Below are 68,489 nucleotides of genomic sequence, written 5' to 3'. Positions count from 1 at the left end.
CCTGGCTGCCTAGTCTGGGTCACTACACCCTCCTTGCAGCCTTGGCGACTCCAGAGCAGGTGAGAGGAACTCTGGTCACCTCCTCCTTCAGTGGTGCCAAGCCTGAACCCGGGCGTCGGGGGAGAGGGTGTGTGTGTACGCTGGGAGGAGGGGGAGCGACTGCGCTCTCGGGGTCAAGGCGGGGGGTGCAGAGGAGCCGGGTGGGGATGCCCCGGGCTCGGGGAGGGGCCGCAGCTCTGTCAGCCACAGCAGAGCCGTCCGTGAGCTCCGCGCGATTAGAGCCAGAGCCCCCTGTTCTTTGCTCGCCCGCTCGCTAGCTTTCTCGATCACTCCCTCCCTTCCTCCCTCCCTTCCTCCCGGCGGCCGCGGCGGCGCTGGGAAAGCGGCGAAGAGGAGTGGCCCTGCCCTGGAAGAATGCGGCTCTGCCGAGGGGGCAGAACCCGACGCAGTCTCCCCACTGTTTGAGCAGCCCGAGCCCAGGCGACCCGATCCCGCCGGTCGCGGACCCTGCACCAGAGCAGCTGGAGGTAATCGGAACTGGAAAAGCAGGGAGGGCAGGGACACGCACACCGGGATGAGACAGGCACTCGGATAGTCAGACAGACAGACATGCATCCGCCCACAGGGGCACAGAGATGCAGAGAGAGCCAGAGATATTGCCAGAAATAAAGACCCAGCAAATAAAGGAGTGCCCCCGGATTTGGAGGGCAATGAACGCGAAAGCAAAGGGGTGGGGACTGAGGCTGGGACCTGTGAGGACCAGATGGGCGACGCGGAGGCGGAGAACATGTAGTTGGGAAAGGTGACAGACGAGGAAGAGGACTGAACCTGCTCCACGGTCCCTTTCAGGAGGGAACCAGGTCCCCTCCCTGTCCTGGCCGCACCTGGAGCCTTCCCTCTCTCCCTACTGCGGGCGGAGGACTAGGATAGAGCCGGCGGGGAGCCCATTGCTCCACGCTTCTCACGGAGGCTGCCTGCCCTCGACGGCACCTGGAGGCGACACTTCCCCCACCCCCACCCGGCTGGCTGTAGGTGGTGGGGAACCCCCTCCCAATCCCGCCCTCTAGCCCTGTGAGGGCGTGAAGCTGTGTAGGGTGGGGGAAGCGAGTCGTGAGGCCCTCGAAGAGGGAGCAGTGGGCGAGGTGGTGGAGTGGCGTTTGTGAGTCTGTATGTCTGAGTTTGAACGTGAGTGTGTGCCTGTGTGCCTGGCGTCGTGTCTGGCTGGGTTCGCTCCCGGGGAGCTCGAATAAGTCCCAGTTGCGGGGCGAGGATTCTTCTTCCAGGGCCCAGGAACTCTGGAAACCAAGGGGGTGATTCTTAGTGTATCGTTTGGGGAGGGACGAGAAGGATTAGCGGGGTGACGTTGGTGAGTTAGGAGCTCCCTTCGGTTGGCCGGGCGAGCCACCCTCTTCCGGAGCCGTCCTTAAGTCTCCCTGTCCCGCAGGCCCTGATCAATTTGCCCACCGGCGCCTTCGGGCCCGGGCTTCGACATGCCGGAGGAGCCCCGGCCGCGGCCTCCGCCCTGGGGCTTCGTGGGTCTCCTGTTCCTGGCCTTGTGCAGTCGGTGAGCAGTTTTCCCTCTCACCCAGCCCTGGAGAGAAAGCCTGGGCTACAAGCACACCCCGGGGCGGGAGGAGTCGGAGGGGACGCGAGGCCTGGACCACAGACCCTTAAACGCCTTCTCCGTTCCCAGGGCTCTAAGCAATGAGATTCTGGGCCTGAAGTTGCCCGGCGAGCCGCCGCTGACCGCCAACACCGTGTGCCTGACGCTGTCGGGCCTGAGCAAGCGGCAGCTAGGCCTGTGCCTGCGCAGCCCCGACGTGACAGCGTCCGCGCTTCAGGGCCTGCACATTGCTGTCCACGAGTGTCAGCACCAGCTGCGCGACCAGCGCTGGAACTGCTCGGCGCTCGAGGGCGGCGGCCGCCTGCCGCACCACAGCGCTGTCCTCAAGCGCGGTAAGCCTGGCGGGGCGAGTTTGTGCCGCCTCAGGGGCGGGGGGTGGGGGCAGGCCGAGGCGAGAGGAGGAGGGAAGGGATGGGTTCACGACTGGGAGAGGGGCCTCTCTGGGAATTCCCCCCGGGAGCCTCGCAGAGCTGGGTCTGGCCACCCGTCTGGGCCCCTGCGCTTCTGACTTCCACCTGCTCGCTGCGGGCAAGGCAGCTGGGTCCCTGCTCCCCTACCCGAAGGCCCCCTTTCCTGCCTCCACCCAGCTCGATCTGGGTTGCACCTGTGAGCAAGAGATGCCCCCAGCCCTGGAAGCTTCAAACGCCCCCCTCATTTCCTCCCCCAATTTTCACCCCCTCCCTCTCCGAGGGACAAGCCCAGGCTGGTGTCCCCAGAGCTTCAGCGGAGGTGGGGTGCCGCCCCCAACTGTTTAAGGGTTAAACCTACTCCCCTAATTGCTGGGGTTCCCAGGAGCTGAGGCTGGGAACAAAGACCCTGATGGCTTTGAAGCAGGGGCGCAGCCTCCTCCTCTGTGCGTGGGGGCCCCAGGTGGCTCACCTGAGCAGGTGAGGAAGGCTGGAGAGGTGGAGAACAGGTCACTGCTGGCCTGGTCTGGGAGGCATTGCTGCCTCTTTCCAGACCATGCTGGAGTTTACTCCATGGAGGAGTAAAGATCCATCCTGGGCTGAGCCCAAGGGTGGGGGCAGTACTTCGGGGACTACAGGGTTAATAGGCAGCTGCCATCTGCGGGGGAATTCCCAAGACGTGTGCAAACAGCTTCACCCCTGGAGGCTTGGGGTTGGGGGGAATCGGGAGGCTGAGCTAGGAGCCCTGCATCCTGGGGTGGGAAAAGCCTGGCCCTTAAGGAGGTGCTGTTTCTCATCCTCTCTGTGTTCCAGAGAGCCCCTGCCTAAAAGGAAGTGAGCGACCCCCTCTTTCTCCACAGGACGTGGTATAGGGGAAGGCTTTGATGCCCAAATAAGAAGCATATATACCTAAGCCTGGGAAAGGCTTGTCATCCTGAGCCTCTGTGACCCCTAAAACAAAACAAAGGAGCCAATATTTTAAGAGGGCCTTAGGGAAAATCACCGCCACCTCTCTCCCCTTCCCAGCGTTTTATAGAGTAATAGCAGGTTAGGATAAACATAAAGGGCAGTTTTAAGGACAAATATAAAACTAGAAACTGGAAAAGGGAAAGACAGCTCCACAGCTCCAGTGCTTTGGGGGGTTTTGGGGTGGTGTAGGGTAGGTTGGTTAAAAGACTGATTAAAATAACCCTGAAAAAGAAAGAGGAAGAGGAGGAGAAGGAGAAAGAGAGAAGGAAGAAGAAAAGAACCCCAAGGGCCTCTGCTTCCACCCCACTCGAGCTCCCTGCAGGGCTGGGGAATTTCTGAAGCTTTCAGATGTAGAACTCAGTGAACACATCTTCAAAGACCACAGGGACTCCCTCTTAGTCATCTCGCACCCCCCAGGGATCTTTCCCTCTAGGCTAGCTCTCTCATCCACACCTGAACATCCCAGATTCTGGAGCCAGAATAGGCCTCAGAGATCAATCTTCTCAACCCATCCTCTCACTTTATAGATGAGGAAACTGAGGCTCTGCATTTTCTGTTCCTTCCTTCTCCTGTGATTTCTCCCAAATTACTCAGCTAGTAATGGCAGGGTCAGGATTCAGTTAGGAATTTCTGGAATCGGAGGGTGGCTGTTTGTTTATTTCTTTCTGCCTTCCTACTTTCAGCTGCCTGTCAACCTCACCCCCACCATCACACCCTTTTCATCCCCAGGTTTCCGTGAGAGTGCTTTTTCCTTCTCCATGCTGGCTGCTGGGGTCATGCACGCGGTGGCCACAGCCTGCAGCCTGGGCAAGCTGGTGAGCTGCGGCTGTGGCTGGAAGGGCAGTGGTGAGCAGGATCGGCTGAGAGCCAAACTGCTGCAGCTGCAGGCGTTGTCCCGGGGCAAGAGTTTTCCCCACTCCTTGCCCAGCCCAGGCCCTGGCTCAGGCCCCAGCCCTAGCCCCCAGGACACATGGGAATGGGGTGGCTGTAACCATGACATGGACTTTGGAGAGAAGTTCTCTCGGGATTTCTTGGATTCCAGGGAAGCTCCCCGGGACATCCAGGCACGAATGCGAATCCACAACAACAGGGTGGGGCGCCAGGTACGTGTGTGCAACTTGTCCTGGGTCTTCCAAGCTTTCCAGGCCTGGTTAGAGTTTGAGAGACACGGCAGACTAAGAGGATGAGGTGTAGTGGGTGGTTGTCACCATCTGGGTGGTCTCTAGCATGTCACTTAACCTCAGTTTTGCATCTGTAAAGTGAGTCTGAGGATACCTCCCTGACAATGTCATTAAGACTGGGCTAGCAAATAGAGGCCCTAGCAGAGTGCCTCCATCTTTGGCAGGTGTTCATGACACGGTAGCTATGATTACAGCTGCCTTCCCTACAGAATTTAGGGGTGCTCTGGGCCAGACTCCCCATTTTAGCAGTGCTTATTCGGGAAAGAGCACTGGATTGGGAGTCAGGATGACTGGAGTTGAGTTCAGTTACCAGCTAATTACCAGCTGAGTCTCTGTTACCAGCTAGTGATTAAACGTGGGCAAATCCCTCTGCTCTGGCTTCAGTTCTCCAACCATAAAATGAGGGAGTTAGGCTATCAGCCAGCCTCACAGTGCCCTTTCTTTTCTGATATTCCACAGTCATTGGTTATTCTTACCTCCTTGAACTCTCTGTTCCCTCCCCTCTCCTGTGCCTCTGTGCTCTATCCATTTGCTGCTCTTTCCTTTACCTCTTCCCCGTCTGATGCTCTAGGTGGTGAATGAAAATCTGAAGCGGAAATGCAAATGCCACGGCACGTCAGGCAGCTGCCAGTTCAAGACCTGCTGGAGGGCCGCCCCGGAGTTCCGGGCAGTGGGAGCAGCATTGAGGGAGCGTCTGGGCCGGGCCATCTTCATTGATACGCACAACCGCAACTCTGGAGCCTTCCAGCCTCGCCTGCGTCCCCGTCGCCTCTCAGGAGAGCTGGTTTACTTTGAGAAGTCTCCTGACTTCTGTGAGCGAGACCCCACTGTGGGCTCCCCAGGCACGCGGGGCCGGGCCTGCAACAAGACCAGCCGCCTGCTGGATGGCTGTGGCAGCCTGTGTTGTGGCCGTGGGCACAACGTACTCCGGCAGACACGAGTTGAGCGCTGTCATTGCCGCTTCCACTGGTGCTGCTATGTGCTGTGTGATGAATGCAAGGTCACAGAGTGGGTCAACGTGTGTAAGTGAGGGGCCTCTCACCGCAGGCTGGGGGAAGGGAAGGGCACTGCTCAGCTTTTTGCTCTGATTTCTGTCCAAGTTCAATCTTGTCCCCCGGAAGCTCAAAGTGTCTACCTAGAAAGAGCTTTGTGGGGGCTGCGGGTCAGATGGAGTCTGTGATGTGTGGCCGTCTTCCCCACAGTCGGAGGGCCTTGAGGGGAAGATGTCACCCCTCTTCTCCTTAAACACCTGAATGGACTAAGATGAAATGCACTGTATTGCCCCCCTCTTCCCAACCCGGGGCTCCCTTTAACTCTGACTCATACTCCTTTTGGGAGTCCCTGTAGTTTGACCACACTTCTCCTTTGAGGGCTAGCCCCAGGCATTGTGTGGAGCCATGAGACCTGTATCCAGAGAGACCACTCACTCCATTTGCTGTTCCCAAACTCCTCTACTGCAGCCTGAGCCCCCTCTTGTGGGGTAATGGGAGACAGTCATAGAGAGGTTTTTCTTAGGGAAGGAACAGAGTGCGAGGGGTACTCTCCCTTGAGTCCTCAGAGTCCTCTGTTCAGGCCTTTAGAGAAGCTGTCTTCCCTCATTCAGATGGTAAAGGGGACCCTTCAAAGGAAGAGTATTACCTACAACTCTCTGAGCCTCTTTTTCTTTCTTCAGCAGGAGGGGTGGGAATAGATAATTTATTGTACTGAGACTTGTTCTTGGTTCCTGTTTGTAACTAAAATAAATTAAGTTTCTGGAACAGTGGACGCAGATGGTGATATTTCTGCCCACACTTGGGATCCCAGTCCATGGCTTATTTTCCAGGTGAATTCTCTTACTCTCTTACACTCAATGACTTTATTTACATATAGAGGCCTGTTTCCACAAAGGATTTGAAATGGTCCTCAGTGACTTAGTTAGCAACTTTGAATGTGAAAAACCAGGGGAGGCTTCTAGGTGTAAGGGGCTAGAGATCCAAACATAGGCTGTATTTACTCTCTATGTGCCTCAACTCCAGATTTTGCATTGGTCACTGCCCTAGAACAAGGACTGGCTTTTTTTTTTTCCTTGTAAAGGTCTTGATAGTAAACATACTAGGTTTGTGGGCTTTGTCTCAACTACTCAACTCTGCAATAATTACTCAACTCTGCTGTTGTAGATCAAATGCAGCCATAGACCAGACATAACCCAATGGATGTCCAATAAAATTTAATTCACAAAAACGGACTGTAGGACCAGATTTGGTCCTCTGGCTGTAGTTTGTTGACCCCGCCCTACACCATGAGGTCACCTCTGTTCTGGGGTTTTCAAGTCCTGAAGGTATCCCAACTTTGAACCTGGACCCAAAAGAGCAGGTGCTTTTCTCTCTGGCTCCAAATCAGAGAACTTGCGAAGTAGATACAAGACTAATGGGAAACATATAAAAGGGATTCCTATGCTCCAAAAGGGAGTTTTTTTCCCTCCCCTCTGGAAACCTGCAAAACCAGCATGTTCTCCCACTGAATTATCTGCATATGTATTTTGTCCTTCCTTATTCAGAGCTCTTCTGCATTTAATCTTAGTGAAATAATTCCTTTATCTTTTAGGAGATAACCATAACTAAAGAAAACAATTTATTTCATTTCAATCTTTATATTCCTAGCCCTATATCTTTGAAACCAAACCATTATCTTTCAGTTAGAAAAGGGACATGCACCACACATTTAGAACTTTACAAGTGACTGTTTATGGGTTTGTAAGATGCTGACTCTTAACAGGTCATCTCCTTGGGCAGGGAATGTAGAACTATGTAGTTCTCTCTATGCCCTTGGGCAATAGATATATCTGCTCCCCAAATTACTCTCAAAATCAGGTGAAATGATGGTAGCACCAGGGTAGAGAGGACATTTCAATGAATGTTGTGTCAGGGCAGTACTTTATGGCAAAATTTTATGTCCCAAATATCCACTTGAGCATTGAGAATTCTGGGTTTCAAAATTTGATAGAGGCAGGAAGGTATCTCATCCTTATTTCAGGTACAGACTGAGTCTAGTGTGGGAGAGAGGGAGGCAGCTAGAATGGACATAGGATATGAGAGAGAATAATGCTAAGAAATATCCAGAAATTTCACACACTTAGGAAGAGCAAGGAGAATCTCCAATGGAGACTATTTCAGCTTTTTCCTGTTTCCTTCCTCTGTACTCCCTTTGGCTCCTTCTCTCTTTCTAGCTCTCATCTTTCGTCAGACACACTCTGTGGCAAACTTAAGCCCCAACCACAACCTTGAGAAATTCCAAATGGATTTTGTCAGCAAGGCCAACACCCCACCCCCCCACCCCTGCTCCAGGCACAAGAGCTGGGCTCAGGCCCAGGCCCAGGCCTGGGGTCAGTGGCGGGAGTGGGAGTGTGCAACCCACAGAGCAGGGTGGCTACAATTTCAGCTTTTACTTAGCTCCACTGGAAGCCAGAGGGAGGGAGAAAGACAGATGAATTGTAAGTCAGGCCTCTTTGCCTCCTCAGCTCCAGATGAGCTCTTCTCCCTTAGCCTTTCAAGTGGTTGGGAAGCTGGGGAGTGGCAGTGGCTGGCTAATTTCCAGTTGGGCAGCACTCCTCCTGTCTTTGCTCCTGTTTGTTCCATGGGAAACACTCAGTGATGCTACAACAGATACTTTCCTCTCAAGACTCTACAGTGGTGAAGGACAGAAGGGCTGGGAGAGTCTCCAGTTCCATTCATCAGTTCTGACTCAAATACTATGGTACTTGCCGCTAACCGTATTAGGCTGACACCATTTCCATCCTTCTGTCACACCTGGAACCCAACCACTAGAGGACCTGAAGTCTTGGGCTGGAACACTGACGGAGTCCCTCAAGGCATGTTGGTATGTTGGTATGGCTGGGTACTTAGGAAGGGGGCTTGTAAAGTTTAATGTTTGTGATCAGTGTGGGGGCATCACCTGGTGCTGTAGTCCTAGAAACTTCTAGGAAAAGAAATGGAAAGAGTAAAGTAATCATGTGGCAGTATCACAGGGCCCAGTCTAGGAGTCTGGAATAACACTGGAGGAATCTTCTGCCATTTAAAACACAGAGCTTAGCAGGGCAAACGCCCTTCATGGCAACAGCCTAGGACAGATACCATTGTTATAAACATGCTTCTTGTCATCCATCGCATTCCTCACCATCTGAAGTTAGGGTCCTCCTGGCTTCACATCCTTGGGCCATGTTATTTTCCTGGTTAAAATATGAGAAAACAGACTGGGATAAGAGGAAGAGACTGGTGAATGCATACACCAGGGATTGAAGGGGTAGACGTAGTGTGGATATCTACCAGTCTAGTTCTCAGAAGGAGACAAGAAACAAGGCAAAAAAAAAAAAAAAAAAAAAAAATTCAGAAAAGCAACAATTTTGGTTGAGGCCTTAGGGAATCATGTGTTCCCTTATACTGCTGTAAATGTAGAAAGAGGGCACTTAAAGAATCTTCTTCTGTTCTCAGCATTACAGGTGCCTTCTTCTACCACAGCCATACTATTCTAAAGCGGCTTTGCATGTCTAGACCAGGTACAGAAATGAGTGTGAGGGAAGTGGGGGTGGGCAGGAATAGAGAAACATGGGGGCAAAGTCTTTCATTTTCCTTGGGATACTAAAATTCATAACTAAGTACACTTCCTCAAACCACACCTCTGAATATGAGGCTTCAACCATTTGTCTTTCACATTCCAACCTCTTAATCGGCCCAGAGTTCAGTCTCCTTCAGTCTCTTAAATTCAGCACTCTCCCTTCTCTTCCCTACAGAAAAGGATCTCTTGATTCAGACCCTTGAGTAACCTAGTCTTAGATTAGGCGTGGTAAGCAGCGACACTGGTGTAGGAGGGCTCTCCGGGATGCTGCGAGCTTTGGTTAAGAAATAAAGATGAGGTCTGGAAGACCTAGATTTGCCCAAGGAGCCCCCAGGCCTCTCAGCCCAACCCCAGTCTCCAGTGTGGCCAGCACGTGGCCCCAGTCCTTAAATTCTAGGTATGACCCTGGAGCTTGGTATTGTCACTTCAGTCCTCACTGATTCACCCCTATTCCCTGGCTCTCGCCTCCGCCGCCCGCAGACTCCAACCCCCACATCGGACCCCGCCCGGGGTTCAGCTCTAGCACCCGGCTGCCTCTGCTGCAGCCGCTGCCATGGTGATAGATCTCGCGAGAACTGCCGCTCGCTGCTGCGCAGCTCTCGCGTGACTGGGGAGGTGGGAAGTATCTCAGTCTGGGGGTGGGGGTGCGCCGCACAGCTCCTGTCGCCGTCGCGGCTTCCGGTGCTAGGTAGAGGGAAGGAAGGAGGGAGTCAGGGAGCGGGGCCAGGGGAGCAGCCGCGCTGAAATCGGCTGGGGGAGCCGGAGGGAACAGAGCAAGAGCCAAGCGGAACCTGCGGGGGCGGAGGCGGCGGCCGCAGCGGCGAAGCTTGAGAACAGGAACAGGTGAGGGGTTGGGGAGGGAAGGCGGATCCCGGTAGAGGAGAGGCTCGGGGTGGGGGCTGAGGAGATAGAGCCCCCCTGTCCGGCAGTGCCAGGCCTGGGGTGGTGTGGTCCTTCCCACCCGGGAGCTTGGAAAGGGGAGCCGGGCCAGCCTCACTCCTGCCCCCGCATTTGAAGGACGCGAAGCTGGGGTGGGGGTGGGGGGCGCACACAGATTTGTCCTCCGCCTCGCACAAGGGGGCGACCTGGGCTTCAGTTAGGTTCCCTTCGCCTGCAGAAGGTGGGCTTTCGAGGGGTCAGGGTTAAGGGGGAGGAAAGCAGTCCAGGCAGAGGTGATGCGGGGGCGGTGATGGCTGTTTGTATCCTTTTCCTGTTAAAGGGCTAGAATGCTGCTTTTTCCTTACCCCATCTTCCTCTCCACCTTAGTAATAGGAGACCAGAGAGAAGCCTTGCTGTTGTGACACCTCCTCCCCCTATCATGGGGCAGGGGTGTGTAGGGGGTTTAGGGAGTAACCGGCAGGGCAGGCTAGTGGGGCACCCCAGGGGCACTATTCTGGTGGAGGTTGCGCGTTCGGGTCTTGGGAACCGCACGTTAGGAAGAGGGCAGCAGGTGGGGAGCAGGGGGAGAGGAGACAGAAAGGGGAGGGGGATTTGATTTTGCCTGGAGAAGAGGTGGTGCCATTCTCCCCCAGGCGAAGCGGGGGCGGTCTCACAGGAGGAGGGAGCATCGTGTCGCTGGCTCTGAGTTTTGTCTTCCAATCCGCTTTCTTTCTTTAGGAAGTACCAGGATTCCCGGAACAGAAAATGGAACCATTTCTTACACCAGTGTTTGCGGAAAGGAGGGGGAGGTGGAGTTCCCTGATCAAACGGGCCGCTTGATTAACAAAGTGGTAGCTCCTCTTTTGGGGGAGTTCCCTTCTTTCTGGGTTGTATTACTGCCAGTCTCCCTCTGGCCTGGCCAGGAGGAGTGTGGTATGTGGTCAGGAGTGAGAAGAAATAGTGAGGTCATCTGGGTGAGGGAGAAGTGTAACTTAAAACCTGTCTCTGCTGCTGTTGGATTGGGTCACCGCTGGTATATGGCATGAAAGTTTTATTGGTAGGAGATCTGCTGCAGGAGTCTGAATACTTGGGTCAGTGCAACAGGACAGAATCTAGTCTCTGCATACTTCCTTACCTGTTTCTAATTTGCTGCCATTTTGTCTTGAGCTTGTTGTTGGGGTGTCTCCACTTGCTATGACTGGAGTGGGGTAGTGAATTGGTCATTGCACATTAGACCTGAGTTTGAATAACAAGTCTGTAAAAGCTCATTCTAAGAAAGAAACTGATCCATTGAGCTCACCTTTTCACAGAATGAATCATTGACCTTGGATTCAGCCGGGAAGGGGCCCCATGTGTTACAGGTTCAGTGCCTCTTGCCTCCTAGCTTAGAATGATTACTTTGCATAGTCAAAATTTTTATGCGTATGTCTTGCTTTTCTAAAGAGACTAAGCTTTTTGAATGCAGGAATTGGAACTCATTGCCTGTCTCCCACAATGCCTGTGCACACAGTAGGCGCTCATGATGAATACAGGATGTGACTGGATAGAACTCAAGTTTTTTGACTATGGTTTAAGGAGGGAGAAAGAGATGGCTTGGCTGTCAGGGAGAGTGACTGGAGATAGCTGAGCGGGAGTACAAAGGCCCTTAGCCTTTGTATTAGGTTGGTGCAAAAGTAATTGTGGTTTTTGCCTTTATTTTTAACCTTTTAAACTGCAATTACTTTTGCACCAACCTAATAATTAAGAAGTCTTGGTCTCTCCTCCATCCTAAAAGGCACAAAACACACATGGATAATGGAAACTAAGATCCAAAAATAAAACTGTTACTAGAACACAGTCATTATTTATCTGAAATCCTAGTTTTTCTGCTTCCTCTTTGTGGGCAAAGGAGTCCGTCCATTAGCTCTAAGTCCTTCAGAGTGTTGTCTGCAAATGGGGATCCTGGAGATTATGGAGGAGAGAGCCGATATATATATGCGGTGCCTGGTACAGAATTGGTGCCAGTGAATGGTAGCTGCTATTATTAAATTGAATGGAAGTATAAAGGAAGGCAGACAGCAGGCTGGGAAGAATGTAAGTGAAGTCTTAAGTGCACAAAGAATCATACTGTGTGTGTGTTCATCTCTGCTGCTCTCTTCGACTGGAGTCATAATAAGGGGAAATGGATTCAGAGGACAGTGGGTGGGATTTGTTGGTTAGAAGAAGGAACTTCTTTAAAATCAGCTTTGTTAAAGCCGAGTAAATAACTGAGGGAAATTGTGGAATCTGCTTCCCTATATACTTTTAGACATGGATGCCAAGAGGCCTGAGACTCAAAGCACATTACTGTGTTTGGCTCTCCTCCTCATTTTTGTTGCAGGTGCATTTAGAGGCAAAGTGGTATAGTAATTAAGAGTGTGGACCTTGGAATCAGATAAAATTGGGTTCAAATCCTGTCTCTGCTATTACTAGTTGTGTGATTTTGGTGAGATTACTTGCTCTCTTTTAACCTCATTTTCCTCATCTGTAAAGAGTATGATAACGATAGTACCTATTTCATAGTACTGGCGTGAGAATCAAATGAGATAATACACATAAAGCACTACTATTGTACAAAGCACATACCGTGTTTCCCCAAAAATATGACCTAGCTGGACAGTCAGTTCTAATACGTCTTTTGGAGCAACAATTAATATAAGACCCGGTCTCATTTTACTATCATGTAAGACTTGGTCTTATATAAGACCGGGTCTTGTGTTAATTGTTGCTCCAAAAGACGCATTAGAGCTGATTGTCTGGCTAGGTCTTATTTTCGGGGAAGCACGGTAGTGAGCCCCAAGTAAATATTAGCTGCTATTGATCATCATCATTGCAATAGTCATAATAATATGAGCACTCAGGCCTACCTTAAAGGCTCACAAAAGAAGAACTTGCAGCCTGAGGCGCCTGTGTGAAGGGATGCTTGTTACCATGACTTTCTGTGCTGGTTGTAGGCTTATGAGCAGTGAAATCTTTTTTCAGCCTCTGCCTCACAGAGGCAGCTCCTGCTGCCTGAGTGGGAGGTGAAGCTGGAGCAAGGCAGGGGCCCTGAACCATCAGCTTGGATGTAGGGTGAGAATGTGGGGGCTCAACAATAGTGTTCATGTTTAAAACAGTCAGCATGACTCGGATGACTCTTCCATGAAGGTGCACCCTGATTGACCTAGGTCAGGATTTAGATTCCTGGGCCCCATTATTTTACGTCTCAATGAGCATTTCAACATCTTCCATTTCCTGGGCGACTCTTTTCGTTTAGTCACATCTCCTTTAAATGTCTGCCTCTGAGTATGTTTCAAAATGTACTATATTAAGGTCCAGAGTAATTCTGTCTACCTTTTCTAACATCTGTCACAAATATAGATAGCTTTTTGATAATGAAAAGGCCTGGGAAGCATTTGGAAAGCGTTCCACAAATGTTTGAACGTTTTGTATTGTAGTGTGGGAAAGAGCTGGGGTAGGGATTCCATGAATGTGTTAGAGCTTTGTCGTGGACTTCTGCAAAGGATCTGCTGTGTAGCGTATGGACCAGAAATAAGGAAATGGCTGAGATTTCAGGTAGCCACCATTATCACTGTATTCCTGAAGAAAGGTGAGATGACTAGGTGTGGCAGGTTTCATGGTACCTTTTAGCTCTGCCGTTACTGGTGAGAGCCCGGCATAATCCTTCCTTTATGTGGTTATACATAAGAATGTCCAGCATGAATGTTTAAACTTCAGCATGATTTAGCATGCGGTAGAACATTTGTCCTTTGTTGCAGTGGTTTTTGCCCTCTCCCCCTTTTAAAGCAATCGAACCTTACCTTATTAAAATCTTATTTGAAGTTTAATACATAAAACGGATGAAAGTGGAGCTGCTCTGTAAAGGGTGGTGGGGGAGAGTTGGTGAGCATAACTGGAGCCTCTCATGGTTTCTCCTTTCCCCCAGGAAGCCTCTGAATCCCATCCAAGGAACCCTTGAGCTCTGAGAACATAGAAACCACTTCTCCAGTTTGTCAGATGCAGGAAAAGGATTGGGGATTACCCAAAGAATAATGTCTTAACCTCACAAATGTTTTGCTACTATCAGTAGTACTGTGCTTCTCAACAGCAAGTATGTGTAATCTAGCTACAGATTGTACTGCTGGAAGCGGGGGACATGAAACATGAATAAGGCATGGTCCCTGCTGGCAAGGGGCTCATAGTCTGGGGAAGTACTTCCCCAACTTTTCCCCATCAGGGCATACACAGAAAATGGTGATAGTGAGACATAGCTGCTTGCAACCCAAGATGTCAAACCCAAGGGCTCTAGCCACTTTAAGTACTGATGGGATCCGTATCTCCAGCTGCCCTGTAATGCGTTAAAGGCATATTATTTGGGAAGTTCCAGCTCTAGAAACTGAAACAGACAAACGTGAATAAAACATACTGTGGTAATTCCTAGAGTAGAAGTGTGTTTGAGGTGATAAGGGATCACAAACAGCTTATTCCCGAAGGTAGGCAGTTCCCTGTCTTCCGTATCCTTAGGGTGCTCTGTCCAAATCCTGGCTTCTTTCTTCATCTGTTTGCTGGCAGCTCCATCTTGACCTGCACAGTGGGACCAGATTGGGGGGCAAAGGTTTATTAGGGCTTTAGGCTGACTAATGGAATTTCAGTGATTTTGTAATTAGGAGAGTATAGTGTTCTCAGTATTCAAGGCTACAGGTGGGAGCAATGGAGCAGCCGTAGAATATCAGGAGATGGAGCAGTTTAAACTGGTCAGATTCTAAGAAGAGGGCAAACGGAAAGCTTCGGTTAGAGAGCAGTGCCACAGAAACAAATGAATCTAGTTTTTATCTGGTCACTGTCTCATATGGCTAAGCCATGTGTTCTGAAACAGACCTGTTGCTGTGTTCTGACTCCCTTGCTGAGGGCTGTCCATGGAAAAAGCCAGACCCTTCCCTGGTGTTTGGGTCTCTATTGGACGTGGTGATTTAGGATCCTTCTCTGCTTGTAGTGGGGCCTTCTTCAGGTTGTCTTGTGCTGGAGTCATCTTGGACTAGAAGGAAAGCGGGCATCATGTTTCTGACCTGAGCCTAAACACTGCTAGTTGAGTTAAGTGGAGCCTAATTTTAACTCGATATGTTTTCATTTATAACAAGGTCATCCTTGATTGCCTAGTAGCTAAAGTCAACAGGTATCTTTCAGGCCTTATTTATTTCTTTATGCCTAACTTAGTGTGGACACCCAATCAGCATAGGGCATTACAGACCAGAACTCCTGGGCTTAAGCAATCCGCCTGCCTCAGCCTCCTGAGTAGCTAGGGCTACAGGTATGCGCCGCCTCGCCCAGCAGGCCTTATCTTAAATTGATCTCTCTACAGCCTTTGACCTTCCTTTTTTAAATGTTTGGTTTTTTCCCCTCTCATTGGTGTCTATGATGTCTTACTTTCTAGATTTCCTCTCTACCCCTCAAGTTGCTTCTTACTCTCTTTCCTGGCCTCCTTTTCTGCCCACTGCTTTAAATATTGATGTGCCCCAGGTTTCTGCCTTTGGGCTTTTCTCCTGTCCCACCGTACGTACTCTCCCTAGGTATATCAGTTAGGATGTATCAGTTGGCAACAGACAGAAAACATACCTGTGACTCAAACAATAAGAGGATTTATTACAGCATATAGCAAGAAGTCTAGGTGAAATAAGCCAGACATAAAAGGACACATATTATGTGGTTCCACTTACATGAGGTACCTAGAATAGTTAAATTATAGAGACAGAAAGTAGAATGGTGGTTGCCAGGGGCTGGGAGGAGGGGGGAATAAGAGTTACTGTTTAATAGGTAAAAAGTCAGTTTGAAAAGATGAAAAAGTTCTGGAGATGGATGATGGTGATAGTTGCACAACAAGTGAATATTTATGCTGCTGAATTGTACATTTAAAAATGGTTGAAATGGTAAATTTTATGTTATGTATTTTTTTTACCCCACACTCATACAAAGTTGTTTAGATATAGAGGACTTTCTTGTTTGTTTGTTTTTAATCCACCAGCTTGCCAGTGGTAATAAGGACCCACATTTTCTCAGTTTTTCTGCTCTGATATTGTAGAGTTCTTAGGTCTGTCCCTTCATGGTCTCAAGATTACTCCAGCATCTCATGTTTCTACGTCAACATCCAAAGACTGAACAAGAGAACATTGCCACATGTCCTTTTTTACGGTTGAGGAAAACTTTCCCAGATGCTCCCAGAGGACTTCCCTCACATTTTTTTTGGCTCGAATTAGGATACGGTCATTCGTAACTCATTCACTGGCAAGGAAAATGAAATGCCCACACCCTTCAGGCTGATAAGTTTTTATACCCGAGGGCTAGGGAAGGGTATCTTATACCTTGCTGCCCCAACATCTGAACAGATTAGAGTTTGTTAGAAGAAAGAAGGGAAAGAATGACTGTTGGGTAGGCAGCCAGGAACTGCTGCCATCCTGGATCGTCTTGGTTCCTCCATGGCTTCGTTTCCCATCTGCGCGGGTGATTACCAAGTATCCAGTCCAGACTCCTCTGCTGCACTTCAGACCTTAGCACCTCAAAATCAACATTTAATCTAAAATCAAACATCTTTACTCTCAGATCTGTTTTTCTTGTTATTTTCCATCTAAAGAACTGCCATTGAATCACCCAGGCCAGAAACCAAGACTCATCTTTGAGCCTTCTGTTCTCCTCGCTACGTTTAATCCGTCATTAAATCCTGCAGATTCTCCAATTTGATGTTTCCAATCTGCCCTATCCTCTCTATTGCCACCTCTAGTCGAGAGCTTCTGATTTCTTATCTGCATGACTGTACCTCCCCAGTTTTCTCTCTGCTTCCAGTCTCTCCCCTTTTAATTTATTCCCTAAACTGCTGCCAGAATGGTGTTTCTAAAGCACATATCTGATCACATGTCTTTGAGGCCCTTCGTGATCTAATCCTTGCTTCTCTCTCCAGCCTCGTCACTTCTTTGTATTCACCGTGCTGCGTCTCAATAAACTACTTCCCAGTTGCACATGGCTTTGGCTAATGGAAATTGCTCTCTCTGACGCAAGTTTTAATGCCTTTGCAGACACTGTTCCTTCTGCCCCATTCCCTTTCCTTTATTTGCTGGTTACTTCCCACTTTTCCTTCAGGAGTCAGCTCAGGTGTGACGTGAGAATCCTGTCTGGGAATCGTCCTGTACCGTTTAGTCTTGATGAACTGCCTGGCATCCTTTCCCCATAATGCTATGTGCTTACCCCACTCTTATCCTCACAGTTTTGTAATCCTCTGTTTATGAGTCTTTGTCTCCCATTGACTTGAGTTTCATGAAGGCAGAAACTGTCTTCCTTTCTGTATCCCTAGTTCAGTATACTCAATAAATGTTTAATGAATGGATGGAAGCTGACATCAGAAGCTGATTCTTGGCTGTGGGAAATCTTTGAGTCCAGTAGAAGTTGTTGAGGTACTAACCTAATAGTTCTTATGTGCTGACGATTACAGTGCTCTTGAGACAAAAACTTAGAAAGTTTACAGAGGTCATAAGCCAGCTGCACTAAGCAAACTAAATACAGGCATACCCTGCTTTTGTTTACTTAAATTTTATTGGTCTGCTCCATTGACTGTGCTAAAAATAGCATCTCTGTTAGTGATATCTCAGCTTGAAAATTATCTGGAAACAAAGCTGCTTTTTAGTGCACCCTTCTTGGCAGCAGAGGGTTTGGGAGACTCTTGTCTTCTCTGGACCTATGCCACCTGAAGAGGCAGAGGCCCTGCCAGATCAGGAGTCTCCTCAGAGGTGTCTCAAGACCTGCACTGGAGCCAGTCGCTTGAGTCAGGTCGGGGGAGTGTACATGGCAGGTTGAGCTGTGATCTCAGCATCAACCTGGAGAGTGAGGCAGGCGTATTCCTGCAACACACATAAGTCAAGATGGCTGAGTGACGGCAACAGCCTGCCTCTCCTGGGAGAGGGAAGGATGGGATTGGGGACGGAATGGTCCTCAGTGAGGACATCCTGAGATGGGGCTTAAATCAGCCAATGCACTTGATTGAACTCCTGCAATGTCCCACACAGATTTTACTGGAACACATTTTTAGAACTCCTATTGTTATTTTTACCAGTGATAACAAAGTGACTATAAAACAGAATGTTGAGATACCCGCTTTGTTAATAGAAGTACTACTGTATTCCATTTTTCATCTTGAGCCACTCACCTTCAGTTTTAACTGCTGATTCTTGGTTTCCACCAGCCCATGGAGCCCTGGCATTTTGCCCTATCCACACAGGAGTGCCATCTGTGTTAAAGAGAGTAAATAATAGGCTCTACAGTATGTAGGGAAACAATCCAGCGTTTTTTGTATTTTATTTATTTATTTATTTTTTGCCATTCTGCTTCCCAGAGCTTTTTATAGGAATGCTTTATGGTGAAAGTGAGAATTGGCTATATAGCCAAAGATTCATGTTCATGGCACGAAGCTGAAAGTTACTGCCATCCTGGTGGTAGGGTAGCATGCTCCCTGGTAATAGACAGGGACAGAGAAAGCCAAGACGAGAAAGCCAACATCCCCTTTAGAACGCTCATCTGAATCAAGCTCCTGATTATATTAGAGTCATAGTGTCCATTAATTTCAAGGCCCTGGGCTGCCCCAGGGAACACAGAGTAACTACTTGGATATTTCATCAGTTCCATCAGCCCCATTGCTTATTAAATGGCAGGAGAGAATTCCACCAGTTTTAGTCTTCCAGTCCTTTCATGTTGTTCCCAATCCAGTCCCAGGGTTAGATATGTGTGGAAAATGGCCAAGAATCGACAGGATATCTAAGCAACCATCTGTGCATTACATAGTGATAGCAAGTACTGCTAGGACAGAAGAAATGATACAAGGACATACTCAGATGAGGCTTAAATCCGTGCTTGATAGAACTCCTATGGTGGGTTTGGCGCTGGGAGTGAGGATAGGTACAAAATAAAGTAGGCATAGTCCTTCCCCCTGGAGAATACAGTTAAATTCAAGAGATAGTCAATGTACAGACTTAGCAAAGCAGGAAATAGCTCCAGAAGGTGATAAGTGCCACATGAGTGGCTCAGATAATTCAGGGACCTTGATGTGGCATGCCAGGAAATAAAATAAGTGTAACGCTGGGATCAGCTTTTGAACCAAGACTTTAACATGATAGCTTAGCAAAGAAGCAAACCAAAGGACAGCGTATGCATGTTCGGGGCCAAGAGGTATTTTTCAGCCACTGCTGTACTCACGGTTGATAATCATTTAATCAGCAATAGTTCCCATCATAAAGGACAGCAAGATAAATGTGTAGTATAAATTCAGCTCAGAATCTCAGCCAAAGCCTATTACCTAACCTTTAAAGCAAAGTATCATTTGGAGCTGAAGGAAGGGCTACCTGAGCAGGAGAAAAGATGAAAGCTAGGAAGACTTTACTGAAAGGTTTAAATTTCTGAAGGTGATGGTAGCAGAACCAGCAGTCTGACTACCACAGATTGCCAAGGTTGGTGGGATCTGATCTTACTAGCTGGGCCAGTATCCCTACCTGCTCCAGGGATCCTCGAGAATCTGTGTACCTGGGTGGGTTGAGGCAGGATGGGCAGGGAGGATGGCCAGTGGGCGACTTGGCTGAAGTTGAGCCCTAAGGTTGAGCCAGCTCCTCTCCCTGGGGTGTGAGCCCTCTGGGTCAGGGGCAGGGCGCATCTGGGGAACCTACAGGGAGCACCACGCCTGGTTCATTAGTGGATGTCTGGGGAAGCCTTTGAAGATGAAACATTCCATAAGCACTCATTGTTTCTGTTTTTTGGACAAACTAGTACTTTGGTCTCCAGGGGCTGTTGATCTGGCCCCTTTGTACTAGTATGGAATTTGCTGCAAACTGAGGAGACTAAGAAAAAAACAAACAAACAAACCTGACATAGTTTTTGCAAAAACAGCTAAATTCCCACCAAACCCCCAAGCTTTAGCTTGTAAATTGGATTCCTCCCCATCCACTTTTCACATTCTTGGGTTTGAGTGCACTCTGTCTTGACCTGTTCCTTCGCCTGCTGGGTTTGGGGTGTGTGTGTATCTCTGGTTCCCAGACTCCATAGAGAATGCCAGCAGCTGGCATATGGTGATCACTGAATAAGCTGCCCGCTGATGCCTGTCTCCTGCAGGCACAGAGAACTGGCTGGCACGGGCGATTCTGAACCCCCATTTCATTGTTGTTTTAAAGATGCGTTTCTGTGGCTGTCCTGTGCCATAGGGAGGGGAAGGAAGAAGAGAGGGAATAGATGACTCTCTGATCCTGTCTGTTGGTGGGCAATGGTTGGAGTGGGCATTTTGTCTCCTTATAGTGGTTCTTACTGCTCCCTTCATTTTTTTCAGCAGGTGTTTGGTAAGGGCCTATTATGTATCAGGCATACACATCTGATCTGAGTAAGCTGCTAGGGAGGGCAGTAGAGACCCTGAGAGTTAGTTCAGTTATTCAACTGCTATGGGCCAGGCATTCTTCAAGGGCCCAGGAACACAGCAGTGAACAAAATAGGCACGGAGCCTACGGACATAGTAGGTAGACATAGTAGGAGGAGAAAAACAATACAGCAAGAAACAAATATGTGATGTGTCAGATGGTGATAAGTACTATGAAGAAAAGTAAAGTGGGATAAATGGGGTAGAGAGTGGTGGCGGTGGTGGTGGTGTGTGAGTGTGTTTTGGAGGTGGCTATGGAAAGCCTCTTTGATATCGTGACACTCAGACACCTGCAGGAAGTGAGGGAGTACTCATGAAGGTTGTCTGGCAGAGGAAGCATTTGAGGCAGAATAAATAGCAAGTACAAAAGGTTTGAGGCAGGAAAGTGTTGGGGAATTGAAGTGGAGGAAGCAAAGGGGAGATATGATGAGAGAAACGGGGAGAATGCAAGTTGTGTAAGACCTTACAGGCTTTGGGTTTTACTGAAGGGAGATAGGAAGCCAAGAGAGGGTTTTGAACAGAGGAGCGACATGACCTGATTTTGGTTTTAAACTCAGTCTGGCTGTGGAGAGTAGACTGAAGGGGGTTAGAGAAGAAGCAGGGAACGAAAGCCTCATTGCAGGTGACCGTGTGGAGCCGCTGTCCTTGGATGGGCCGTGGCAAGTCTAGGATTTACCTGGCTGAGGAATGAGGAGTAGCCTCTTCCCACACCTCCTGCCAACTCTCAGCATACTGGTGTATGAACAGGGCACAGTTTAGCAGCCAGCTTTTCACAGAACAGAAAGGATCAGCATCTTAGGCATGCTGCTTTCTTATTTTATCCCCATTAATTTTGGTATGTAGAAGGAAGGTATTGCAGAAATAGAGGAAGGGAAGAAGCAGTCTTTTGAGTAAAGCAAAGAGCATGAACCTGCGGAACCTGGCAAGCCTTGTTGGGAGTCACAGAGAGCCACTCCTCATTCCACTCCCTCCTCTCTCACCCTTTCCAGAAGTCTTAGGGTAGTGTTGGGGGAGGGAGGGAGGGGCATTAATGATGTCGCAACACCTTCAAGTATAGTGTAGATTGTCGGAATGGAAGGAACTTTAGAAATCTAGTTCAGCACCCCTCCATTTACAGTGGAGCTATGGGCAGGTGAAAGGACTCCCCAGTCATATAGGTAGATTGCTGGCAGAGCAGGGGTCCTGAGTGTTCACTGCTTTGTCTCCACTCCCAAAGGTTCAGATGTGTCTGAGTGGGTCTCAGTCTGCATAGTCCTCCAGCCATGACTTTGACAAATCCCATTTACACAAGATCCTGACAAGCAGATGGCAGTGACGAGCTTACATTTCTTTGCCTAGGATCAAGTTCTCCGTACCAGGGACCAGGTGAAAACCAGACTGCCACCGCCCCCACTTGGGCCCTGCTGTCCTCAGAAAGCAGCTGCTGTGATCATGGGCAACATCTTTGGGAACCTTCTCAAGAGCCTGATTGGGAAGAAGGAGATGCGTATCCTGATGGTGGGCCTGGATGCTGCCGGGAAGACCACCATCCTGTATAAGCTGAAACTGGGGGAGATTGTCACCACCATCCCCACCATTGGTAAGGGCACAGCTCGCATGCAGGCTTTCATGCCAGCAGCTGAGCCAGGCAGGGGGCCTATTCCTAGATTCCCCACCCGGCCACCAGGCAAGTCCATGCAATTTGTGGGGTTCAGGGAAGGATGGTTATTTAGCTCACTAGCAGGTGTTGGGGCTGCCGTTTGCCCACCTACCCTGGCCTTCTCTGATGCGGGAACTTCTGCAGCCTGGCACTCAACAGTTGCCCTCAGGTACTGAGCTGGTTTGTTCTCTGTGCTGTTTGGAAAGCAGGTGACGGCCTTTGATGTTCTTGCCAGAGGCCTGGAGTTGCTTCAGTTTAGATCCTTGGTGGCCCTGATCCTGGTTAAGACCTGCTTGTGGGAGGGAGAACATTTGCCTGATGGATGGGACTCCGGATTATCATTCGTAGCTGGTTCTGCATTTGGGGCTCCAGACTATAGCTCACTTTTTTTTCTTCACTCTGCTTCGCAGGCCCCAGTTCTTAGCTGAGACAGACTCTGGTGACCACAGTACAGGAGTGGGGCCGAGTCACTTCTTTGTAGGAGGGAGCGCCAAAGGCTGGGAGAATGAGTTGGGAAGGTTGGCTCCCATTACCCAGGCAGTTGTGAACCTCCCGGTTGGCCTTCCTCATCCTCTTCCACTTCTCTTAGTTTTTCTTTTTGGCCTTTGGGCAATGAGGGCAAGACATGCCAGTTCTGAGGAAGCCCTAGTTTTCTTTCCTTTGCTGGGGTCATGGCCGAGGCTTGGGGAAACCGAGACCCACCCACTGGGGCATTGTTGGAGGCCAAGTGGCCCAATTACCTGTTTTTTTCCAAAGGGTTCAATGTGGAGACAGTGGAGTACAAGAACATCAGCTTCACAGTTTGGGATGTTGGTGGCCAGGACAAGATTCGGCCTCTCTGGAGACACTACTTCCAGAACACCCAAGGTACAGCCTGTGAATCGCCCAGGGACTGCCGTGGGTTATTGGGTGTGAGCTGAGAGTGTGGCTGTTGCTCTTGGTTATGGGCAGCCAACTGGCCCTGCTGCAGCTCCTAGGGGTGGGAGAAGAGGAGCAAAGGGAGCAGATATTTGGAGGGTATAAGGAAGGGGGCACCTTTCGGTGGTGAGGGAGGGAAGTTCGCGTGTCATTCTGTGCAGCCCGTGCTCTGCCTCCCTAGGGCTGATATTTGTGGTGGACAGCAATGATCGGGAGCGAGTGAATGAGGCCCGGGAGGAGCTGATGAGGATGCTGGCAGAGGACGAGCTCCGGGATGCAGTGCTCCTCGTCTTCGCAAACAAACAGGTGAGATGTCTCCCCGCCCCTGGATTAGAGAGAGGGCAACCTGGCTGCAGAAATCAGGGGCCTTGGAGCTCATTGTGTGGAAAGCCCTGGGACTATGTTCTCAATTTTGGTAATGTGGGAAATGGGATTTTTTGGCTTCTTTTTTCTTTTTCATTGGGGAATACTGGGGAGCAGTGTGTTTTTCCAGGATGTCGAGTCGTTGTTTTTCAATCTAGTTGTGGAGGGCATGGCTCACGGGCCCATGTGGGACTCGAACCGGCGACCTTAGTGTTATGAGCACTGCGCTCTAACCACTGAGCCAACCAACTGCCCTTCTGTGGCTTCTTTATGCTCCTCTTGTCCCCTACTCTGGCTTTAATTAACAACATTTCATCTTCAGGGATTGGTGTCATAGAAAACATCACCTCAAATCCCTCTTTCATCTTACCTATTGTCTACTTCAGTGGAACTGCTCTCACTCCTACGGTCAAATAGACTCGATTCTTTGCCCAGTCTGAATCACTTCTCCCATATTTGGTTTCCACCAACCAAGTGGAATGACTTCTAATGCCTTGGATCTGGCGTTCTGGGATGACTAAATCCAAAGCTGCTCTTTAGGCTCTTGTTCTGAGTCCCTATGGTGGAGGAGGAAAGGGTACTGGTATACATCTGTTAGTACGTAGATGAGTGCTCTAGAAGCCTTAGAAAGATCCTCAGGCTCCTTTTTGTGTGTTTTCATCTCACTCCAGGATTTGCCTAATGCTATGAATGCTGCTGAGATCACAGACAAGTTGGGCCTGCATTCCCTGCGTCATCGCAACTGGTACATTCAGGCCACCTGTGCCACCAGCGGGGACGGGCTGTACGAAGGCCTGGACTGGCTGGCCAATCAGCTCAAAAACAAGAAGTGAGAGCCAGGCAGCCCTGTCCACCCACCCCACCCACCCGTGACATGCCTACTGTCTCCCTGCCCCAGCCCTACCCCTTCCTTCCTGTTGCCAGTATGGTCAGGGCCCTGGGTATCATGTCCGCATGCCCAACAGGAGCCTTGCCTCTCCTTCATGCCCTCCTTTCCCCTGTCCATGACCAGTACCCAATTGCTGTCCTAATGATGAATCATTCCAATTTACCAGATTTAAAACAAAAACAAGGTTGTTAATGGTTTCATGGGGTGCCCCCCCAATCCTCTGAGGTTCGGGAGGGGGTGGGGTAGTCTTTCTGTTTGCTTCGTTTGGCTCTGGTTGCTGTGCTCTTGGCATCTGAGTCCCTCTTCCTACAGGCAGGCCCCTCTCCTACCGTCTTCCTTTCCTTCGCCACCGTCTCCCAGTTCTACATGGAAATTGCACGGGCCTCTCTGTGTGCCTGCATGTGTGCGCATGTATATACATGTATAGAGAGATATATATGTGGGGGCCAGGGAGAAGGGTGGAGGGGGTGGAGTGCAGCTCAGGGCTTGGAGCCAGGACGCTGCCCACTCTAGCCTGTCACTTGTCCCTCTCATGTTGCTGAGATAAAGGGAAGTAGGTGGAGGGAAGGCTGCCCCAGTCTTGCACTGGTTCCTCTCCTCTGTGCAGGTAGGTTTTCCTGGATGATAGGCTAGATGATGGATTTTCCACCGCCATCTTCCTCGTACCCCTCTCTCCACCCTGCTTAGGACAGGGGTGTGGCATTTATCTCTAGATGACTGTTCCCAAGGAGAGGCCGTTCTTCCCTGCCTCGTTAGTGGGCAGGAGAGAGGAACCCACTCGCTCGTATCAGCCCAGTGTTAACTGATTCTCCCCCTCATCCTAGGTCTGTTCCTCAGGAGCCTGAGGGGGAGGTGGAGTTAGCAAGATCACGGGGTGTGTTTGGGACCCAGAGTATTGGGGGGAGGGCCTTAGGTTTTCCATCTTCATCCTCTTTTGTTTTTAGGAGAAGGTGAGGCATGGATCAGTCCTATTTCTGCTTTCCCTCCCCTGCACCCCCACCCCTCCCAGTCTTTTGATCTTGGGGGCTGAGTGGCTTACCTGTCCTTTTTCAGAAGTTTCCTCACCCTAGTAGTCCTGCAGCCTGAGTGGCTGGGTGGCTGAGGGGGAGTGGGGGTGATATGGCAGACCTCAATATCAATTCCCCTATTCTTCAGTTCTGTTTTTCTGGAAAGTCCATGATGTGCTGAAGGATGGAAATTTTCTCTTCTGTTTCCAGACCCTCAGATGGTCCTACTGTGCCTCCCACCTCCATCCCAACAGCTCTCCCCTGCCCTCTTCACCCACTCGAATAAATGGATATGGGTGTTGGAGTGAAGGAAATAGAACTCTGAAGTGGTTGTTGGTGCTGGTGGGATGCAGGGGTCTTCAGGGTCCTCCCCCTATTACCATGTAGTTGTTCAGAAGCTGCTGCTACTGCGTCTCTCTGTCGACAGGGGGCGCTTGTCCCTGAGGTCCTGACTTCTGCGGTTTCTGTGAAGCCGTGCCTTTTCTGTGGGCTCCTGTGTGTGCTGGCTGCGCCCTGAGCTCCAAGACGGCTGCCCATACCTTTCTGCTAAGGTCAGGACCCAGGGCCCCCCATAGCATGGCTGAGGGACACCTTCCCAGAAGGGCTGTCCCAAACCCCAGTCCCTGGGTCCAGGCTTCCTGCCACCTTTGTCTATAACACATAAATCAATACCCTTTACCCCACCCCAGACTGAACTGTGAAAGAGAGGTTCCAGGGGTGTCTCCCTCAGTGCCAGTTCCTTAGTGATGTTTTACTTACCCAAGATGCAGTGGGTGTGTGCAGGTCTCTTGCTCTCTAGGCCTTTGTGTGTATGTGTGTGTGTGTGGTGGTGGAGGGAGGGCGGGGTGCTGGAGCTTCTATTTCATTTTAACATGTATTCATTCCCCGGACCCCACAGATGCTTCCCTCCACGCTTTTTTTTTTTTCCCGCCTCTGTCTCTATTCCTGAGATTTCTTTGCTCCTGCTGCCTCTCTCCCTGACCTCTTTCCTTTGCCTTCTAACTCATTCAGTGCTGTTGCCTATTTGTCATCCCTTGTCTCTTTCCTACTTAGGATCCCCCACTCTATTTAATCTTTGTGGTCGGTGAGAACTTTGCCTCTTCTCCCGTCTCACTCCCTCTCTGACCCTCCCTAGTTAGATGCCAGTCCCAAATAGGTTTTCCTTATTTCAGGCCCACCCCCACTCGTTTTGGGGGGCTCCCGGGACCAAGGGGCTAAAGGTGTTAGGAAACAGCCTTGGAGGTTGTTGGGTGCTGCTCCAGATCTGTCCAGCAGGGGGCAGTAAGTGATCTTCTAGTGTATCCCTGGCTGCTAGACCCTTGGCAGGGGTGGACCTTTCTACATTCCCATTCACCTACAAGTTCTTTTGGGATTGGGTGTTTCATTCCATTTTTGCCCACTCCCTCCCTCACTCTGCTCTGGTAGGTTTAATTTTATGCTTTCCTTTATTCCAGCCTTTCTTCTCCTTGGGGATTCTCCCACTTCTCCCCCAAAATTTGTTTGTGGTGTTATAGTGGTAACTGCAGTTCTGAACTGATTTTTCTCTTCTTTTTTCCTCCTCTGGAATGTAGACTGTGTATGTTTAATAACTCACCTTCTCTCTCCTTGCTCAAAATGTGGGATACGCGATGACTGTGACCCTGGTTGGAAATTAAACTTGTTTTATGCAGCTTTGGAGCAGACCTTCATCCTTGCTGTGCAGCAGCCATTGGACAGTTGTTTAATGGTGAGGGGAGTTCTGCCTCTCGTCCCTCTCTCCAGACTGCTCCTGTCAGCAGAGGGGTAAAGGGCACTTGACTTGGAGGTTATGGAGGAACGGGGGCTCATCTGCACACTGCTTGTTACTCCCTCCCATTATACCACAGACGGAGGCCTGAGTGTGGTGGGCACCAGAGTGCGAGGGCCTTGTGACTTTGCTCCTCTAGTTCTAAAGGGTTTAACCCTGAACTTAGCTAATTTATCACCTGTTGTCCACTTGAGAGACTTCAATGTCTAGAGGACCCTGAACTCTGAGTGCCCCATACTGCCTTTATTCTCAGACGTCCCAGCCCTGTGCATAGGTGCTTCTAGTGGGAAGAGGGTCCCCTCATCCACAGATTGGCGTCCCCTCACTCATTTGGTTCTGCGCTTTGGCAGTGAGTAAGCCAAAGTTTGGGTAATGTAATGATCTTGATCCTCCTTGCAACTGATGGCCCTGTGTCCCCTCTGCTTTAAGCACGCAGTTCCCTGTGGTCAGTATGCCAGCCTCATCCAGATATTCCACAAACATCTTGGGGAAAAGACCATTTTCATAAAGCTTCCGTCCTCCCATCTCCCACCACTACTCTCTTCCTCTCCTGCTACCATTGTCTGGCTCCAGGCAAAGAAAGGGACGGTGCTATCCTTGGGGTGGGTGAGGTCGGAGTGAGCCAGGCAGGCTTTCCCGACTCTTAACCATTTTCTTAGGCTTTGGGGACAGAGGTCCTTCCACCCTGTTCTGTGGGGAAGGGAAAGTATTAGGCATATATAAGTTTGAGAGCCCCAAGTACCAGTACATCATTTATATTCAGTTACCTTCCTGTTCCCTTCCCAATTTTCCTTTTCAGCCCCTCTCCTGTTATTAAAGTAAGCCATCACCCTCAAGGATCAGTGCTTCTGTCCTTATGAAACTCTTAAACTACAACCACACATCCCTCTATCAACTCTGTGAACTTTGAACATTACCCACTTACCCTTCAAAATCAGATGAAACTTTCTTCCTTCTAGGCTCCTCAAAAGTCCTGCTTGGTGATTGAGGTTATAAGCAGTTAGGCGCTCCTTTCCCAAGTTCTTCATTTGTATACTAATAAATAGATACGTTCTAGAGCTACAGCCTCTCAGAAGATAATGATAATGGAGAGGACTTCAACCGGACGGCAGGCCAGTGGTGGTCTTTTGACCCCTGAACAAACTTGGGAAAGAGGATGGCCTAGTCCCTTCTGACCCTTAGCACTCGGTTTAGAATGCCGGGAAGGGGGTGGAGGGAGCCCTCTTGTGGCAGTTACTTAAACCTTCCAGCTTTTTTTGGGGGGGGGTATGGGGGGACGAGAGGGGAGACTTAACCTGGAAGTTATATGCTTAGCACCCAACTCTTAGGGCAGACAGCAACCCCATCTTCCCAGAACGTGAGTAGTTCTTTAGTCATGACTTGTCAGGGGACCTGGGCCCAGGGTCCACTTCAGGATTATCTGGGCAAGGGATTTGAGCCTGGAGAAAACCAGTGGAAGGCCTTGGATTGGTCCAGGTGAGATGGAGATTCATTCCAGAGTATGGGGACAGCCATGGGGAGAATGAGTGTGGGTATCTATGAAATTCTCAGACTAGTGGTGTAAGGTTTAAAGGTTCTGGGCGTTCACTGCATCACTTCCAGTTCAAGTGCCTAGATTGGTCAGAGCAGAAAATGGGCAGATACTTAGTACCTTGTGTGTTTCCAGACCTGTGCTAAGAATGAAGTCAAACCACTGTACTGAGGGAGATACCTGGGAATCCATTTCTGGAATGCTCTGGAATCCTTTGGGATAACCATAGTGCACCATGTGGGATAGTGACAGTTGGGGAATCACTGTGTAGGGGTTCCTTTTCCTTTGCTGCTGCCCGGTGCAGAGAGGGGGGTCTTTGGGCAGGCAGTCGTAATACTAAGCACAGCTTCTTTTCCAGTTCTCTACTTTCTAATCTGGTAACTGGAGGGATGGTGTATCACGCTGGTTGCTGGGGAGTGACAGGATCCAGATACCTTCCTTCCTCTGCAGGTTTTTCATTCTAATTGGGTTTCCTGTCCCTGGTTGCTGTGATGGGTAACGATGACCCTGAGTTCCTGAGCAAAGGGTTAGGTGTGAGGAAATCCCAGGCTTGAGTATGGTAAAGGGGACAGTGCCACTGGAGGAAGTGGTTGGAGGTCTGGAAGTGAGGAACTTGAATTGGGACCGTTCACCATCAAGGCTTGAAGGTGAGTGTCTGCTTTTGTGTCACTTTGGCCACGGCCTGTACAAGAGTGTCCGGGCTCTAGGAGCAAATCTGGCTTCTGAACTGAACATGGTGGAGTGGAAAGGATACTCAAGACTTGCTCTGCCCAGAGCTGAACAGTTCCACTCATGTACCCTTCCTCCCAACACTTCTTCCAAACCAGGTATTGAGAGCTGTCTCTTAGGAGGTCCGTGCAGGCCATGGAGGAGAATTGAGAATGAACTTGTTCACCTGGCACCCCCTCCTGCCCACCTCTACCTCTCCATCCCATACGTTGTTAGGAGCCATCTTAGGACAGGATTGAGTACAAGGCCTTTTAAGGGTTGGGGGGCTTATCCTGACACTCTGAACCACAGAGATTTGGATGCTAGCTTCTGAGTTCTGAATATAGGAAAGAGGTGCTTTCTTGGTTTTAGGTAATAGGTGATGGGGAATCTCTGTTTTTGTCTATGCCAGATCTTGCATTGATGGGATGATATTATCGCTCCCTGGCTACAATAGCCATGGCAATAGGGTGGGGGGGAGAAGGAGAGCACATAACACTCATTCTTGGATGAACGAGTGCATAACCATACCTGAAAAGAAAACAGTCAGGGTATGCATGCCCTTAAAAATACGGCATTTTGAACCCAGATGTGCATATACTGACTTACAGGCTTTTTATTAACAATCTGTTAAAAATAAACATTCAAAACATTTAAAAAGCTGTGCCCTGCTTACTGTGTATGTGGCACATAATAGGCAGTCATGCTTGATGAGTAAATAAACATCATCGTCCTTAACCAAGCTGGGCATGGTGGGTACCCCATTAGTTTTAGAAGCCAGGGGCTGTGGTCAGGTTTCTCATACTTGCCGACAGAGATCCCTTTGAGGGTGGAAGCCTTTCCAGGAGCGGTCCTCTGATTAAGTTACCCTTCCGGTCAGGGTTGGGCCAGCTCGCCTACCTTTCCTAGAACCATCTCACCTTTCTGTGTCCTTCAGGTGCCTCCTAACTTGATCCAAGGAGACAGCACCTTCCTCTGTGGTGCCTCCTGGGTCCAAGTGGGCTTGTGCTGCCCTCTGTGGGTGATCTTGTTATCTTAGTTTTGCCCTTTCCATTCCTACTACCACCCTCTTCACTTCACCCCCACTTCCTCTTCCCCTTCCCATCAGATTCCCAGACAACCTCAGACCTGGAGAGTCGTCTTCCACCTTCACGACGCCGTTCCAGTCAGCTCATGCATCAGGAGTATGCATTATCATCCCTTGCTCAGAAACTTCCATGAACTCCTGCTGCCTCAGTCTGACATTCAAGGCTCTCCACAACCAGCTCTTACCTCTACTCTCCTGGCTAAATCCCTTAGTTGAGTCAAACTGGTCCAATCATTTTCCCCAAATATCTGGCCCTCTGCCTTTATCCCCTTTCTCATTTTTTAGGAAATACCACTTTCCTTTAAGATACACAAAGCTGCCTGTGACCTCTCTGATCACAATGACTTTTTCCCCCCTAGTCTGGCTCCTTTAGTTTTGTTAACACAACTCACTCAACACCTCCCACATGTTCTGTTGTATTCCTCTACAGTCACGTGCCACTTAATAGGCTCTATGGTACAGCCTATTGCTCCTAGGCGACAAGCCTGTGCGGCATGTTACTGCACAAAACAGCACGAGATGAAATCAAACAGAAAATAATGCAATCAAGAGACCCGATAAGCAGGAGGTGTGTGAGGCTGCTGCTGGTGGAACACGGCGTACTGTTGTTACAGCAAACTTGTATAAGTAGAAAGAGCACACTCTAAAATAACGATAAAAAGTAGAGTAGGTAGATAAACCAGTAACATAGGCATTTCTTACCAAGCGTTCTGTACTGTACATAATGGTATGTGCTGCGCTGTTTCACGCTGGCAGTGCGGTTTGTTTACACCAGCATCTCCACAAGCGTGAGGAATGCATTGGGCTGTGACATTAGGACAGCTCTGATGTCTACGGCGTCACTAGGCGATAGGAAATTTTCAGCTCCATTACAATTTTATGGGACCACTATCAGATGCAGTCCGTTGCTGACTTAAATATGATGTGGCACAGGACCATATATCATGTTCATTTAATATTCAATTTTAAAGTTGTTTTGTAACCAAAGTCATTTTTATTGTGAAAGATTCAAACAACACATGAATATACAAAACAATATGTGGAACCTGTTCCCCTCTATTCTCCCATCTCCCACCCTCAGCTATTTGGTGTGCATCTTTCTAGTTCCTTTTCTAAATATACTGCACACATTTGGGGGAAAATTCAAATGTAAAAGGGCTCATCACATGTCTTCTTTTTTACACTTAAGAATATATGCATTTGTCTTAGAGATTTTCCATACTAATGTAGTTAGATCTTCCTTTTTAGTGGTTTCTTAGTATTGCATGGCATAGTTATTCAAAATAAAACATTTGTCTAAATCTTATATGGAGGGTACTGTGCAGCTAGTACCTGAGAGACTCCAGACGTGATCACGACCTTGCCTTGCCAGTGAGCTGGCTCTTTCAAGGAGATGGGGAGGGAAGAGTGGGGCATACAAAAATAACCAACACAAGGAAAAACGCAATAATGTCCCCAAGTGTATGCCTGAAGTTCAGAAATAAAGGAAGTCCCTTCTAGCTCAGAGAATCAGTGATATTTGAGCTTGGCCTAGAGGGAGCTTGACGGGTGAAAGAAGAGCATGAGCCTGGGCTCAGAGATGAACACACTTGATAACAGTTCATCTGATGCCACACCACAATCCATGAGCAGGAAAGGGATTTGGTTGAATTCGTAAACATTTATCGAACATCTATGTGTCAGATAATGTTCTAGACACTGAAAATAGAGAAATGAGAAAGATGAGATTCCTTTAAAGGACTCTCAGTTGAATGGAATAAAAGCCAAGTTTGGAAAGGCAGATTAAGACCAGATGAAAGCTTTCCATTGGCATGTTGGGGAGTCTGAATTTTATTCATTGGGCAATGAGCCAGGGCAGGCTTTTCCGTGGGCAGGTGACGTGACTCAAGTTGAGCAGATGCAGTTGTGTACAGAACGGGCTAGAGTAGGGAGAGGCTGGGGATGAGGAGTTTACTACCCTTTTTCTTTTAATAAGTTAATTTCTGTCTTAGCAGGTGTTTGGTGGTAGGCAGTCCAGGACTGGTATGGTGGCTCTACAGTTGTCAGGGACATAGGCTTTTATTTTTTCCCTTCAAGATCCTGGCACATAGCTTCCATCCTCATGGTCACCTCATGGTCTAATATGGCTGCGAGAGCATAATTCATTTCATCTGCATTCCAGGAAGGAGATGGGGGAAGGAGAAGGAGCACATAACGACACACTTGTTAGCTAAATTAACTCCCTTTAAGGAGCCTTCCTGGAAGTCCTGGACACCATTTCCAACATGTTTATGTCTTATTGGCCAGAACTTTGTCACATGGCCTTATCCAGCTTTAAGGGAGACTTGGAAGTGTAGTTTGTGCTTATTTTTTAAAGTTTTCCCCCTTTTTAAAAAATTGAGGTATAATCTGCATGCAGTGTTATGCAACGACCTTAAACATAGTTTGAAACCTAAAGGAGATATGAGGGCTTAATTAGGGTGGCAGTCTTGGGAATGGAAAGAAAGCTGGAGAGGCTGTGGAGGGAGAATCCAAAGGAGACTGGATATGGAAGATGAGAGAAGAAATCAGAATGCTGACGGCAGAGCCACTAATAGAAACAGGAAGTTGGGAATGAAGTCTAGATTGTTGCAGATAAGATGGAAGGAGAAAAAGGGATGAGGAATATATTGGGTGTGTTGACTTGAGGTGCTGGTCAGACATCCAGGTAGAGATACCCAGTAGGCAATTCTGTCTAAAGCTTGGGAGGGCAGTCAGAGCTCAGTGGCATCAAATACCAGACAGATGCTAAAGAGGACAGGGGCCAAGAAATGACCCAGGAATTTGGTGACTGAGCTCACTGATGACTTTTGAGGGAGCAGAATCCAGATGCCGAGGTCTGAGTGGGCAGTGAGGGTTTAAATCTTGCAGAATGGGAACTGGTAGCGTCACCTGAAATAATGTTAAATCCTTTGTAAAAACTGAAGTCCTCGTACAAACGTAATGGGGCTATTTGTAGCTGCACATTAGAGAAGTTTTGATGAAAAAAGAAAGGAAATGGTAGTGTCAGGAAAAGATCAGGGATTCACGCCCTCCTGACCTGGAAATAGCCCTTTGCTCTTTTTCAATGAGCTTTCTAAAGGACAGGGGGATGGGACGGCTCCCTGTTTTCTTTTGGATATATGACCTCCAGAAATTCAAGTTGAAGGCGTGGCTGTGGGAGAGGGGTGCTGCCTTTGACAACTGCTGGGGTGGGATGGGCCAGCCAGACGCTGCCAGAATAGGTGTGAGGAGGCGCGGCTCTTTCAGGCAAGAGCAGAGAGCAAGTACGTTGGACTCTGGCAGTCGGGTTTGAATCCCGTCCCTGTCACCACCTGGCTAGATGACCTTGGGCGAGTTACCCTGAGCATCCAGTTACTCATCTGTACAATGGAGACAATTATGCCTGCCTTTCAGGGTGGTTTGGAGGAGTACAGGCAAGTGCCCGCCACGCAGGAGGTAATCATAAATGGGTGCCGTTATGTGACCTAGCCTCTCGCTGTGGAACGGCCCGCAGAGGGGCTGACGGGATCCGCGACCTCCCTCTCTGAGAGGCTGGGAGGGGGGCTCCCCGCAGCCTCCTCCCTACAGGAGGTGGGGACAAGGTGGAGGAAGGGCTGCAGGAGGAGGAGCCGGTGCGTTGCGACCCGCCCCGTCCAATCTGGCCTAGGCACCGAGGGATCCGCTGTCCTAGACACCGCCACCAGAGCAGCCTGTGCTGGTGCCGCGCGCCCTGCCCCGTGTCCAGTCATGACCCTGCACCCGTCACTACTCCCGCTCTGTCTGCTGCCGCTGCTGCTGCTCAGTGGTGTGGTGTGCCAGGCTGAGACCGGGTTCGAAACCGAAAGTCCTGTCCGGACCCTCCAAGTGGAGACCCTGGTGAGGAGACGGTCCGGGTCTGCGGGGGGGCCAGGCCTTGTGCAGGAATGTGGGTTGAAAGGAACCTGCGAGCAGGGAGGAGAGGAAGTACGGGAACTGAGTTGGGGGGTGCCGGGTCTAGGGACAAGAACGGAATCTTTGGAGGATCTTCCGTGACTCCTGTAGTCGGATCGATCATAGGTGGAGCCCCCCGAACCGTGTGCGGAGCCCGCTGCCTTTGGAGACACGCTTCACATACACTACACGGTGAGGGGTCTGGGGGCCGGGGCGGGGACTGGGAGGGGGCGGGGCCCTGATGAAACACGTCAGCTTTGGCTTGGACACGTGGCAAGTAGTTTGGGAGTAACTCAGGGCTCTGGGGTCTTCGAGCACGTGGTGGGGGAGGGGCGCTCGTCCCTGCGCGTTTCCCCTCCCTGCTTTTCCTCCAGTTCCTCCTGGGCACTGAGAAGTGAAAGGTGGAGAGATCTCCGAGAAGTGCCAACCCTTTGGGGCTTCCTGTTCCCTTCTGCCCGGAGGGGAGCGCTAGGCTGCAGCTGCTAGCGGGTTGCCCCGCCCAGCAGCCCAGGTGTGTGTTGCCCGGCTGGGAGTGAGAAGTACTAGGTGTGCGCTCTGGATGCTCTCTCTCCCCAGGGCAGCTTGGTAGATGGACGCGTGATTGACACTTCCCTAACCAGAGACCCTCTGGTTATAGAACTTGGCCAAAAGCAGGTGATCCCAGGTATGTGGCCCTTCCCTCCCTTTCCTGTTCTTCTCAGCCAGAAGTGCTTTCTTAACCTCTTCAACCCTTAAGCTACCTTGGAAATGCACCTGGGGAATTAGTAAGACCCCCCCAGGTCTCTACCAGCCACCTCCTGAGGTTCAAATCCCACCTCTAATACTCCTCTTGCCCCATACCCTACTTGAAGCCAGAGATTTGAGAAGTAGGTTGCTCAACCAAGGGTCAAAGGGGAGCCTTTGATCTCCTCTCCTGGGATTTGGGGAATGTAGGTAGCTTCCTGTTCAGTGGTGTCTTCTTCCTCAAGGTCTGGAGCAGAGCCTTCTTGACATGTGTGTGGGGTGAGTATCCGGGCAAGGGCGGGCTTGGGTACCTGCTTTGCATGGGTTGAGGCTTTCTCTGCTATCCCTACTCCTAGAGGAGGCAAGAGTAGGTGGGATAAAGGGCCCTGGCTTTGCACTGGGCAGGTCCAGGTCACTGGGCCCTGAGGGCATCCAAAGCCTCTGCGCCTCTCTGACTGTGGGTTTTGTTGGAGGAATGGAGGCATGTGGGGGGATGGACATCTTTGCTGGTCCACCTGTTTGGTGCCAGGTGGGAAAGTTCGTGTTTTGGGTGTGAATATTCCGAGGATATCGCTGGTGGGGCTTCTGATGGACTGAGGCTGCTGGCCCACCTGGTCCCACCTCTGGCTGTGACTTACATTCTTTCCCTCAGAGAGAAGCGCAGGGCAATCATTCCTTCTCACTTGGCCTATGGAAAACGGGGCTTTCCACCGTCTATCCCAGGTAATCTGACTAGACATCTCTCTCAGACCATCAAAATACCTAGTCCCTAAGAGCTACAAGGAGCTACACAACTTGTCTGGAGCTTGAGAAGGTCTAAACTCAGTTTGCTAAAAGGAATGGCTAGGGCTTCCTAAAGGACCACGTTTTCCTCCTTAGGTTACCACAGGGACTAGACACACAGAACCGGTTAAGGCCACCTGGCTGACCCTCTGGCAGCCAGCAGCTTTTTAGGGGGGAGACACCTGCCTGTGCCACCCTTCCCAGAACTCTGGACTTCTTTCCTGCCTTTTTCCTACAGTTCCACTGTCATTTGTGCAGATGGCATGACTTCTCACCACATCTCCACTCTTCCTTTCAGCCTTCAGAGAAGAGATAGTAAAAATGGTCACAGTCAAGTAATTCAAAACAAAATGAAACAAAAACCAGCAACTTTTAAAAGTCATGCCCACCCCATAACTTTAAAAGCCCTCACAGATTACTGTTGATACCTACCCTTAAAGGCCTGAGACTGGATAGATTTCCCAAGATGCGTATCTCTTGCTTTTGGTTATAATAAATGTTCTATTAGCTAAAATGTGTTGTACTTCAGAGTATTGGGGTAAAAGTTCTTATCCTAGTTCCAGGGAGACTTTGGAAGAGGGTAGGGGAACTAAAGAGAAACAGTCTTACCCAAAGCACTATTACCTCCCTCTTTCCAGTGCTGCTTCTGTCTGCATTTCTTCCCCCACCCTCCACTCATTCCCCCGCCCCTACTTTTGTAAGACACATCCTTCTTCCTTTCCAGCTCATATGTTGAAACACCTGTCTTTTTTAACAGTCGTATTGCGTGTGTTTATTGGTTGGTGGAATTTTTAAAAGTCTAGTTTAAATCCAATTAATTTCAGCCCTGCAAAGATTGTATCCATGTGGCTATTTGGAAATGGAGTACAGTTAGAACCGAGGTTTCTCCCGCTTATAAATGGAGAACAGCATGTACATTTCAGGTCCACAGAAAGTTTTCCTGTGCTGTTAAAGACCTATCATGGAACACAAGCCACACTTGTGTTATCTGGGGTAAACATGACTATCACTAGACTCTGCTCAAACCCATTTCTGTCTTTGTCTAAGGTAACTCAACCTCATATTTAAATCTTGCCAGTTGCATAGTTGTTGCTCTGGTGTGGCCTGCCCTCTTGTTTTCGTTCAGATTCAGAGTCCTGGGTAAACTCAGAGATCCTAACCTTCACCTCCTCTCTGCCTCCAGCGGATGCAGTGCTGCAGTTCGACGTGGAGCTGATTGCACTGATCCGAGCCAACTACTGGCAAAAGCTGGTGAAGGGCATTTTGCCTCTGGTAGGCATGGCCATGGTGCCAGCCCTTCTGAGCCTCATTGGGTATCACCTATACAAAAAGGCCAACAGGCCCAAAGTCTCCAAAAAGAAGCTCAAGGAAGAGAAACGAAACAAGAACAAAAAGAAGTAATAAATAATAATAATTAAAAAAACACAAAACTTCTTTGCATTCTTCACCTGATCCTTTCTGAGGCTACTTTTGTAAGTGGGAATGAGGTAAAGGACTGGGGAAAGGCACCCTGAGGTGGATCTTCCCTGGCATGAGGGTGGTTGGAGGATTTAGATCACCTCTTCCTCCAGCCTTCTGTTCCTGTCCTGACTCCAAGGACCAGGTCTAGAATCTTCTCATAAGATCTCTAGGTTCCGAAGGTATGGGTTTGGGCTCCCATGGTGCCCTGACTCCAGGAGCAATTTGTCATTGAGGAATAAGCCTCCTGGTAGTTGCCTAGTTATTCTTTCCACATCCTGGGGCTGCTATATTCCTAGTGTCCTCAAAGTAGACTGCTCTGTCCAATATGGCAAAGATATAAGGAGCTCACGAACTCCACGGGCATTTTTAATAGCAAAGTCCTCAGGGGTCTCAAAAAATCCTCTGGGGGTTGAAAAGAGATTTTCTTGTGTCACAGGATATGGGAGATCACGTGGGCTGCTTCAATGATGTTGTACGTGGTTGGAGGTTTTTTGTCACCTGGCTGGGTTGCAGGTGTGGACAAGGGCTGGGTTAAGTTGCTTCGATGGTTGACGATGAACAGTGGGTTGAGCTGGCTCAGCACTTCATCACTCACTGAGATGCCATCCAAGTACTGCTTGAGCATCTCCCGCAGCTTCCCGTTGATTTCTAACAACTCGGCATGTCTATGTTGGAGGCTCAGTTGCTCCAGTTTCACTTTGTTGTACCTTTTCCAGAAATTCTCCATCCCTATGTAGTCCGCTATCACCTGGGAGTTGAGTTTAAGGGAGAAGGTGTGTGGTGGGGCCCATTAGCAAATACAGCCCAGTGCCCTGTCCTCCCCAACTCTGAGCCATGGCCTCTGGGCCCTAGGAACTTTACCTTTGCCAGCTCCTCAGTAAGGTCCTCTGGCTGAATTTCCTCTATCTCCTCCTGCTCCTCGGGAGTCAATGTTGGTGAATAAAAAGGCAGGACTTTTTCTTCCTCTGTCTCAAATTTCCTACATATTTCAGCAAGTTTAAGGATCTTTTCACCCTATTGGAAAGAGGAAGAGACCTTTTATTAGGAAAGGGAGTGGGGAGGGGGAATAGTAGAGCTGGTTCCCCTGTTTGAACCAAGGGAGGTACCCATCCAAGTGGGAGACGAGGAATATATACACTTACCACGAGTGCTTACTGCATGCCAAGCACTATTCCAAGTATTTTATGTTTTTATAAAATTCATTATCAATGTAATTTAAAATGTGACAGGGGAAGGAACATGGAATAAAAGAAATGTATTCCAAGTGTCCACTCAGGCAGAAAACAGGAGAAAGCCTCCTCTACCACTCTCAAACCCCTTTCACTTCACAGGGAGCCTGGCCCCTTGGTTTTGTTTGGACCACCCCCACCCCTGTTACCTTATCGACAATCTTTCTCAGGGCTTTGATGGCGGCGTTACTTTCCAGAGTGAGCTTGACTAAGTTCTCCTGTGATATTTCCCGGGCCTGAGTCCTTTGGGCCTTAAGTTTCCGCAGTTGTACAAGGATCAGCTCCTTGTCATCACGAATGTACTGGTTCTGCTCTTCACTCTCACGGCTGTGCACCATGATCTTGCCTTTTACAATACTTATGGAATCCTGGAGAAACAGAAGAGGAAACAGTTGACCAGCTGAGGGTCTAAAGAGAGACAGAGACAGATAAAAGGACTGTCTGGAGACTGAAATCAAAGTTTATCCCAACCCTTTGTGAGGCCCGGCGTAACCTGGGGGAAGATGAACAGAGGATAACGGAGCGGTTAAAGCCGTGGGTATTTCTGGTTGGCTGCACTAACCTGGAGTCTCTGTATTTTTTTCATCTGCACTTCAATCTCTTTGGAGCTCTTCTCATCCTTCACCCTCAGGGTCTCGAAGGCAACCTTTCGATCCTCTGTGGCATCAGTGTAATTCTTGAGGGCATCCTGGAACTTTCTCCACAGATCTTCTACTACATTCTCCAGTTGCAGTCTTAGAAAGTGCTTCTCTTCTAAATTCTAGGAAGTGGCCCCAAAATAGCCAGTGCTTGTCCTGTTAGTGCCCTTTCACTCCCACCAGCAACCTCACCCTCTTGCACTATTTATAGCACAGTATAGTGCAGGGGTCACCAATGAAAATGCCTACAAAGACGAGGCAGATGATATAAATAAGTGCTGTGGGTTAGATGGGGTCTGTGGTGAATCAGAGGAAACGCTCTTTTGGGCGGGGCGTGGAGGGGGCACAGCTGCTTGGCCCCACATGAATGTCTCCATTTGGAAATATGGCCCAGTATCAGCAGATCTTTAAAATTTTCAAGGGAAGGTAAAATTTGGATTTTTATGTGAAATGTCCCAATTTTTAAATGTAGGAACTTTATTAAATTTTTTACAAAACACTGAGGCACAATAAAAACAAAGAACCCCATACCCAAACCCAGGTCTACAGGCTGTCTAAGTTTGCAACCTCCAGGATGGTGGAAAGAAAGCACCAAGGGGCAGGGGTTTAGATTCTCCTCCTGGCTCTACCACAAACCAGCAGCATGACTTGCACAGGTCATTACTTTTGGGAGCCTTAGGTTCTTCATCTACAAGTCACAGGAGTGAAGCCAGATGATCTCTTTGTTGCTTTTTAGCTCTAAAATGCATCTCCTTGACATTTCAGAAGGGTCCTCCCTCTGACCAATTTTCACAAAAGTACAAAAGGCAGTAGGGGGACCTACAGTAGCAACAGGCGTTTTATTGATTTTGTTGGTTAAAGGGATCTCTTCTAGCTCTACTAGCCTTGAGCATTTTTCTCTCCCAGTTCTTGCCCATCTGCTCTCCCTCTGTACCTTGTTTTTAAGATCGTCCCACATGCTCTGGAACTCCAGCTTGCCTTCATACTCAGAATCTATGTAGTTCTGTTCCATGGCCATGAAGACATCTTGTAGGTAGCGAATCTCTTTTTCATGTTGGTCAATAATTGTTTTTCTGTAGGAGATAAGATACTGTCCCTGCTCTGAGGGATAAAGCATATGGATCAAAAAATGACAACTCAAAGCAATTTGTAATGAAATTATAAGAATGGTAGAAACTCTGATGTACTGAAAGAGAACAGAGTGAAGGCAGGCTCCATTCTTTTTAGAGCCAAAAAGAATGAATAAGATTATTTTATTCTGATTTTTGAATAGGTAATATATTCCCATGATGTAAAAATCACAAAGTACAAAGGGTTACAGTGAGAAGTCTCCTTCCCATCCCTATCCCCTGCCATATGGGTAGGATTTTGATAGTTGAAAAAGGGTGTCGGTGTTTCAGATAGGGACCTGGCACGGGCAAAGGGAAGTTAAGGCTACAGGCTTAAACCTGAGTTCGTTTAGAAGGAACTCAGGATCTTTTCTACTGGGGGGGTCGTGTCGTAATCAAGATGGGAGGCTCCAGGGTGCTGGCCACCCGCTTACAGACAGCTCCTTGACACAGGACACGCCCCTGGACTCAAGCCCCCATACCTTTCTGTCTCGAACTCCTTGGTTAGGGTCTCCAGCTCCATGTTGTAACTTTCCTCTAGGAGGTTGAGTCGACACCTCTGCAGGGCCAATAGCTGATCAACACTGTGCAAGTGGCTGCGCAGAGCCTGGGCGTACTGTTCCTCGGCTTCTGACAGGTCCTTAGCTAAAGACTGGGTAGGAAACAGAGTTACCATTTTGGCTGGACGGCTTCTGTGAGAGAATAGAACAATGTGTGCAGCTGGCTAGCTGGATAACATGAATGACATTTTCCCTTAGTTCCTAATGCCAATTCTTTGGCTCTGAGAGTGCTGGTTCTCCCACTCTTAAATGTAAAATAAGAGGGACATCAGGGAAACCCATGTAGCCACCAGGGTCCTAGGGACAACAAACATTTACAACAATGTGGCTACCACTAAAAGGAACCAGGAATTCTTGGAGCAATGGCTGCTTGGAGGTCTGAGGCAAAAATAAACAAGTTGAACCGAGGGTGTCTTGTTAGGTAAGAGAAGGAATCAAGCATTTATCCTGCCTTTCTTACATAAACTGTACCTTTCGGTAATTGAATGGGAAATGATGGGAAGTATTTCTTTATGGAAGTATTCAAGCTAATGAAAAAGGAATGATATCATTAGAAAATCAGCATTTTGCAACCCCCAATGAATTAATGGATATTAACAGCTGCTAACATTACAAAAAGAGAGATAATGGAAGAATACAACACCTCCAAACTTCTAGATCCAATTACCAAGATACAGAAAATACAGATGACAAAGTAACATATGAAATTACAATGCAGACTACTATACAGTTGTAAAAAAACAAATAAGAAGCTCTTTATGGGCTAATGTGGAATAATCCCCACGATATACTGTGAAGTGAAAAAGGCAAGGGGCAGAGCAATATGTAGTACTACCATTTGTTTAAAAAAGGTTTACTCATGAAACTAAAATTATTAGGAAGGGCACTGGGTGGCTGAAAGGCACCAGTGGGAGGGAACTTTATATAATTTTTTATCTTTTTAATTTTGAATAATGTGACTATATTATCATATCCCATATGATCCAGACACCATGAGTGCACTCCCTGTAAATGACCACAAGCTCCAGGCAGAGCTAGCTTTCACCTTACATGTTTAGCATGAAAAAGGATCATCTGAAATCGGTTCTGATGATGGAAGGCTATTCACTCTCTCAACAATGTCTACTCAACCTGCTGTGTGCCAGCCCTGTGCTGGAGGTCGAGGATTCGAATTAAAAGACATGCTCACTGCCCTCAAAGGAACTTGCAGTCTTGTGGTAGGAAAAGAGTGACATAAACAGAACATTACAGTAAAACGTGGAAAGTGCTAAGAAGTTAATGATTTACCAGTGACAACATGACATAAAGGACGGAGTGCCAACGTCTAAGCCCTGGGGAAGGCTTCACAGAAGAAATGTCATTTGTATCAGTCTTGAAGGAGGAGTGAGAATTTGCCAGGAAGACTGGGGAGATGCAGAAAAGAAAATTCCAGGTAGAGGGAATAGCAGATGCAAAGGCACAGGTAAGAAACAAGGATGGTTATGTGAAAGGTACAGTAGAGGCCAGATCATGAAGGGCTTTGATGTTCTTCCCATGGAGTTTGGATTTTTTTCCTGTAGAAGAGGGGGGCTACTAAGGAGATGTAAGCAGTAGAGTAACATGATCAGATTTTTTTTTTTTAGAAAGATAATCTGATAGTTGTGTAGATAACGATCTGGAGGTGGCTGGGCATGAAGGCTGGAATACAGGGGACTATTGCAATAGTCCCTATGAGAGATAATGCCCAGGACTCAACTACAGCAGGGCAGCGGGGGAATAGAGCAGGGGATGGCTTTGAAACATACTTGAGCAGATTTATGTAAGACTTAGTAAAAGAAGTCCCAAAACCAAGGATGAGTCCCAGATTTCTGGGTTAGGTGATGTGGTGAATGGCACCAGCCACCTAAATAGAGAGTATAAGGCAGACCAGATTGTGGAGTATGGGGAATGGGGCTGGCCAGAGAAGGGGAAGCCCAAGAGTTCAGTTGTGAGAAAAGTACAACAGCTAGGAACAGATATGTAGGAAGTTTGAATATAAGGATGTGGAACTTAAGCGAAAAATCCTGGCTGGTGTTACAGACCTGGGAGTCAGTGCATATAAGTGGTATTTAAAGCCAGGGTAACGAGTAAGATGGTCTAGACCTTAGACGCCTGGTTAAAGAGTGAGATGTCAGACTCAGAAACCTGGGAAACCCTGACATTCAGGGGATGGAGAAAGGAAGAGGAACTCACAAAGGGGCCTGGATTCCAGAGGCAGGAGAAAAGCCAGGAAAGAATGGTGTCATGGAAACCAAAGGGGAGTTTAAAGAAGGAGAGCACTGACCAAGAGTGTCAGTGTCATAGAGAAGTCAGGTTAGATGACAACTAAATGATAAAAAAAGCATCCATGATTCGGGCCTGGTGGTCTTTACAAGAGCAGTTTCCTAGTGAAGGGTAGACATCAGATGTGGGATGCAGGATAAATGGGAAGTGAAGAAGTGGAGATAGCAAGCGCATTTAACGTGCAGTTTCGGTTATTCAGGAATGGCCCCGAAGGTGTTTAACATTAGCAATGTGTTATATACCAAAGGCAGGGACTGTAACCATTAGCTGCAAAGCTATTGCGTAGGAAGAAGCTAATTGGCTCAGCAAGTATTTGATAATTCCCAACAAGGGTCTGAAGATGTCACTTAAAAAGCCATGTGGTATCACTGGTGGGGTGAGGAATTATAATGGTTTCGCAGATTTGGGACTCTTAATATGTATCACTCGAAGCTGCCCAAGGTCTACTGAATTTTTTTTCCCTAGAGGTTAGGCTGTGAGGAAAGATGTGTGTTTTCTAGAGGGGGAATGTCAGGTTGACAATGTATATTTTGCTGCTATTGTGGGGTTTTTGACTTAAGATAGAAAAGACTAAGGAGAAGGAGTCAGTAAACAGGTTAAAAATCGAATGAAAGAAGGAATACAGCAAAATTCCTTAGAACAAATGATGGTATGGATTCAAAAGCTTCCTAAGAGCAGAAGCCTGGTTGAGTTAATTGCTTAGAGATTCAGAACTGCTCTTACCCATGGAAATCTTCTCAATCTTATGTAGGGTCACTGGAGTCGAATTAGAGAGGCCAAACAGAATTTGGTTGAAAAAATAATGGAGTGGGAATCCAGAAACCCATGTTTTAGTCCCAGCTCTCTCACTGACTAGCTGTGTGACCTCGGGCAAGCCAGTTCCTCCCTCTGGAACTGAATCTTCTTGCACTGAAATGAAGATATGGTACTAAATCCAAGTCCTTAGGTGATGTCTGCTGTGCCTTATAACTCAAGTATTGTGTAGTACCGGTTTGGGGCAGTAGACCACTAAGGAGAATGGCTCCTCTTAGTGAGAGAAAGGAATGACAGCCCAGTGTTCCATTTTTCATTTCAGTGAAAACTGTTATTACCAATAGCCTGGCTTTCTTCACAGCCTGCTTCTTGGGAGGACTTTAAGATTGAGTAATGAATTGATTTTCTAGACACCTTCTATTCAGAGATGAGATCAAGGCAGCCATATTCAAGCGTTTCCTTGGGAAGAGCACCTACCTTGATGACATTGTCCTTGCAGTCCACCACGCGTTCAAATGTTTGGCTGAGGATCTCGATGTCTTTACGAAGGGCTCTGGTCTTGACTTCTCGAAGAACCATTCTCCACTGTGTGTTAATCTTATTAAGGTTCAGAGCACTGTTATGCTCCTCCTTGGCCAGCTTGTCCTGTGCAAGGAATGAGTGCCACCCCCCCTGGGAGGTCAGGGTCTACAGCCCTGATATAACAAAGATCACACTTAGTGTGTCAATTGACACCTCACCCCTTTGTTCTTAAGGACCCAAGCTCCTGATGGCTAACACTCAGGGAGTTCCTGTTCTTGTTTTCAGAGGGTTTCAAGTAAGACAGGAACAGCCCCAGGGCATTTTAAGGAGGGCAAGGCTGAACTTTCTTCAGGGTGAAGGCATCAGAGCAGGATGCTGTTTGTAATGACCCATCTCCAGGGAGAATATCAGAATTTCAAACAGCAGAGACAGCTGACAGCACCTACTGTCCCAGTTCTGGGGCTGAGTTGTGACCGCCAAGCTCTACGTCACTGAAGCGCCCCCCGCCCCATGGTCCACATAGAACTGCCTTTCCTCCCAAACAGTGTTGCCTGAGATCTAAGTACATTTGGGTCTCAAGATTTCCGGAGGAGGGGAGACCAGCATGAAAATGAGGCTGCCACCATGACAGGGCCAGCGCAGGGGGTGGGTGGGGCTGAGCAGGGGTAACACAGAAAGCCATCACCTTCAAGAACTGGCTCAGGAGCCGCTCCTTCTTCTTAATCATCTCCTCCTCTGCCAGCATCTTCTGCTGAAACAGAAGCAGCTGCTCCTCATCGGACAGGTTCCTCTGGGTCTTTTTCCCTTTCTTAGGCATAGCTGGGTAAAGGACTGGATCTGGGCAAGGTTCCTCGATCTGCCACAGCCAGTGCTAGAGGGGGTAAGAGGAAAATGCCCCCCAAAAAAGGCGTTCTGGAACTGCTCCTGAACAGTAGTGGGACCTTAGATCTCAGTCCTGGGGCAAGACAGAGCCTGGCAGAGCAGAGAGGCAGCGCTCTCAAGCCGAAAGACGCATCTCCGTCTCCTAGCAACGGAATCTCGGTAAGATGGCGCTGTGAGAAATTCAGGGGGAGAGGCCCTAGCTTGGAGCGTCCTCTCCCGGCTGGAGGACCTCAGTCTTTTTTTTTTTTTTTTTGAGTGTGTATGAGAGAGAGGGTAGTTTTACCTTTCTCAAAATCCCTAACCTCCTAACTGAACCTTTTAAAACGCTTTTTGTGTGTGTGTGTTTTTCATAGAATGGCTATATTTTAAAATACACATGTTAAATGTTGGAGAAAATATGGAGAAACGGGAATCCTCATACATTGCCAAAGTGCAGCCACTTTGGAGACAGTTAGGCAGTTCCTTCTTTCCTTCCTTCCTTCCTTCCTTCCTTCCTTCCTTCCTTCCTTCCTTCCTCCCTTCCTCCCTCCCTCCTTCCCTTTCTTCCTTTCTTCTTTTCATTTAATTGGCTTTGTTGAGCAATTCACGAATCGGGCAGCATCCCATTTGGTAAATAGAGTTGCTCCAGCAGTTTCTTAAATTGTTAAGCATACATTTACTATGCAATCCAGATATTTTACTCTTAGATATCAGTCTAAGATATCTAACTACAGATACTTGCTACAATGTGGATAAACCTCAAAAACATGCTCAGTGAAAGAAGCCAAATGTAAGAGACTACCTATTGGAAGTTTCCATTTATATGAAATATCCACACACAAAAATGTAGAAATATTGTGTGCAGAAAAGACAAATGTGTATCCAGAGTAAATATCTATTCTACTCAGAACAAAACACTGCCCCTTCCATGATGGAAGTTGTCCAATGAATCAGCCTGTTCACCCAGGGGAATGTACCATGCAGGAGGCCCAGTTGGTCTCTGTTGCTGGCGGATTGGGCACTCGGCGAATGCCATAGCCAGGTTGGCCTTGGTGAGTGAAAGTCCATGTTGCTGAGTCCATGCATAACCTCCAACCCTACCATGATGGCCGCTTTGTGTATGAGCCCATTGGGCAATGACAGGGGTGGGTAGGCAAAGAGACTGACTGGTTTGTACAGAATGGGTCATCCTATCCACTTGTATTAAAATCCTCCTCTGCTGAGATAGCCCCATTCATGTGGAACACAAATATCATCACACTTTTGCCCATTCAGAGAAGTCTATCCACATACCTCTTCCTCAAATTTCCTTATCACCAGTTTTCAAATCATGTTACTTCCTAGCCCCTGACCATTCAGCCAAGCCATTGGCCATAGCCCATGAGTCGATATATAATCGCACATCTAGCTACTTCTCCTTCCAAACAAAGTGAATAACCAGGTGCACTGCTAAAAGTTCTGCCCACTGGAAGGTTTTCCCTTCCCTAACATCCTTCAGAGATGTCCCAGAAAGGGGATGTAGGACCACAGCTGTTCACTTTGAGTGGTGCCTGCATGTCATGCAGAACCATCTGTAAACCTGCTTCTTCTCTTCCTCTGTCAGCTGACTGTAGGGCACTCCCTCTGAGGCCTTAGGTGCAGGCTGGGAGAGAGAAATATGGGCATTTGGGCTACTTCTTTATGTACCTTACTTGTGCTTTCAGGGCCTACTTGGCCCCGTCTTGTATATACCATTTCCATTTGATGGAGTGCTGCTGTGCTGCCCAACTTTATGGCATGGTGTGTCAGCTAACACCCAGTTCATGATGGATATTTCAGGTCATACAGTAACATGGTGGCCCATGGTTAAGCATTCAGTCTCTACTAAGACCCAGTAGCAGGCCCAGAGCTACTGAGCCAAGAGTTTCTCAAAAGCGGAGTACTGGACTCAGCAACCACCACTGAGCAGGTCGGACTCCACTCATTCGCAGCCCTTGCAACCATGTCTGACAAACCTGATACGGCTGAGACTGAGAAATTTGATATGTGGAAACTGAAGAAGACAGAAATGCAAGAGAAAAATCCACTGCCTTAAAAGAAATGACTGAACAGGAGAAACAAGCAGGCAAATCATAACGAGGCACACACTGCCAGTATGTGCTGTACGTTCCGCAAGAATTGCCTTCTTATTTTACTTCTTTTAGCTGTTTAACTTTGTAAGATCCAGTTTAAAATGACTGTGCTGCCCCTTTTCATATCAGAGAACTACTGACAACGAAGGCTGCACCTGCCTCTCCCATCTGCCTACTGGCTGGCAGGGAAGGAAAAGCTGGGTGGGATGAGAGTGAAATCTAGAATAAAAACCAAACTCGTCCAACGTGTCCTGCAAGCTGTAAAGTGCAGTTTAATCAGATTGCCATTTTTTTTTTGTTCAAATGACTTAAATTATTGGAATATACAATTGTTAAATATGCAAACAAAGTTTTAAAACCTAAAAAAAAGAGGAGTAGTTATCTGTGGAGGACAGCAGGGCTTTTGCTCCAAAATCCTAAGGGCCTGCCCTGGGATTCACTGATAGGGACCTGCTAAAATCCCCACACAGCACCCTGTCTGCCACTGACGCTTCAAGCACTATTGAATCTGGTGGACCATGTGGCCCAAGTGGCAGAGAGGCTTGCACAGCAGCCTGACCTATTGCATAGACTTTTCTTGTTCCGGGCCCCACTCAGAGCTAACAGCTTTTCAGGTTACGTGGTGAATGGGCCAGAGTAACACACCCAAATAAGGAATATGTTGCCTCCAGAATCTAAAGAGGCCCTCTCTTTTGGTTGTAAGAGAGGCCAGATGCCAACAACTTTTCTTTCACTTTGGAAGGGATATCTTCACGTGCCCCACCTCACTAATCCCTTGAAATTTCACTAAACTGGAAAGCCCCTGAACTATGGCTGGATCAGCTTCAATAGTGGGCATTGGTCCCCCATAGCCAGCGGGTTCCTCCTGGAATTCCATGCAGGGCAATTGACCTACACGCACCCCTCTGGTGCCACAATACAAGGACCCCTCCCCCTGCCCCACGGAGTCTGAAATAGTTGCGGGCATGCCTGCGGGCTGCTGATGCACACACTTAAGCGGAACAAAGGAGTACACATTGAGCATGAAATAGGAAAAGATATTCCCACAGAAGCTGTTGGGCCCAGCACAGGCTGTGAGGACTATCTCTGGGTAAGAAAGTGTTCCATGCCCAAGGTCCATTCTTACATGGCCAAGCATGGGTGGAAAGATTGTGGGCATGAGACTGACTTTTCCAACAAAAGGTGGTCAAGATCCCTGTGAACTAAATTATGACAGGGTATATGTTTAGTTAATATACCCCGGAGGTAAGATGGTAAAGGTGTAATGCTGGCCTTGCCAGCTGAAAGCAAACTGCTTCCGGTGGTTCTTATGGACAGGGATGGAGAAAAAGGTATTTGTCAGATCAATAGCTGCATACCAGGTACTAGAAGACATGTCATCTTGTTCAAGTAATAAAACCACATCTGGCACAGCAGCTGCAATGGAGTCACCACCTGGTTAAACTTACAATAATCCACTGTCATTCTCCAAGGTCCATCTGCCTTCTGCACAGACCAAATAGATGAGTTGAATGGGGGATGCGGCGGGAATCACAACACCTGTATCTTTCAAATCCTTGGTGATGACACTAATCCCTCTAGGAATATAGCATTGCTTTTGGTTTACTATTTTCCTAGGTAGAGGCAGTTCTAGAGGCTTCCACTTGGCCTTTCCCACCATAATAGCCCTCACGCCCCAAGTCAGAGAACCAGTGTGAGGATTTTGCCAGCTGCTGAGTATGTCTATTTCATTTATGTATTCCAGAATTGGAGAAATAACCACAGGATGGATTAGGGATCCACTGGCCCACTGTGAGACAGAACTGAGCTAAAACTTCATTGATCACCTGACCTCCATAAGCCCCTACACTGACTGGCGGACCACAGTGACATTTTGGGTCTCCTGGAATTAGTGTCAGTTCATAACTAGTGTCCAACAGTCCCTGGAAAGTCTGATAATGTCCTTTTCTCCAGTGCACAGTTACTCTGGTAAAGGGCCATAGTCCCTTTGGGGAAGGCTAGGAGAAAGATTAACAGTATAAAATTTTGGCAATGTACTGGGTCTTTTTCTCAAGAGAACCCAACTTCGCCTTCATTGAAGAAATTCTAGGTCTGTAAAGTGGCTCAAGTCTGAGAATTGATTGAGAGACTATTACTCTTTTTATGATTCTGGTTAGAATTCTGATTACTTGAACTAGAACTTTTCTGCTTTTTCAAATCAGGTAAGAATTTAGTAGACTTCCTATCTATTTTACTTCTAGAAACACCATGATCAACTAGCCAATACTATAGAGTCTTTGTGAATTGAACTAGTCCAATTTCTGCCTTGTCTCTGCTGTCTATTATGGTAATCACAGCTAATTTGTCTTTGGTGGTTGAGTGCTGCCACTTGGCCCCTGCCACTCTGGGATCCAGTTACTCCCACTGCATTTAGGTTTCCCAGTTCAGTGACTGCCGTTCCCACTGTAAGGTCTGACCTACAGAGAATAGTGATCATAGAGCTCTTCAAGGATGCTGAGGCTCCCTTCATAAATTTATTTCTCACAGTAGTGGTGAAAGGTATGCCTTCTGGACTCTCCCAGGGTGGGTGAGTGGTCTTAAATGAAAAGTCCACTTGAACATTTCAATCTCCCTAAGCTTTTGAATCCCTCCCTCTATTAAATCCCTCCCTCCTTGCCATTAAACCAAGGCAAGTCTGGGTCACCTTTTGGTCCAGGTTTCAGCCAACCAACCAGTTAAAATCTTTCTAACTCTCCGAGCTGCAACATTAAATGAGAATCTCAGCTTAATGAGTCCATATCAATAAATTTGGCCTGATTCAACTTTCTGTTCCTTCCACCATTATCCCACATTCTTATTATCTATTCCCACACATGTTTTCTGACATTCTGTGTGTATTAGTTAGAGAACTCAAGTAAGTAATGTCAATGTAAGAACATCCAAACCCTTAGGGAATTTTAATACAAATTTATTTCAGTCAAACAGAGGATTCGCCTAGAAGAAAGATCTCGACAGACTGAGAAAAATGCTTCCAAAAAAATGACAGTTTACAGCTTCTTTTACATATTTGGAATTAAGGAGGGACCTTAAGGTGGAGTACATGAAGGTGGGAGAAAGCAAGGCAGGGATCAGATTACAGGATAGTTAATAAGATTATGTGCTCTCTTGAGGGTGGTTATGCTTTAGAAGGAGGGGTCTGTAAAGAGGTATTTCAAACTTGTGTTACCTAGATGCACAGAAACATTTGACAGAGCTTGCTTACGGCAAAGATAAGCCTTTTACTAAGGAAATTGTACCTGGGGCATGAATACCTACAGTGACCTGTCCAGTTAAGAATTTATGATCTGATCACCCTGTGAGATTACTCTCCATAGAACTCCTTTTTCATCCACAGTATATTGGAGTGTAGCACACATCATCGTGGGTCACACTTTGTACCTCACATTTAGGCGTCTGCTGGAACTTGAGTCTAGTTATAGGTCTGGAAACAGACATGTGGTGGAGTGGCTCCTGAGAAGACCCAGCATTGTTGCACATGGCAACTGCCTCAGAGGAAGCCATTATGGTTTCCTCAGACAATGTAAGGTTAATCCCCTTAGATGTGGGCAGAGAGGCTTCTTGCTGATGAAGAAGACTCATCAGAATTTAGACTGTTAAAGAACAAAGTTAACCCGAGTAAATTTGAAGATCTAATTATCTTTGTTACATGATTCATGAATCAGGCAGCGTCCCATCTAGCAACTAAATGGGCACTCCGAGGAGTTGTTCAAAATGGGGCGTTTTTATAGCCAGAAAGAAGATGAAACAGAAAGTTAAAAGAGAGGATTCTTTCAGGCAGGGTCACCTTCCCTTAGGGGAAGACAGGGAGTCTTATCAGGTGGATAAGCTCCCTAGTGCTGATCAGGATATTCCAGAATGATTGGTTTAAAATTTCACTGCGGGGAGAGGCTGAAACTGAAATCAGTTTAGGTATTAAATCTTGGTAGGTTTTAGCAAAAGTGAGTCCATTTTGGGTCTGTTGTTTCTTGGGCTCAATGTCTCCACCTTCATCAGAGTCTTCCCACATGTCCCCATTCCAATTTTCAAAATTCCGTTCCTTTCCAGGAAATGCCCTCACTTTAAAGACAGTAGACACCCTGTGAGGCTGGGAGTTCAATTTATGTTGTAATTCAGCCACTTGGCAGGATGAGATGCTGCAGTTTGATTTTCAGCAATCTCAGCCCTGCAGCTACAGGTGATAAGGGTCTCCTTGAGGGCAGACATAGAAGCTTTCAGGTCATTTGTGTGGCACATGAACTGAGAATTTGAATTTCTAAGCTCTTTCTTTTCTTTCCTTACTTTGTCCACTAATAATATTATTATTGCTAGTTTACCAAAAATGTTAGCACATAACTTGTACATAGTTGTCAGATTCTTGCTTCTTATAAGTGGTTGACTGGGAGTAGCCAATCGTGCTATTCTGCATATATCTCCTGCCAGATCATGACGTGGACTTCAGTGCTCTCTTTACTACTAGAAATGGAGTTGTAAACATCTTTAAATCATATTAGAGCACCAATTCCAGAAAACTCAGAACCAATTCCAAAAACACATATTCAAAATTCTGTTCATCTAGAACCACTCCCAACCAAAATTTGTATTAGGGTTCTCCAGAACCAATAGGAGACTTTATATACAGAGGGTGCCAAAAAAATGTATACACATTTTAAGAAAGGAAAAAAACTATTAAAATGACACGGATGGTAACCACTTTGAGCACCTCTTGTAATTGCAGAAGTCAAACGTGACTTGTATTCATCTTGTGTTATCAGTATACACTGTGTTTTCCTGAAAATAAGACCTAGCCGACCACCAGCTCTAATGCATCTTTTGGAGCAAAAATTAATATAAGACCCGGTCTTATTTTGCTATAAGACTGGGTCTATATAATATAATATAATGTAATATTATATAATATAATACTGAGTCTTACATTAATTTTTGCTCCAAAAGATGAATTAGAGCTGATGGTCCGGCTAGGTCTTATTTTCAGGGAAACACGGTATTGAGTATTACAACTTTAACACAGTTTTTTCCTTTCTTAAAATGTGTATACATTTTTTTGGCACCCTCTGTATATATAGTTGTCTCACATGATTATGGAGGTTGAGAAGTCCTAAGATCTTCAGTCAACAAACTCTAGTTTGGTGTTGCCCTTTTTTTGAACTGTATTAAAGAGGAAACCACAGACCAAAAATGGCAGTCACTTGTGTTGAAAGTCCATGATAACAAATCTAGATTTAATACCTAACCTAATTGCAGTTTTGGTCTCTCCCAGGAATGGAATTTTAAACCAATGAGTTTGGAATTTTCTGATGCACACTAGTGAGCTAATCTGCCTGATAAGACTCCCTGCCTTCCCCTAAGAGAAAATGATTTTGCCCAAAATTATCCACTCTTTAACTTCTTAGTCCCACCCTCTTTCTGCCTATAAAAACCTTCCATTTTGCACAACCCTTGGAGGATGCTTCTAGTTGCTAGATGGGACGCTGCTCAATTAGTGAACTGCTTAATAAAGCCAATGAGATCTCCAAATTTACGCTGTTGAATTTTGTTTTTTAATAGCTGTATATAAATGAAATCATAAGCATGTATTATTTACATATGACTTCTGTTCTACTGTCAGTAGACATTTGGGTTGTTTCCAGTTTAGAGCTATTACCATTAGGGGGTAGTGAATATTTTTGTGCACTCTACTTGGGAGTACATATGCGTGCATTTCTATGGGTGTGTACATGTACTGGTTCACAAGTTATGCAGATAATAAACTTTATCATACAGACTGAGCTGTTTCCCAAAGTGGTTGTGTCAATTTCCATTCCCACCAGCAGTGTAGGAGAGTTCTTGTTGCTCTACATTCTCCTCAGCGCTTGGTATTTTCAGTCTTTTTAAGTTGGGTGTTTCTGGTGTTTTCTTGATGACTAATGAAGTCAAACACCCTTTCCAATGTTTATTTATCATTTGGACATCCTCTTTTATGGTGCAACTAATTCAAATTTCTTACCCAGTTTTTAAATATTAGGTTGTATGCCTTTGTCTCATTGTAGTAATTCATTTTATATTCTGGATATAAGTCCTTTATCAGTATATGTTCCAAATTTGTTCTAGTTTGTGGCTTGTCTTCTCACTTAAAAAAATTTTTTTAAATTCACATACCATAATATATTTCCTTTTTATATTTTTAATGGTGTTTTGCTTGTTTTTAACTAACAGAATACTTAGAAATTGAATGTAGTCAAATGTATCAGTCTTTTTATTTAGACTTAAATGTTTCTTTTTTATATATTGTTTAAGGAGTTTTTCCCTATCCTAAGGTTATGAAAATTGATTCCTACCTTATTTTCTAGAGTCTTTACTGTTCTGCCTTTTATATTTTTATCTATAATTCAACTGGAGTTGACTTTTGTATACTGTGATTTTATATATGCCTTGGGGATATTTCATCATTGCTCTGCACTGTCCCTGTTGCCATAAATCAAGTGTACATATACATGTGGGTTTGTGTTTCCTCCTTTATTCTATTCCATTGGCTCGTTTCTTTATCCGTGTACCAATACCACACTGTCTTAATCATAGCTTTATTATAAGTCTTGATATATGCTAAACCAAGAACTCACATCTTATTCTTCTTGAAGAGTGTCTTGGTTATTCTTGGCTCTTTGAATTTTTATATAAGTTTATAAATCAGCTTGTCAGTTTCCATGAAAAAAACACTATATATGGGGATTGCAGTGGCTCTCTCTACAAGTTTGGGGAGAATTGCCATCTTTACAATATTGAGTTTTCCAATTCATGGGCAGGATGTATCCCTCTGTTTATTTAGGTCTTCTTTAATTTCTCTTAATATTGTTATATGGTTTTCTTATTAGAAGTCTTGAACAAATTTTGTTAGAATTATTCTTAGATGCTTGATATTTTTATTCAAATGTAAATTGTACCTTTTAAAACTTACTTTTTAGTTGCTGACATATTGATTTATATGAAATATTGATTTTTGAAAATTGATCTTGTATCCAGCAATAGTATTGCTAAGTTCATTTCTTAATTTTTATAATTTATTTATAGATTTCTCTAGATTTTCTGTGTCACAATGATATTATCTCTGAATGATGATATATTTATTTCTTCTTTTCCTCAAATTTTCTATTCCTTTTTTTGTTTTTTGCCTTCCTGCCCAGGTTAGGACCTCTAGGACAATGTTAAACAATATTGACTAGAAAAATGATAGGGGGGATTTTGTTATTGATCACAAAGGGAAAGCTTTCAACATTTTACCACTAAGTGTAGTGTTTGCTTATAGTGATTTTAAAGTTATTCTTTTTCAAATTAAGAAAATTTCTGTTTAATCCTTACTTTATTAGGTTTGATTGTTTTCAATCATGAATGGATGTTGAATTTTACCAAGCACTTTTCTGTATCTATTGCTCTGCACGGCCCCTTTTGTCACAAATCAAGTTTCCATAGATGAGACTAAATCATTTGATTTTTCTTGCATGTTGATTTGGTTCGTATAGTGAATTACACTGATTTTCAAATGTTAAATAACTTTTCATTTTTGGACTAAGGTGAACATAATTATGATATATTATCTTTTTTATGTATGGCTAGACATTATTTGCTCATAGTATAAACAAATATAGCACTGTGTTATAGGACTTTGCATCTGTGATCATGAGTGTAGTTTTCCTTTCTTATGTCTTTATCAGGTTTGGTATAAGTGTTATGCTTGCCTAATAACATGAGTTGGGGAGAATAGTCTTTCTTTCTATCATTTGGAAAAGTTTGTGTCCAATTGGCATTATTTCTTTCTTAAATGTTTGGTAGAATTCAATGGTTCCATATGTGGGCCTGTTATATGATTTGTGGGAATTTTAAAAATAAGAGCTTTATTGAGATATTCACGTGCCATACAATTCACCCACTTAAAATGTATGGGTCAATGGTTTTTAGTACATTCACAGTAGTGCAACCATTACCACAACCAATTTTAGAACATTTTCACCACCCCCAAAAGAAACTCCAAACCATTAGCAGTCACACCCCTTTTGTGGGAATGTTTTAAATATAGATTCAATTAAGAGTTTTCTGCTTCCTTCATGGTCAAACTCAAGATTAGTTCTTCCTTGAGACTCCTGCTCCATGATCAATGTCAGCAAACAATGAGACACTGTCTGTGGCCCCATGCTGGGTACAGGGACACACAGAAAGGAGATGAGTGAATCAGGCAATGAACTCAGGCTCTATAGAACCTTGAATTTTGGCACCAGATCAGAGCTGAGCCTTTGAACAAGCTTAAACTCTGAATCTGCACATTTGTCTGCCAAGTGGGGATAGTAATCTCTTCTCTACTTTTGGGGATTGGGGTGGGACACATGAGAAAATATGTGTAAAAGCACGTTGAAAATTGTAAGGAATTACTCAGGTATTGTCACTGAAGGGCTGGCAATTTAGCTTAAGGAGGCACAAATAATAGATACAGATATATAAGCACGTACAACAAGCACGTAACTACCTTTCTGAGCACTCCCTATGTGCTAAGCACGATATTAAGTGCTATATATGCATCACCTCATTGGATTCTTATACTAATGCTGTGCAGTAAGTGCTGTTATTTTCCTTTTAGATGAGAAAAGTGATGTTTAGACGGATTAAGTAACTCACCGAAGGTTGTACTGCTACTGGGGGACAGCTGGTGGAGAGGGGATGTCAGTTTGGACTGACCAGTGGCCCATGAGAGGACCGCATTCTTGGCCTGTCAAAGAAGCTGCCTGTCTTCCCAGGGTACAAATTATTTCAATAACCCTTATAACGCAATCCTTCCCCCACCCTGACGTGTGCGTGCGCGCGTCTCCCTCTCTCTCTTTCTCCATCATTTCTATGAAGGTTTTTCTCTTTTGCCCTTCTTATGCACCCCACCCTGAAATCCAGATTCTTCTCATAGCTTCAGCTCTGGGATGGATGCAGAGACTCTTGTTTCCATGGTGATGTGGGGAGGCTGGTACACCACACGCCAAGTGTAGGCGATGCGAAGATTTGGCTCAGGATCCAAAGGTGTTGGCAATAGCCAGGCTCTGGGAAAAGAGATAGATGAGAAAGCCAAGTCTGAGGGACTGGACCTCCCTCGAGCTGCAGAAGAACCTCCACCCCCAGTACGCCCCCTACCCTCCACAAACTCCTAATTTGGGAATAGAAGATAGGAGCCCTGGGAAGGGAAGCGGGGAGGCTCCAAAGCAGAAGCTACCGCCCCTGACTTGTTTGAAGACAAAGCCTAATCTTGAAGGGAAAGACTGTCCATTGGGGAGCCGCCCCCTCCACTGGCACCCCCCTGCCTTACCTCGCTCTCTTCTTCCCTGCTCTGACCTCATTCTTTGAGCCACCTGGCGCTGGGCCAGGCAGCTGAAGGGGAGCAGGGCAGCCAGCAGATGGCAGAGTCCTCCTCATTCAAAGCTTCCGCAGGATTCCTTCCTTAGCTTTCACCAGGATTATTTTCAGCTGACAGGCTGCAAAGGCGCAGTAGGTGGATTTCAGGACAGGAGATGAGTTCTGGCAGGGGCTGTGAGCCTCCGAAGCTTTGATCTTAAGCTGTAGGTCCCACTGGGGAGAGGGGTATTTAGGGCCACAGAGTCAGGGGCTGAAGCAAGGAGCACTTTTACTGGCAAAGCTTTCGCTTTCTTTTGAGGTTCTTCTTGATCCGTTGAAAACATTACAAACACCCTAACCCCAAGGAGGAGGCTTAGTCATCCATTCAGTAACTGCTTGTTGCGTATCAACAATTATATTCACAGGTAGATGCATCCAAAAAAAAAACAAAAAACACACCAATGTTTATAAAATGTCTACACATTTTCCCCCCCTTCTTCCGCCTCCCCCCGCCCCACTCCGGTTCAAGCCATTGTTTCTCAGTCTAGTTGTGTAGGACACAGCTCCCTGACCCAGGCTGGTATTATGAGCCTTGCAGTCCCCCCCCCCCCCCCCAGGCAGTGGGTCACGGGTTGCCCTGGCAGTTCATGTGGGCCACTGGCCACTGTGGCACACGGTAGTCCAGCTCCAGGGAGAGCTGTGGTTCACAGTCTTAGCTGTAGAGGGCGCAGCTCACTGGCCCATGTGGGAAACAAACCAGCCACCTCCGAGTTAGGAGCCCGGCACTCCAACCACCTGAGCCACCCAGCAGGCCCCTATACATTTCTTAATGGTTTTTAACCTTAGTGGCTTAACCTTTTTTGAGGGGAAGGGAGGGATGTTCCATATCCTTTGAGATTGTAATAAAAAATACAGATTCTCTCCCAAAAAGAAGGCACTACAAATCTACAAACATTTTCGTATGATTTTTGGAAGCCTCATGAACCCCTGGTTATAGTCATCCACGTGCCCCAGGGCATAAGCTCCTGGTCTATTAAAGAGCCCAGGCTGAGCACTAAGGATTCAATAGCCAATTAGATAAACATGACTCCTGCCCTGCCTGAGCTTGACAGGCTAATGGGAGACATAGTTAAGTAAAGAGCTGCTTAAAATACAATGGTAGGAAATCTAGGTGCTGAGAGACACACCTACCTAGACCAGGGGACTTATGGAAATCTTCCTAGAGGAAGTGAAGCATAAGCTGAGACCTGAAGAAGGAGTAGTAGAGAGCTAGGCAGAGACCTGGGGAAGAACACCTTGGCCAGGGAGCAAAGCACAAGTAAAGGCCCTGAGGAGCGAGAACAGCAAACCTGAGATGCTGACAGCAGGGCAGTGTCGCTGGCTCAGAGATACCAGGAGGACGGGTGAGAAATGATATGAGAGGGAACAGTGCCATATGTAGGCCCTGGGAGGGAACAGAGAATAGGGAGACAGCTGCTGCCCTCAAGGACACAAACAAGAGAGCTGGTGGTTATGATGTAGAAGTGTAAGTTTGACATTGGAAATGACCATAGGGTGGGTGGTATGGGAGCATGTGGGAGAAACTTTAAACTCAGTCTTGGGGATTAGGCCCCGGGCCCAGGAAATGGGCTTAATTATACATTCAGTGTATCCAAAATATTCTCAGCCTCTGAAACCAATGGGAAGGGGGAAGAGGAGGGAGGAAAGACCAGCGCCCCATGATTTGACTGTAGCCTCCCAGTAGGAACATCTTTTACGCTGGGGGCGAGGAGGGCTGAGCTGCAGTGAACGCAGCTGTGCCTCCTTTTTTAAGTACCAGAATTGTGGCCAGAGGCAGCCCTTACTAGAAAAACAGGGGAGGAGAGAGAGCTGTAGGCTTGGCCCCTGGCTCCCTGCTGTCGGCCTAGGGATTGAATGGGAAGAGCATGGGATGAGACAGAGAAGCAGATGTTCCCATGATTTATTGCCAGTGATTTATTTAACAAACACTCATATAACAGTTACTACATGCCAGGAACTGTCTTAAACTCTTAATGAATATTAATTTATAACACTGCTAGGAGTGAGGTGTGGTCATCCTCCCCCTGTCACACATGGGGCAAATGAGGCACAGAGCAGTGAATTAACCCGGCAAGATCCAACAGCAAGTGACAGAGTCACCATCTGAACTCAGGCAGGCTGGCTTCAGAGTCTGGGCTCTTTACCACTAAACTGTGTTACCTCTTGAGAGGAAAGGTAAGGGTTAAGAATTGAACCTGGGCCTCCCACACAAGACAGATGTGAATGCTACCATTGCACCTCTTGCGACACTGATAAAGTACAAGGAGCATCACTAGGTGGGAGGTCCCAGGGTAGGGAATAGTGAGGCCTTGCAACTTGGGGAGCTGCCAGAAACTGGAGCTGCCAGCTGCCTGGGGATCCAGGACTGGAGAGGTACATCTAGTTAAGAGATAAGGTCAGAGCAAGCGCCTCTGGGCCATAGGAGGAAGATGGCGATGGAGTCGCCCATTACCCAGGAGGAAATTAAGAAGGAGCTAGAGAAGCAGATTGACCTGGAGAAGACATGCCCTCTGCTGCTGCACTTCTTCACGACCCACAATGGCTGCCACCGCCTCACGGACGAATTTTCCCGTGGGAACATGCCATCCAGCAAGCTGCAGATCTACATCTGGATGGATGCAACTTTGAAAGAAGTCTATCATAAGCTCAAGAGAAGGGCACATGCTTCAGTTTTGCAATTGTTTTTATGGATATTAAAAGACCTGGCTATGGAGGAAAGGAGATGGGCGGCACCTTGTCTGGGAGGAAGGGGACTGGCGATTCCATGAGCCTTCAGTCACAGAAATTCCAGGTAGGAGACTTGGACATTGCAATCACCCCTCCGAATCGAGCACCACCTCCTTCAGGGCGCATGAGGCCATATTATATTTTGTTGACTATTTCTTGAGTTTATTTTTCATTCAGTTATGTAAAACAAACTTGCACTTTTTCCTTCCCTCATTATTGCCATTACACCTTTCAATGCTAAACTAATTGTAATGCATTTATTTAGGAGTAGGTTTGGCTGTGCTATGGTATGGCTGTGCTATGGTATGGATATAGAAAGCCCACGTTTCAAGTCCTTCCGTAAAATATGAAGAAAGTGTTCTTAGCATTCTATGTAAAACTGTATTGTTAAATATATGTATACAATCAGAGAGCCAGAGCGAGAGCGAGAGAGATAAGGTTAGGGAACTGGGTAAAATGGAAACTCCTGCCGTGGCCTGGCCTATAAGACCTAACCCCTTTCTCCGGTCAATGTCATCTCTTGCCATTCTCCCCTCACTTACAATTTTCTATTCTTTCCTGCCCCAGGGCCTTACTTGCTGTTGCCTCTGCCCTGAACACAACGCTTCCCCAACACATGTGCATGTGGACACACACACACACACACACACACACACACACTCTTTTTTCCAGGCTGAATCCCACTCATCCTTCAGATCTCGGCCTCACTGTGGATGCTTCAGAGAGGCCCTCTTGGATCCAATCTCTGAATTAGATCCCTTCGTTATTCTCTTACTGTAGTACCCTATTATTTTCCTTTATAACCGATATCATCATTTGAAATTATATATTTAGTTGTATTTATTTATTTAATGCCTGACTCTCCCACTAGACTGTATGCTCCTGAGGGCAGGGACCCCATTTTATTCTCCACTGTAAACCTTGTTTCTAGCGTACGTGTAGTGCTGCGTATAGATACTACATAACATTTCGCTAAATGAGTATATGAATTTAGAGGGATCTCAGAGGTCAACTTGTCCAATGCTTCTTTCCCTCTCCCATATGCCCAATAAGTGGTCATCTACCTTCTCTTTGAGTACTTCCAGTGGCAGAGAACTCACTACTCTACCACGGGGCCTATTCCATTTTGAAGAGATTTCATAGTTAGAAAGTTCTTTCTTATGAAGAAAACTCACACCTTGTTACTTCTTGGTCCTAGTTTGGCCTTCTGGAGCTATGTGCAATCAAGACAGTGCTTTAAATAGATGCAAACAGCTATCCTGCTCACCCCCTCCGTCCTCAAGTCTCCTCTGTGGCACCTAAACAATTCTTTCAGCTTTGGAAGACTGGGTTCCTTAACTCTTCTCCACTCTGGTCCCCTTTCTCAAGAAACACACCCTCTGGGCAGCACCCAGAATGTAGCCTGAATTATGAATTATTATCATTCCCCCTCCCCTCCCCCTGCCCCCACCACTCCAACAACTGGAGTACAGGTCGAGCAGGATGAGGGAGGAAAGGGAGGAGAAAGTGAGGAAAAGAAAGCTGTTTTTTTCACCAATGTAACTGGGGAATGCATTTCTCCAGGAAACAATATATTAATGATAGTTGGGGCCCCAGGCTAGTCCTGAACCAGATGTACCATTGTCAGCTGCATTCTGGATCAAGTGGCCTTTCTGGGCCCATTTAATACCTTTTCTCTGGGAAAAATGTGTGTGCACTCCAAACATCCAAGTTATATATAAACCTTTTAGATAACCAGCTTACAAATTGGGAACTGCTTCTACATAAGTATTTAGGTAACACCGAGTGGGAGAGTGAAGGGATGAGAACAGAGTAGGCTTGCTGAGAGAAGTTTCCAAGAAGTTTTTGTAGCAAAGATGCGGAAAGTGGTAAGGCACTCAGGCATTAGAATCAGACTAACCTGGGTTCAATTCCCAGCTCTGCCACTTACTGGCTGTGAGACATGCTGGCTTTACCTAACTTTCCTTCAGATTCCTCTCTCTAGGAAACTAGGACAATAATTTTAACCTCGCAGCGTTGGAGGGGGCATTATAAGAGGATTATTTGTATTGCCTTCAGCACAGTGCCTGGCACATAAATGCTGATGAATGGTAAGTATGGTCATGGTTTCAAAATAGGGTCTTTTCTCTTGACACGAGGTGACAGGACCCATGACCTACTGAAGTCCCTGAACCCCAGATGCAGCTCTCCCACCTGCAGCTGAGCTGATTACAGACAGAACTGTTCTCTGCCTTCGCTACAGAGACATTCTAAAAGATGGGGATGGAAAGGGGGCTCCAGAGGGTAGTTAGGAGGCCAAAGGAGTAGGGGGTCTGAGTGTCCCCAAAGACAGGTGCTTAAGCACATTGTTTCTGTAAAGGTGTGTGACGGGTGGGTCCTGTGTGGCTCTGGTGACTGTGTGTCACTGCGACAATATATGCAAACGTTCTGCCTGTCAGTGGGACGCAGGAGAGTCCCGTCCCTTGCTCAGGCTCCAGTACTCATCTCTCTGCGGTCCCAGGCCTTATCGCCTAGCTGTCTGCCCTCTGGCCTCTTCCCTTTGTTTACCAACTTGGTGAGCTTTCTCCTCTGGGAACAAAGGAGGTGTTCAGTTCTGGGCAATGCTGGGCTCCAGCTACCCCACCCCCACTCCCTTTTCCCGTCCAGGAGCATCACGCCCCCCTCCACTCCCCCCAGTCTTAGGCAGACCTCTAGGTTCTGAGAGGCCCTTTCCCACAGTTCCAGGGAAAAGGGAGGCTGAGCTCTTTGGTTGGCATCCCCTTTTTCTCACTCTCTGGCTCCCATTCCTTTCCCCAACGAGGCCCCTGAAGCTTCACTTATCTAGGCTGAAGGCAGCTCCTCTCCCTATTGTCTGGCCAGGATTTGGAAGCTCTGGTTTCCATAGCAACCCCTGGGCATTTAATTAAGGGAGGAGGCCTTCATCTCTTCTAGTCAGGGCAGTTCCAAATCTCGGCCCGAAAAGGATACCCTGAGGGGGTGAGGGAAAAGCGTTGTCCTCACCATTCTGGCTTCTCCACAGAGCCCATTAACAGCTTGCTCAGCCCAGCCCCCTCCCACCCGCCACCCCTAACCCCACCTCACACCGGAGCAGGCTGGGAAAACCTCTCAAATCAGCTTGGGCAAATCCCAGGTCCCAGGATAGCAGGGCTTTCCAGGGATGGCAGGCAATTGCTGTAAGCCACCCCATATACACGGTTGCTTTGTTTACCGGACTATGGGGTTAGAGATGGGGTGGGAGATGATTTGACACTGGCTGGCCCTACTCTCCAATGGCTTTACCATGGAATGAGCTGAAGGGCTCTTTGAACCCCCTGAAATTAATGTAAAATGTTGTATATAAATTAATTATAAGCTTTCTCCTGGGTATATCGGATACAAAGCTTTCATCAGATCCACAAAAGGGATCTATGATCTCAAAAAGGTCCCTCTCTTTGCCATTTACCAGCTGTGAGGCCTTAGGCAAATTGCTTAGCCTCTCTGTGCCTCTGAGTCTTCATCTGTAAAGTGGGGAAAATAATACTACATAAGATTGCTGGTATCTGGTGATCTCTCAGTAATGGGTTGTTGTTATAGTTGTTATTACTATGAGAGAGGACTAAATGGAGGACCCCACATCTTAGCCATTCCTCACGCACACCCTCTCAAGGCGACAGGTCTGCCCTCTCAGTAGGAGGCATTCAACACCCCCCCCCCTCACCTCATTCCTTCTCTGCCCCACCCCAGGCTGCTGGAAAGTGCTCCAGACTCTGATCGGAAGCTGGCAGCTTTCAAGAGCCTCGTCATGGCTTGGAATTTCCAAACTCCGGTCATTGAGTTATCCCAGTTCCTGAAATTCCTGCCTCCAGATTTCTCAGCTGTTGCCATGGCCACTTTTCCCCATTTCTGGTTAGGTTAGTTTATGTGTGTTTCCTTTTCACTGTATTTTTAGACTTTGGAAAAAATAAACACAGTTTACACACTATCACCTTCCTGATCTTCTGGTTCTTCACAAGCATGTGGGTGGGGACACCTCTTTCCCCTGCCTGCCACCCCCCCCCACATTCTTATTTCTGTTGAAAATTCCCAAACTTACCCCACCTACCTCTCATCACTCTGCCTCCCCACACCCTCAGCACAGATGAATGTAGATTGTAACACATTTCTGGACTGTATGTGTCTCTGGGTCTTTTATCCTTTTTATATTTTCTCTTATTTACCTCCTGGAAACTTCTCCCCCTGTGGCATGTTTTCCTCCCTTCAGAAGAGACAACTCTATTTGTAGCTTTTGGCTTGTCCCACTGTGATAGCACCGGCGTCCAAGGAGGAGCTGGGGGGGGCAGATGAACTCCACCGATTATGTTTAGGCTTAAGTATCAATAAAATAGTATTCAACTAACAGTTGTAAGACATTTAAGTGACATAGTGCAAGGGGAGCACTGAGCACAGTGCCTGCAGGTGGCCAAGGCCTCAGGAATGGAGGTGTTATTCCGGGAACCTGAGGGTCTTACAGGACACAGGGTGATTTCTCAGCCCTCTTTCTCTCAACTCTGTCCACACCCTAACCAGAGTCTCGGAGCTGGACCTGGTGCCGCCAGTATTAGAAGACACAGATGATACAGGGAAATGGCAAAGGAGAGATGTGGGAAGGGCTGAGAATTATATTTGTGAGGGCAAAGAAAGGGATTTGGGTTATTCAGTCTGAAGAAAACCAAAAGAAGGAAGGAAAGACTCTTAATAATACCAGGGTTCAGGGCTCTCTGTGACAATTCTGTTTTCTCTCCCTCAGGGAAGAGGAAATGTTGGGGCTGGAGAGACTGAGGTTGGTCATCAGAAGACTGTCCCAGCTGCGGATGAAACCCTGGCTCAGGAAATACAAAGTCCTTGCTGAGGAAACTGAGGCTCACAGAGGTTGTGGCTTCTCTAAGGTCACAAGTTAGTAAGTGCTGGGCCCTGGACTTAGACCTCAGCCTGATGAATGCAGAGCCAAGAACTTCAACTGGTTCTGTGAGGTACTGGAGGCCAGGAGCTCCATGGGGGGTGGGGGGATGGACGCCCCAGCAGAGATTCCCAGTTTGCTTAAGGTTCCCAAGCTCCAGGAAATGCTAGAAAGAATGTGAGGTAATGCAATTAATGTCATCCTCATTTGAGACATAAGAAAGCTCAGTGAGAGGCTGAATAATTTACCCAAGGTTATGCAACTAATAACATAAGGCCAGGATCAGCCTGGGCCATGTGGCTGGAGCCTGTGCTCTCCACTTGTGTTGCCTCTGGAAGTGTTGGAGTCGGGTTTTGAATCTGGTCTGGCTGACTCCGGAGCTAATGTTCTGTACCCATTCTTCCACCCTCTGAGCACTGAGGAGTGAGTGAGGCAGGGCAGGAGAGCACAGCACACAGGAAGCAAACCACCAAAGCTGTTTTCATTATGTCAAGCTGGCTCCAATTCTGCCTTTCCATGATTTGCTCTGTGCCTGGGTTTATACCTTAAGGCCCTGCCCTCACAGAGTCCACCTTATCAGAGTGGAGAAGGACAATCAACAAAAAAATAGGTAAACATGTAATAACTATGTAAAGTGTCCGATGGATGACACACTTATTGGGGTTATCACTTTGGGAGGTATCTAAATGTCTAATCACTCTGTTGTTTTGTATACCCAAAACTAATTAAAAAAAATAAATAAAAAATAAAATCTCAAAAAAAAAAAAAAAAGAATATGTAGGTAAACAAAAAACATAAACCTGAAAAATATCATCGCAACAAATGGCAGAGAACATGAAAGAGAATGATCAGGTGGGTACTTTAGTCTCTGGGCAGATGACACTTAACCTGAGATCTAAGGGATGAAAAGGTGCTCGTTGGCTCAATGAGGGAAAAGGGCACCTCTGGCAGGAGGAAAGCAGTGAAAAAGCCCAAAGTATAATCCGAGGACATTGTACTTAGTAAAGGTAAGTGTTTCAGGAAACTTTAATTTCAATATAAATGAATGTGCGTGAGTATACTGTGTACACGCATATATGAGCTCGTATGTATATAAAGTATGAGTATGTATATGTTTTGGGTAGTGATATAACATGTATTTCTGACTGACTTTTGTTTCTTAACAAGCATTTTTAAAAACTTGTTAAGAAACAAAATTCAACTGAGTAATTTTGGAGATCTGATTGGCTTTATTAAGCGATCAGGCAGCACCCAATCTAGCAACTAAAAGGGCTCCACAAGGGGTTGTACAAAAGGGAAGGTTTTATAGAAAGAAAGGTGGGGAAAGGGAGCTATTAACAAAAGAAAAGAAAGAGTTATTTTGGGACTGGGACAATTTTTTTTTGGGGGGGACGAGGGGGACACAAGTGTTTGTATCTGAGGAGAGGGCCTACATGACAGATTACCTCATTGGTGTTGACCAGAAAACTCCAGACTGGTTGATTAAGATTACATTTCTGGGAGAGGTTGCGACTGCAATTAGGTCAGGTATTAAATCTAGGTTTGGTATCATGGGATTTTGGCATGAGTGATGCCATTTTGAGCCTCTTAAACAAACTACAAATGCCTCTATTTTGGATTTTAAGTGCATTTGTGACATTTTTCATTAGATTTTCATTCCTAATTATGTTCTCAGGCACTGCCCCAGTCCCTCACCCTAAATCCTTTGTTCTGTAGATTGGATTGATTCTTCAGTCTTCAGGCATACTTAGTGTTTCCAGCATCCATACTCTTCCTTAACGAATCTTTTATCAGAATTGAGGCCCAGGTGCAATCACCCTCTTCCAGAAGCCTTCCACGATCACCTAACCAGACCTCCCTCCCTCCTCAGTACTTCCTACCGCGCTTGGTATTAATTACCTACAAGTCTCTTGCTTTATCGCCCCTCCTAAGCTGTAAACTACTCAAAGGCAGAGGCTGTGTTTTAAAACTTAGCACTCTAGGGGCTCCTCCAGCTAAAAATGCCTAGTCGAAAGATGAGGTGTTCCAAAGTGCCAGGGGCCACAGATCCCTGAGATCATGAAAAGTTATGGCTTAGGACCGAGGAGTGGAGCATCTGAGTCATATTAAGAGACAGGGAGAATGGGCTTGGCCCTGCCAGACTCCTGGGGGACGCAGGTGGCAGGGTGCCTGGGAGCTCTTTGTAAGGATCACTAGGGCACAGAAAGTACTGTGCTTGTGTATTCTCTGGTAGAAGTCAGAGTGAATTTGAATTTGCTATCACCTCAAACACCTTTGTGTATTATGTCACTGTCCCAGATTAGGAATTTATCAGAGTAATCAGAGCCAAAAAGAGATAAGACAGCCCTGAGCTTTGAACATGTGGTACACACACACACACACTTACGCTATCCAGGCTAGTGGTTTTTAAACTGTATTCCCTGGAGTTTGTTCCTTGGAGGTACCCCAGAGGTTGGGGAAGGTTTGGGTGAGCCCCCTTCCAAATTCCTCATTCTGATTCAACCAGAGCAGTCTTGTTTTGCATCTTTTTGTGTGAGTGTTTTGAGATTCTGCATAAGATTTAATTTGTAAAGGAGTTTATTACATGTAAACAACACCATGGAGATGCAATCAGCAAAATCCGGAATATGGAAGATACTATACAATAAACAGCCTGTTTTCTCCAACAAATAAATTGCAAGGAAGCAAAGGGGAGGGGGGGAAGGTGGAACCTGTAAAAGACACTTAAGAGCCATGTCAACCAAATTCAATGTGTGGACTTTGTTTAGATTCTGATTTGAATAAACCAATGTATGAAACAATTGAAGAATTTTTTAACCCTGACTGGGTACATGGTGATATTGTTATTTATTTTCAGTTGTAATAATAGTATCGTGGTTGGTTATATTAACAAAGAATCCTTTTCTTTTAAAGATGAGTACTGAAATGTCTATGAATTAAATGATATTATGTCTAAAATCATCCAGTACAGAAAGTGTAGGGGGAGAAGTGAGTTGGGATATAGATGAAGCAAGATTATGTTGATAATGGTTGAAGTTGGATGACAGGTACAGAGGGGTTAATTGTATTATTCTTTTTACCTTTTTAAATGCTTGCACATTTCCATACTCACACACACAAAACACTTTTTAAAAAACAAGTTAAAGGAGACACTTTAAAGAAGATTTGGAATTATAACCTTATTTTTTAAAGTAACAACTTTATTCACATCCCATACAATTCACCAATTTAAACTGTACAATTTAGTGGTTTTTAGTATATTCTTGGAATTTTACAACCATTACCACAATCAAATTTAGAATATTTTCATCACCCCCAAAAGAAACCCCATACCCGTTACCAGTTACTCACTCTCCATTCCCCTCAACCCCTGCAGCCCTAGGCAACGCCTAATCTATTTTCTGTTTCTTTGGATTTGCCTATTCTGGACATTTCATACAAATGGAATCATACAATATGTGATCTTTTCTGACTGGCTTCTTTTGCCTTAAGCTAACGTTTTCAAGTATAACCTTGTCTTAAACTCTTCTGGTCTTGATGAGAAAGAGCCATCTTGTAAATTTATTACTCTAGCTATGGATTTTTAAATGAAGACACTTGGAAGAGGTTTAAACAAACTTGGGAGGAGTCTAACTGCTAAAAAATAAAGGCTAAAAATCCCTGCTCTAGTCCAAATCCCTTGCATTACTTTTTTTTTTTTTTAAGATTTTATTGGGGAAGGGGAACAGGACTTTATTGGGGAACAGTGTGTACTTCCAGGACTTTTTTCCAAGTCAAGTTGTTGTCCTTTCAATCTTAGTTGTGGAGGGTGCCGTTTAGCTTCAAGTTGTTGTGGAGGGCGCAGCTCAGCTCCAGGTCCAGTTGCCATTGCTAGTTGCAGGGGGCGCAGCCCACCATCCCTTGCAGGACTCGAGGAATCAAACTGGCAACCTTGTGGTTGAGAGCCCGCGCTCCAACCAACAACTGAGCCATCCGGGAGGCAGCTCATCTCAAGGTGCCGTGTTCAATCTTAGTTGCAGGGAGCGGAGCTCACCATACCTTGCGGGATTCTAGGAATTGAACTGGCAACCTTGTGGCTGAGAGCCCACTGGCCCATGTGGGAATCGAACCGGCAGCCTTCAGAATTAGGAGCACGGAGCTCCAACCGCCTGAACCACTGGTCTGGCCCCCTTGCATTACATTTAAGGAAACAGGCCCAGAGAGGGAAGTGACTTACCCAAATACACACAGCTTGTTAAAGGCAGAGCTGGATCCAACACCCAGACCTGCTGACCTTTGGCTCCATCATCTTTTCATGTTGCCACACTGCCTTCTGATCTAATACACACCCATAACACTTTTTCCACCACAACTTATAAACATGTGACCCTCAAAATATCTTCGGAGACACATCTTGAGAATCAGTCATGATGGGGGCTGCT

The 68,489-nt window shown here is 46.9% G+C and overlaps 4 protein-coding genes and 2 pseudogenes across 12 annotated transcripts in view; 5 read left to right on the top strand and 1 right to left on the bottom strand.

Moving 5' to 3' along the window:
- The window catches only part of WNT10B (Wnt family member 10B), a 6,557-nt gene extending 614 nt beyond the window's left edge, over positions 1 to 5,943 (top strand). The window contains exons 1-6 of one of the 3 annotated variants that reach the window (XM_019724675.3): positions 1 to 59; positions 318 to 527; positions 1,445 to 1,564; positions 1,694 to 1,956; positions 3,730 to 4,103; positions 4,753 to 5,943. The exon at positions 1 to 59 is cut by the window's left edge and continues 614 nt beyond it. In XM_019724675.3, the coding sequence (XP_019580234.1) occupies positions 1,491 to 1,564; positions 1,694 to 1,956; positions 3,730 to 4,103; positions 4,753 to 5,211 (1,170 nt within the window). In that variant the 5' untranslated portion in view covers positions 1 to 59; positions 318 to 527; positions 1,445 to 1,490 and the 3' untranslated portion in view covers positions 5,212 to 5,943. Of the gene's footprint in view, positions 60 to 194; positions 528 to 849; positions 1,029 to 1,444; positions 1,565 to 1,693; positions 1,957 to 3,729; positions 4,104 to 4,752 lie in introns of those variants that run through there. The other 2 variants (XM_074325753.2, XM_088799124.1) reach the window with 2 other exon arrangements.
- A 3,439-nt stretch (positions 5,944 to 9,382) lies between these two features.
- ARF3 (ARF GTPase 3) lies at positions 9,383 to 26,564 on the top strand. 3 transcript variants are annotated; one of them, XM_074325756.2, is made up of 6 exons: positions 9,468 to 9,614; positions 10,389 to 10,459; positions 21,418 to 21,658; positions 22,475 to 22,585; positions 22,818 to 22,942; positions 23,671 to 26,564. In XM_074325756.2, exons 3-6 carry the CDS (start codon positions 21,511 to 21,513, stop codon positions 23,830 to 23,832), a joined length of 546 nt encoding a protein of 181 aa, XP_074181857.1. In that variant the 5' UTR covers positions 9,468 to 9,614; positions 10,389 to 10,459; positions 21,418 to 21,510; the 3' UTR covers positions 23,833 to 26,564. The 3 variants fall into 3 exon arrangements, with proteins under 3 accessions (XP_019580239.1, XP_074181857.1, XP_074181858.1); XM_019724680.3 differs by lacking the exon at positions 10,389 to 10,459 and having other exon boundaries at positions 9,383 to 9,614; XM_074325757.2 differs by lacking the exons at positions 9,468 to 9,614; positions 10,389 to 10,459 and adding an exon at positions 9,628 to 9,891.
- Positions 26,565 to 33,323: 6,759 nt separating this feature from the next.
- On the top strand, positions 33,324 to 36,877 carry FKBP11 (FKBP prolyl isomerase 11). Of its 4 annotated transcripts, XM_019724678.2 has the most exons (7): positions 33,324 to 33,463; positions 33,675 to 33,883; positions 34,064 to 34,129; positions 34,514 to 34,601; positions 34,906 to 34,939; positions 35,313 to 35,383; positions 36,627 to 36,877. In XM_019724678.2, exons 2-7 carry the CDS (start codon positions 33,755 to 33,757, stop codon positions 36,842 to 36,844), a joined length of 606 nt encoding a protein of 201 aa, XP_019580237.1. In that variant the 5' UTR covers positions 33,324 to 33,463; positions 33,675 to 33,754; the 3' UTR covers positions 36,845 to 36,877. The 4 variants fall into 4 exon arrangements, with proteins under 4 accessions (XP_019580237.1, XP_088655233.1, XP_074181856.1 ...); XM_088799107.1 differs by lacking the exon at positions 33,324 to 33,463 and having other exon boundaries at positions 33,538 to 33,883; XM_074325755.2 differs by lacking the exon at positions 33,324 to 33,463 and having other exon boundaries at positions 33,747 to 33,883; positions 34,005 to 34,129.
- On the bottom strand, positions 35,795 to 45,038 carry DRC2 (dynein regulatory complex subunit 2). Its single transcript, XM_019724676.3, has 8 exons — positions 44,702 to 45,038; positions 43,972 to 44,139; positions 40,363 to 40,532; positions 39,706 to 39,844; positions 38,696 to 38,893; positions 38,283 to 38,501; positions 37,766 to 37,918; positions 35,795 to 37,652 (listed from the first exon to the last, which is right to left on the bottom strand). Exons 1-8 carry the CDS (start codon positions 44,831 to 44,833, stop codon positions 37,335 to 37,337), a joined length of 1,497 nt encoding a protein of 498 aa, XP_019580235.2. The 5' UTR covers positions 44,834 to 45,038; the 3' UTR covers positions 35,795 to 37,334.
- Positions 45,039 to 46,730: 1,692 nt separating this feature from the next.
- Positions 46,731 to 46,992, top strand: LOC141568675 (thymosin beta-4-like; annotated as a pseudogene).
- A 10,004-nt stretch (positions 46,993 to 56,996) lies between these two features.
- On the top strand, positions 56,997 to 68,013 carry LOC148759061 (histone deacetylase complex subunit SAP18 pseudogene; annotated as a pseudogene). The gene is made up of 2 exons (XR_016021543.1): positions 56,997 to 63,043; positions 63,919 to 68,013. The product of XR_016021543.1 is annotated as a histone deacetylase complex subunit SAP18 pseudogene (transcript).
- Positions 68,014 to 68,489: the final 476 nt, after the last annotated feature.

Source organism: Rhinolophus sinicus, chromosome 1, assembly GCF_057876585.1.
Source record: "Rhinolophus sinicus isolate RSI-liver-muscle chromosome 1, RSI-T2T, whole genome shotgun sequence".
Taxonomy (NCBI): domain Eukaryota; kingdom Metazoa; phylum Chordata; class Mammalia; order Chiroptera; family Rhinolophidae; genus Rhinolophus; species Rhinolophus sinicus.
The sequence above is the reverse complement of the archived record's forward strand: the minus strand, read 5'-3'. Positions and strand labels throughout refer to the sequence as shown.

Coding starts and splice junctions, on each gene's coding strand:
- ARF3 (XM_019724680.3), top strand. CDS start 21,511: ATGGGCAACATCTTTGGGAACCTTCTCAAGAGCCTGATTGGGAAGAAG. Junction 22,586..22,817: donor CTACTTCCAGAACACCCAAG/GTACAGCCTGTG, acceptor CTGCCTCCCTAG/GGCTGATATTTGTGGTGGAC. Junction 22,943..23,670: donor TCGTCTTCGCAAACAAACAG/GTGAGATGTCTC, acceptor ATCTCACTCCAG/GATTTGCCTAATGCTATGAA.
- FKBP11 (XM_019724678.2), top strand. CDS start 33,755: ATGACCCTGCACCCGTCACTACTCCCGCTCTGTCTGCTGCCGCTGCTG. Junction 34,130..34,513: donor CGCTTCACATACACTACACG/GTGAGGGGTCTG, acceptor CTCTCTCCCCAG/GGCAGCTTGGTAGATGGACG. Junction 34,602..34,905: donor CCAAAAGCAGGTGATCCCAG/GTATGTGGCCCT, acceptor TTCTTCCTCAAG/GTCTGGAGCAGAGCCTTCTT.
- DRC2 (XM_019724676.3), bottom strand. CDS start 44,833: ATGCCTAAGAAAGGGAAAAAGACCCAGAGGAACCTGTCCGATGAGGAG. Junction 39,845..40,362: donor AAGGAGTTCGAGACAGAAAG/GTATGGGGGCTT, acceptor TATCTCCTACAG/AAAAACAATTATTGACCAAC. Junction 37,919..38,282: donor TGAGAAAGATTGTCGATAAG/GTAACAGGGGTG, acceptor TCTTTCCAATAG/GGTGAAAAGATCCTTAAACT.